This window comes from Cajanus cajan, chromosome 5 (assembly GCF_000230855.2).
Source record: "Cajanus cajan strain Asha chromosome 5, NIPB_CcT2T_4, whole genome shotgun sequence".
Classification (NCBI taxonomy): Eukaryota; Viridiplantae; Streptophyta; class Magnoliopsida; order Fabales; family Fabaceae; genus Cajanus; species Cajanus cajan.
Genome location: NC_138521.1, coordinates 59,850,003 through 59,903,065, shown reverse-complemented (window position 1 = coordinate 59,903,065; position 53,063 = coordinate 59,850,003). Strand labels below are relative to the sequence as shown.

General features: G+C 31.5%; 7 protein-coding genes and 1 long non-coding RNA gene across 10 annotated transcripts; 5 read left to right on the top strand and 3 right to left on the bottom strand.

Moving 5' to 3' along the window:
* Positions 1-1,372: 1,372 nt before the first annotated feature.
* On the top strand, positions 1,373-4,106 carry LOC109808425 (HNH endonuclease). The gene is made up of 4 exons (XM_020371428.3): positions 1,373-1,803; positions 2,598-2,636; positions 3,424-3,508; positions 3,587-4,106. Exons 1-4 carry the CDS (start codon positions 1,420-1,422, stop codon positions 3,667-3,669), a joined length of 591 nt encoding a protein of 196 aa, XP_020227017.1. The 5' UTR covers positions 1,373-1,419; the 3' UTR covers positions 3,670-4,106.
* A 4,635-nt stretch (positions 4,107-8,741) lies between these two features.
* Positions 8,742-11,450, bottom strand: LOC109809935 (cyclic dof factor 1). Of its 2 annotated transcripts, none has more exons than XM_020373362.3 (2): positions 11,279-11,450; positions 8,742-10,277 (listed from the first exon to the last, which is right to left on the bottom strand). In XM_020373362.3, exons 1-2 carry the CDS (start codon positions 11,375-11,377, stop codon positions 9,045-9,047), a joined length of 1,332 nt encoding a protein of 443 aa, XP_020228951.1. In that variant the 5' UTR covers positions 11,378-11,450; the 3' UTR covers positions 8,742-9,044. The 2 variants fall into 2 exon arrangements, with proteins under 2 accessions (XP_020228951.1, XP_020228952.1); XM_020373363.3 differs by lacking the exon at positions 11,279-11,450 and adding an exon at positions 10,775-11,263.
* A 14,968-nt stretch (positions 11,451-26,418) lies between these two features.
* On the top strand, positions 26,419-27,415 carry LOC109807447 (uncharacterized). The gene is made up of 3 exons (XM_020369962.3): positions 26,419-26,636; positions 26,919-26,977; positions 27,088-27,415. Exons 1-3 carry the CDS (start codon positions 26,555-26,557, stop codon positions 27,196-27,198), a joined length of 252 nt encoding a protein of 83 aa, XP_020225551.1. The 5' UTR covers positions 26,419-26,554; the 3' UTR covers positions 27,199-27,415.
* Positions 27,416-30,174: 2,759 nt separating this feature from the next.
* LOC109809879 (GDSL esterase/lipase At1g74460) lies at positions 30,175-32,899 on the bottom strand. The gene is made up of 5 exons (XM_020373294.3): positions 32,219-32,899; positions 31,614-31,744; positions 31,298-31,537; positions 30,957-31,206; positions 30,175-30,662 (listed from the first exon to the last, which is right to left on the bottom strand). Exons 1-5 carry the CDS (start codon positions 32,454-32,456, stop codon positions 30,418-30,420), a joined length of 1,104 nt encoding a protein of 367 aa, XP_020228883.1. The 5' UTR covers positions 32,457-32,899; the 3' UTR covers positions 30,175-30,417.
* LOC145958405 (uncharacterized) lies at positions 30,322-31,537 on the top strand. Its single transcript, XR_014434173.1, has 2 exons — positions 30,322-30,458; positions 30,597-31,537. It is a non-coding gene; the product is annotated as an uncharacterized LOC145958405 (long non-coding RNA).
* An 8,055-nt stretch (positions 32,900-40,954) lies between the features above and the next one.
* LOC109808821 (Pyridine nucleotide-disulfide oxidoreductase family protein) lies at positions 40,955-43,184 on the top strand. Its single transcript, XM_020371972.3, has 2 exons — positions 40,955-41,685; positions 42,248-43,184. Exons 1-2 carry the CDS (start codon positions 40,999-41,001, stop codon positions 42,947-42,949), a joined length of 1,389 nt encoding a protein of 462 aa, XP_020227561.2. The 5' UTR covers positions 40,955-40,998; the 3' UTR covers positions 42,950-43,184.
* Positions 43,185-46,516: 3,332 nt separating this feature from the next.
* MDH (malate dehydrogenase) lies at positions 46,517-48,571 on the top strand. Of its 2 annotated transcripts, none has more exons than XM_083075517.1 (2): positions 46,517-46,675; positions 47,006-48,571. In XM_083075517.1, exon 2 carries the CDS (start codon positions 47,012-47,014, stop codon positions 48,248-48,250), a length of 1,239 nt encoding a protein of 412 aa, XP_082931643.1. In that variant the 5' UTR covers positions 46,517-46,675; positions 47,006-47,011; the 3' UTR covers positions 48,251-48,571. The 2 variants fall into 2 exon arrangements, with proteins under 2 accessions (XP_082931643.1, XP_082931644.1); XM_083075518.1 differs by having other exon boundaries at positions 46,559-46,712.
* A 364-nt stretch (positions 48,572-48,935) lies between these two features.
* Positions 48,936-51,445, bottom strand: LOC109808941 (Pentatricopeptide repeat (PPR) superfamily protein). The gene has a single exon (XM_020372143.3). The coding sequence runs from the start codon at positions 51,343-51,345 to the stop codon at positions 49,606-49,608; it is 1,740 nt and encodes a 579-aa protein (XP_020227732.1). The 5' UTR covers positions 51,346-51,445; the 3' UTR covers positions 48,936-49,605.
* Positions 51,446-53,063: the final 1,618 nt, after the last annotated feature.

Here is a 53,063-nt window from a genome sequence, read left to right as displayed (position 1 = left end):
ACAGCTTTCATTCCAATAGTCACAACTTTGAATTCACTGCACAAACTATGAAATTGGAATTATTCTTTAATCACGAATAGTCAATAAATGCTTATATTACCTTCTAATCCCTGTGGATACGATATTTTTACTACTTGAACGGCCGGTATACTTGCCGTGTTTGAGACCGTTGATAGAATTAAACGAATTTACAAATATTAACAAAAGTGTTTCAACGGAAAACTCAACAGTCACCCACGATGTAACATGCTAATAAGGTGTACCTTATGGTCACCCACGACTAACAAGGTGTCCCTTAGGGTCACCCACGATGTAACATGCTAACAAGGTGTACCTTAGGGTCACCAGTGATGATATGTGAAACTTCCTTATGGCGCCACATGCATGCATTTATGAGTCGAGTCCATGACATCATAGCATGATAAATGAATATATATGTGATATTGATTATTTATGTATGTTATTTACATGTGACTTATATTTGTTGTGTGTGTGTGGGCTATTTAACCTTTATTTCTGCACCTGAAACTGAGTGAGATGTTTCTCACTCCCTTGTTGTTCTTGTATATGTTTAAATTATGTTGCAGGTGATCATGATGTTGGTAATGAGGCTTAAGGGTTCAGTTGGGCATGCTTTGATAGGATGTGACATCGGGCATAACTAGGCTTATTTTGGGATATTATTGTTTTAAAAGCTTTAATTTTCTCTTCTTTTGTAATTTTGAACGTTCTTGAGAAAAGACCAAAATGTACATCTTTGTTATTTTATTTTTATTACATGACTTGAAATTTATAAATTAATTCCTAACTAGGAGGCACGACCACCTTTGCTGGAATTAATCTATATTTTCTTTTATATGATTTCTTGAATTTTGATACTTACATGATGACTTCTTATGATTTATGAGTTACGAATGTGAATCTTTTACCTTTTGATATTTGAGACAACTATTTTATCCATGAAAGATGTTGTTTACTATGAAAGAATTTATTTACTCAAAAAAAAATCATTATTGTTTACATTTATTGTGAATTAATGTTGGGGTAGAGGGTATCACAATTACTCTGAATCGAATACTTACTTAAACGTCAAGAGTGTTTTTCCAGATATTCTCCCCGTCGCTTAGAGCAAAGATTCAGTTATTACATCTAACTAATCAGACCAGTCGTCAAAAAGATCAGCAAAAGTATTTTTTCTTACAGGAACAAAATTTTTTGTCAATTTTGATTTTGATTTTATTTTTTTAGTATTTTAATCTCTAACATCGCATTTTTAGAAATGAAAATTAAATAAAATTTGCTTAAAGGTAAAAATAAAAATTGATAAAAATTTAGAGGTTAAAATTTAATCTTGGAGAGGGCCTGGGGAATGCAAGGAAGGTAAGGTATAAACGAAAGGGGATAAGGAAGCAAAAGTGGATGAGGCGAGAAATGAGTTCTGCTTCTGGTTCGAGTAGCAGAGAAGAGAGGAGAAGAAAGGCGAGGTCCACGTCACCACTGAAGGATCGATCCAGAACCTCTTCATCTAACTTGGCCTCTTCGCCCAAACGAAGCACCTCACCCTCTGCTACTCTTCTCGACGTCGACGATGACCTCTTTCGCGATTATCCCAACCCTAACCCTAGCCCTCGAAGCTTCCCTCACAACGTTAAACAGAAATGCTGGGAAAAGGCCGACAAGGTCAAAGGACGAGACCCCGAACGCTGGCGCAGGGACGCCCTCGGCAACATCGTCTTCCGCAAGCTCCTAGGTTGCCCTGGCTGTCTCTGTCACGACTACGATCACATTCTCCCTTACTCTAAGGTCACCCATTCCCTTTATTTCCACTTCTTAATTCAATTTTTCATGTCAATTTTTTCTTTCAATTGCTATGTGCCGTGCTACCTAACTGTATTAGCCTTAGGAGAAGAAACTATTCAATGCAAATCGCTGTTGACCTCCTTTGACCAATAACAATAGTTCAGGCACTAGATTTTAACTGGTTAGATATCTGTGGCTATGCTTCCATGGACGAGAATGAAGGGGAAGTGGAGTTTTTAGTTTAACCATCTCCTTATTTCAAAGTTTATTAGTAAAGGAGAACCGCTGGGAGAGGTGCTCACATCTAGCGTCAGACATTTCGATCGAGATTGTCTCAGAAGTAGGATACATGTTTGAAACAAAAAATGAATAAAATAATAATAATAAAGGAGAAGATGGTGATAGTTTTTTATGTGATCCTCGAAAACCCCTGTCCTAGTTATTCTTGTGAACACTTTGAATTTTCATCAGTTTTGTAGGATTATAACCCCCGTCTCCCATTTTTTTTTTTCCTTCTATTTTGGAGTCTTCCTTTTTCCTTTGATTCCATCGGTCCTTCCTTTGTAGCGTCTAAACACATGCCTGTCAACAAAAGATCATCATTGAATTACTAAGAGTAAGTTTGAATACAGTCTAGAAAAACTTTTGAGAGTTTCTCTATTGAATATAAATCCCAGTCGAAAAGCTATTAAAAGTCTTTCAAAGCTTGCATCCAAATATGCTGTAACTCATTTTGGGTTTGATTTCTTTTTGCCTTTTGCTTATTCTTCATTTGGTTTCTTTTTTTGAAACTATAGGGGGGTGAAAGCACACTGGAAAACTGTCAAGTATTACAGGTAAGGTTTCTCACTTTTTCTCCATTCCTCTGTTCCCATTTGGAGGAAGAACCTGTCTGGGGGCTGTGAGGAAGTTTTGTAATATTTTTGTTGCATAATGTACTTTTACAACATGCCTTTTTAATATATATATATATATATATATATATATATATATATTTATTGGTTTTTTTCTTTCCAAATTTAAACATGTTTCCACTGATAAATATGCTGCTGTTATATGTATTACAATGATGCTAGTAAACTTGATATGAGGATTTCTTTTTACATTAGTACGTAAATAATCATCCACATTTCTGTGTTATGGATTTTCCTTTTACCTAAAGGAAGTTTTCTATCATAAAAGAATCACTTTTTAGTGTTGTATAGAGCTGATAGGAATAGGGTGAAACAGGCTAGTTGATATGAATATCAAACAGTTGTGGTGAAGTTGGATTAGTAGTGGTGGCATATATTTAGCTGGTTCTTAAAAAGGTCACTCACACCTTTACTTTATTAGATACAGGCATTTAGATTACTCAAATCATTTGATATTTCTCTCCATTTCTTCTATTACACTATTTGTGTATGATTTTCAAACTTCCTAATGACTAGTCCCACAAGGTTTGCCATTACTCTTATTTGGTGTTCATATGATTTCCTTCTTCCAATTGATTTGTTCATGGAGTCTATTGGTGTCACAAGCTTTTGCTTATTTTCCAATAAAAAGTAATTGGGGATTTAATCTGTTTCCCTATTTTGATGTGCTTTGTATTCATTTAATAAGTTTTCTATCCATGATTTTCAGGCAACAGTTAATCGTGCAAAGGGTAATCGAACAGAGATCTCCAAAGCTGAACTTATTCAGAAGAGTTCTTATTGCAGGGTTTCAGGTACAACTATAATAATATGATTATATTAGCTATAGTAGAAATTAGAGATTTATTGATGGTATACTGTATGCATTGCAGATCGTGATATGGATCTTCTGGAACTGTCAGCCTATGGAAATGTCCGGCGGGGACAGGATTCTGGGGGATGTAGAATCCAATGAACATTTATATCCTTATTAACTTATTGTGTGGTTGATTCCTTGATGGGGGTTAAATGATGACCTTGTAGCTATTCATTCTCACAAATCATTAGGGTTTCCCTTGTGTACAGACAAGTTAAAACTGCAAAGAAAGTGATGATATTGTCATTCCTGAGGTAGCTGCATACTTGTGTTCAAGTGTAGCTACATTAATCTCTTGAGCTGCATGATTTTGATGGCAAGTTCTGGCACTTACCTGTTCAGGTCATTTTTTCTTTTCTTCACACCCGTTACAGTTCACTCCACTATTCTATAGCAACTAGAATGTGTTCTTCAAATTTTGATATGTTAAGGTCGTATTCAAATCTTGTATCTTTTAATCTTTTGATGTACATTAATAAGGGCCTACCTATTTAATGTTGAGAGAGAGAAGATTTGAACGCGGCTTATATATATCATATACTCCATAAAAGGATCCATTCATTCCGTCGTAGAAACTTTTTTGTTTCAACAATATCATAGCTGCCCTTTATCTCAAATTATTGTTGATTGATAGTATATTTAACATGATAGTTGCATTTTGATTTAAATTCATATGTATTAATAGTCATAGAGAAATGTTAATAACACACTACAATTTCTAATATTGACCGAAATTTTTTAGAAATCTAAACAAATCTAATGTCAAATGGGACGTGTAAAGGAGTCAACTTCTCATAATGATTAGTAGTATTTATGGGGTCTGAATCTTGTGTAATATTTTTTGTGTATTTGCTTTAGATTTTAGCAGGATGAATTTTTAACAAGTTGATATTAATATTTATTACTTATTGTGTTCTATAAAAATAAGTATCGTGTAAAATTATTTTACATCGAATAAGAAAAGTTAATAAATAGATGAAAGAAAATTGTAATTTTATAATTTTATCTTTATAATTATTCTTCTTTACCGGAAATAATGCAATATAATATAATAACTACTTCCTAAATGATATTATTAGGGGATATTACTTATTGTCGAAGATAGAGGAAAACATGGTCAATAAATTGCATATTTGATAATACTCGAGTGTGAGTACTTTCAGCCAATAAAACTCGAGGAACGAATTTGTCATGCTGCAATATTCATTTATCAATTTGTAAGTTATTTTCCCTTACCAAGGGTATTTCTCAAGTTAAAATCACCGGTGAGAGAATATTTTTTCAAGATATAATGATCTCTTAAAATTAGTTTTGGTCTATTTATATGATCTCTTAAAATTAGTTTTGATCTATTTATGGGTATGGATAAGTCGTCCCACATAGCCGGTTATTTCAGGTTCAAAGTTAATTTTTATAAGTTGAGTTTTAAAAGTTAGATTCTATATATTTTTGAAGATGAGTTCATGTTATATTTTTGGTGTCTTAACTTGGTCTGATATACGTTGTAAAAAAAAAAAAAAAAACTAAGTCTGATATCCTGTATTTTTTTTTATAGAAAAAGTATTTTTTTTAATAATTATATATTAATAATAAAATATCTTCATTTAATAAGTAATATTTTGTATAACAAAATATTATATTTATATAAATGTTATTTATTTTGAAATGTGTGTAGTTTTAACTACATATAAAGTTAAAACTAATAAATTATATCAACAAATAGACTGCTTAATCTTATTTTATATAATATTATCAATTCTGTCTCAAATCAAATTTGAATTCAAGCAATGACCGTATTGAAATTCAAGCAAGATAAAAACAAAAATAAATTCAAGCCATAAACATTCTTAAATTTATTTCACTGACCACAAAATCATTTTTAATGTTATTATTATTAAATATTCGGCGTGCATTAGTTGATATTTTAGGTTCAAACGCTCTAGCATACAAATATATTAAAAACTCTGAAATATAAAATTATGATCTATAATAATTCTTCTTGACTTAACTCGAATCGATTAGATGATTAATATAATATTTAAAATATTGATAGATCTAAAATAATTGTGTTATTGAATAATTTGTTCTAATGCTCTCAAAATTGACGAACAAAAAAAATTATAGTATGTTCTAGTACTCTCCAAACTCAAACAAAATGTAGTATATGTTTTTTGCTTTTCTATATGTATTATTATTTGAGAAGAATCTTGTTCTAAATGCTGTCAAATACAGTCGCTGAAAGATGAAACACTGTAAAAAGAGTTAACATGTTCCATCAATATTAACTTAGATTTGACAAAGTTCTCATTAACATGCTCCAGTGATCATAATGATATCCATCAAAGTTAGGAATGGAAGGTTGGACAAAAGCATCAATGGCATGCTGGCCATTTTTAATGTGTTTTGGATGGGGTTTTCTGAACCTTGCTCAGATATCGCTTGTAACGTATAAAAAGGAAACAAAACAAAATAAGAGAATAATAACAAACAAAATTTTATTGAAACTGTAAAGATTGAGACACACTTCTGCTACTGCTACATACAATTTAAATAGATTTCCATTTAACTAAAACTCATGGAGCATAACGACACTACCATATGGTAATAACTCAAGCTTGATTGTGTTTGGCTGAGAGGAAAAATATAGGTGAGAAATAAAATGACGAAAAATAAAAAGTTAAGAAAAATAGATAGAAAATAAAGCAAAATTTTAGTTATTTGATTAAAGAGAAATAGGTAAAAAATAAGAAATATATAAGAGAAAAAAGAGAAAAATAAATAAATAAAAATAAATAAGGCGAAGTCTACCACCTTTTAATTTCTTTTCATTCTATTTCTTTTCAACTAAATAAACTCCCTTATTTTCACTCTCTCCACCCAATTTCTTACCCATTTCTTCCTAAAAATAAGGTGAAGTACTAACAACAATATAATGGATAAAACAAATTCTTAACAGTTTTGACTTATTCAGTATTTTAGAAAATACACATTTTAATTTAAATTTATAGTTGGAATTAATTTGAAAACACATGTAATTAATTAGGTAAAAACGATTATAATTTAGAAGATTGATAAGCGAATGGGTGAGTGGTACTGTCGGCTGAAAAAAAAATGGATAGATTGAAAAAAAATTACTAAATATTATTGGATACAATTAAAATCATAAATAATGAATGAATATACAAGTCTTTTGGAGATGAAAAAAACAAAATTATAAAAAAAAAAAAAAGAAGATTTAAAATAGATAATATTTTATCAATATTAAAATATATGTGTGTGAAAATTATGATGTACAATGAGTATCAATAGACAATTTAATATCACGAATATCCCAAAAATGTGAGCAAATGGATGAAAGGTACATCAAGTCATTTAATACTTGTTTGATTGTATTATTCTAATTTTTAAGGAAACAAAGATTTTTCAATTGAAATTAAAGAAAATTGATGGCATTTAGATAAATTTTTGAGTTTATTTTTGTAATTAAATATAGAAACTTTAAAAGGTCAAAATAATTATGAAAAATACATGTATTCAGAAGCCATCCAAACGCAGCTTGGATTAATCATGGCTAGAAATTGGCAAGGACGCTTAGTTCCAACGATATTTATTGTTTTTGGTTCCCTTCATAATTGAAATTTAGGTCTGACATATGGAGGAAAATAAAAGAGCTATTGCTTTCATGGTTTTGCCGAGGAAAAGGGCAAAAGGGAAAAGAAAAAAGAAAGGAAAAAAGAGAGTCAGGAAAAGGATCTAAGACTTGTAGTTTTAACTAGCATTAGGGTCCCATCATAATTCACAATTCACAATTCACAACTCATCTTATATCCCTAAATGTGGCTTGTATTAGATTGAAGCTAGGAAAATATCTGCATATTTTCTGTGTTATTCATCAAGGACACATGTCGGGCCAATTCGGATGTAACTACCATATTGCTGCTTAAGAAAATATTGTAGAGGCTAACATGTAATTATCTAATTTAAATATTAATAGAATGCATGATTTAGATTAAACGTGAAAAATAGTTATTACAAACTATGATATGTGCTAATTAAAAATTTTCATCTAATGATTATTTGGTATTAGCTAAGATAAATATGTTAAATTAGCTTGAAGTATTGTTTTTTTTCTTATTTTAATTTTAGAAATATAAAAGACCAAGAAAAAAATCTTGAAAAATTATTCTAGTGGTTCAGATTTAACGTTCCTGGCTGAGTTAGATTCCTCATCCTGTCCAAGAGAATTATTCAATATATTTTAGTATGTATTTAATTAGTTTTATTGTAAAGAAATGACTCTTCTTGTCACTTTAAGAGAGAACTTAAAATAAAATATTTATTTCTTGGAAATAATCACTTTCGACGAGGATTAAAACAAAGCTATAATATGCAAGTTTATCGGAAAAAAATAAATAAAATATATTATGTGCAGTTTATCCTCCAACTAAGTCAATGTCAATATCATTGATATATTCCATTTATTTTTTCACTAGTCTAGTTGTGTTTGTATCAACATTTACACCACGTTGAACTAGAATCCAGAGTGAGACAAATATTTATCTTTCACATGTGTAAATAAATTTGCAGGATATAAACAAGGATAAGAAATAGAAGAAATTTTTTTTATCTACATATAACATTCAATAAAAATAATTTATTGACTTTTACGTAAATTAATTAAAAATCATATCTAATTTTGAATTGGTTAACGTAAAAATCTATTTTAAATTTGCAGCCGTTCAGAGTTATTAAACTCTAACAAAATAAGGATATAAAGATCCTGTTATGTTATAATAGGACCGATTATTAATAGTGTAAAATCTACTTTTTCATTCTGGAATGTGATATTGTCATATTAGTTACGTAGAGATGATACAAACCATATATATCCAAAATATATTACTGCACACCCAAAGCATACTGATATGTATTTGGCATCGCATCAAAAGCACATGACATGTATCACGTACGAGTATGACAAGACTGTCCTATCATTATTTCCATCATCGTATTGCTTGTGCTTATCTTTCTAGCTAGTTCCGTAATTTTATATCCACACTTTCTAGATAGCAAATACCCCTCTGAGTAGTTCATATACATGGAGAAAGGAATACTCACAAGTCATGTAAAGAAAATCATTCACTTTTCTACGAAGCACCTAAACGTCTAGATTTTAAAACAAAATAAAAGATCTTTTTGCATCTATATATAGGTTAAAAACCACTATTTCACATGTATTTTTATACATGTACATGAACTCGAACTCAACAAACAAAGCATATGAAAAAGAACCTATATATTCTATTCACGGTATCAAATGAAAATAAAGACAAAATTAGTCCTGGTCTTTCTATTTGTGTTGAAGAAATCATAGACTATACCACCCTTTCGCTTCCTCCAACACCATCTCTTGCTAGCTAGACAATAAGTTATTAACCTTGTTGCTGTAAGAACTTTTCAACAGAGACACTAACTCATGAGTTCTCATGAAAATTAAGTGATCTAGACAAAGCTGCAGGGTTAGCCATCAGCACTGGAGAGGCTTCAACATGATTCTTTTCATCCTTCTTTGGTTGGAAGGCCTTAAACATACTTCCTCCACTCACCGACTCATTCTTAATTCCTAGAGTTTCCCATATTGAACTCTTTGCAGCATCACTTGGATCATCAATTCTTAAGGTTTTGGGAACCAAAACCGACCCGTTTCTTGGTTTTGAAGTCTCTTCTTTCTGCAAAGAGTCTTGCTTAATCATGTCACCCTCCCTAGAGTGCTTCCCTAAAGTTGGAGAGTTTGGACCAGAGTTTGGAGAGTTTGGGTTTGAAGCAGGTGAATGTGGGGGAAACCATGGAACATTCCAATTCCCTGGCATGCCAGGGTTCCAAAATGTAGCAGGATAGAATGGTAGGGGTAATCCTGAAGGACACAAAGCTGGTGAGGGAAGTGGAGAATTCCATGCATGGGGCCAAGGAACACCAGGAATACAAGGAAGTTGAGTAAGTAAACCGTGATTTTGGAGCACTGGTTGTTGTTGGAAGGTGCTTTTGTTACTTTCTCCCATGGTACTTGTTGAAGAGCCATCACCTTTTTCACCACTTTTGCAAGTTAATGAGAGTCTTTGATTCTCAAAGCCATTTCTTGTGCCATTAAGAGGCTTTTTATCTCCAAGATTGAGGACAGATGCCATGGAATCACAAATAGGTGCATCTAGTCCAAAGCTGAGGACTCCACCATTGCTTTTCAAAGTTGGAATATAAGTTCCATTAGAAGCATCAATTCTAGCTGCTTGAAGGGCCTCAGAGATGGTGATGTGGCGATAATGTGAGGAAGAGTTCTTGGTCTTGCGCCTTCCTGCCCCCACAGGAACATTCCTCATGGTGCCACCTGCAGTCCAGTATCTTTGACAAGCTTTGCAGAAATAACGCGGCTGGTTGATGTTGTAGTTGTTGTAATAGCAGAATTTGGTGTCCATGCTATTGCAGCGGGGGCATGGTAGCACTTTGTCCGGCTTCTTCAGTGTTTTCTCATCTGCATCGCTTTCTTCCTTCTCTGGCTTCTCACCTTTTGATTTTGCAGCTTCTTCTTCTGTGGAGGGTGTTTCCAGGTTCACGATAGCCTCAAGGGATGTTCCCGAATCCTTAGCCTCTTCAGCATTTGTAAGAGGATCAGCTTCCAGCTCTTCCTCGGTAACATTTTCAACTCCAGCATCCTAGTAATTAGAAAACATGTTTTGCTTATTGAAGTCAATGAATCAGAATATATCAGAAATAAAACCAAGATATATATTCACAATTTTTTATAGTTGAAATGACAATTAGAACGTAATAAAGAAGTTAGAACATTTTCTTTTTGAAGACATATTGCATAAAAAAACCAAATAAAAAAGAATAACAAACACATACCCAACTTCAAAAGTATATTCATTTTTCTTAGTGGAAACTCAAAACGATCCTTATGTTAGTATCTATGCATGCAGAATATGTTTAATTTGATAGAATGAAAACTATATCATTCAAACAAGCCATATAAAAAAGCATTTTGTCATACTCCACAACAGCATAAATTAAATTAGTACTCTTTTCTTTCAGACACATTCCAGAAGACAGCAATATTTCAAAGGCTATGAAAACACTTGATTTAAAAACAAAGGTACAAAGAGGAAAATAAGATCAGGCACAGAGAGATTTGGGTGGGAGTAAGGGCTACCGACGGACAGAAAACACTGGTTGTAAGCAGAACCATGTCACGAGAGTTGAAACAATAAAACACGTTGATGTGAAAAGAAACAGTGATGCTCCTGTTCCACGGACAGAGTTGACTCAAATCGTTCGATAGACTGTTGTGATCACCACTAAAACATCCGCAAAAACAAGATAACAGAATTGATCACAATCAACAAACGCAGAACACCAGAAAAGTTAATGAATGGAGAAAAATAAATCTTCTTTTTCCTCCAATTCCTTGGCAAGGTTACCAAAAGTACAAAACCCATAAGCTTGTCAATAAAAATAGTCACTTTTAGAATTGCAAGGTAGAAAATATATATTTTTTTCAAAATTGTCTGAGTTACTAATTTTAAAAAATGAAGCTTGGAAATTGACAAGAAATCTCTCAAAAGGGAACATTCATAATACAAGTATTGAATGGAAATAAAAAAGATAGTGAATTTTTCATAGAAAGGGTATGGTTGCTTGGTAAAATAAATTAGACCTTGTCTGGTTGGTCTCTATGGTCATGTTTGTCAGCATCTCCTGTGAGTGGGATCTTCTGGCCGAAGAGCCTAATTGCAGGGTCTCCATTTGCGTGCATATTTCTTTTTTTTGTTTTTGTTTCTGCAGTGACTGCGTTACTGAGTTTGTGTTGGTTTTGACGTAAAGTGTGAGTGGAGGCAGGACCAATAGGATTTTGATCCTTTTAAAGCATAGTCAGGTGCCACATCAGACCTAGGTTTCGATTCTTAGCCACAAATTCTTGTGGCCTCCATTAGATTTTCTTTTAGCACGCACATTGCGTGCATCCCCTCTTTTCCATGTCAGCACTTTTGATGATGTGGCATAAAGTCATTGGAAGCAGCCATGATAATTTGACGGACACTTTTCCTCAATGACTTTTTACTTTTTTACTTACATTCTCAATTACTGCTACTAGATATTATTATTAAAAAAATTAATTTTACACATATTAATAAAATTTTATTGGATTTAAATTTATCTTTATTATAAATGTTAAATAAATTAATGTAACTAAAAAGTCATATATTAAATAGAGTGGTATTTTAAACAAATAAATGAGAAAAAAGTAATTCAAAATTTGTTTATATTTAAATATTTTTTTGCTTATAATAGAAAAATAAAAGAAATAAGTTTTAATTGTGTACAATTTTTTTTTTTTTGCAACTTTTCCTCAACTGACAAGGAGAAAAGGATAGTTTAGAAAAATGGAAATAAATGGCCTCTCTTTTGTATCTATTACTTTTTTTTTTTATTTTCTTAAACAAAGAAAAAAAAATAACGACTTATTCAGTGGTAATATGCTTATTTTAATAAAATTAGTCAAATAACTGAACAAGTTGACATACGTTGTGGTGATATGCTTACTTTAATAAAATTGGTCAAATAACTGAACACGTTGTTATATTTAATTTATTTTCTAATTTAAGGAATCGTTACTTTGTTAACTGAGTTGAATTTGAAATATTTTTATACTCGATCCAATTAAAATTAATTGAGTTGGGTTATATTTCACATTTTCTTATACAATATAATTTAATTGGTTTTCTTATATTAGTGTTTATTAGTGTTTAAGGTTTTGCCTTAAATTTGTTCAATCAGAAAGTAAGTAGTATGGTTAAAGGTTGTTTTCACTAAAGATTATACTTAGATATTGTTCAAATAATTTGATTTTAGGTTCAGCACATTAACCATTTATATCCAACTTCTTGATTAATTTAATTGGGTATGATCAAGTTTAGTCATCGAGTTAAATAATTAATAAATAAAAATATTAAAAAACTTAAACAATAAAAAAATAACAAAAGAAAGAAAGATACTCAAATAAAATAACATAATTCAAAGTACAAACAACATTACAATTATAATAAATGAAAACTCACAAATAAAGATGTCAAATGGATCAAATCGACTTAACCCAACTTGATTTATGGAGGCCAAATGTTATTTTATGCTACATTGATTTTAACTATGTTTTCTTTGGCTACCATTTTTTTGGTCCAACCTGATTCATGTTTATTCATTAAGTCAAATTGGCCTAATTGAAAAAAAAAATTGAAAAATTAAATCTATCTTTTTACAATTGAAAAAAATTATAACGTGATTAATTAATAATATTATATACCATCATGAAATACCTAATAACATTATATATATACAATTTTCCACAATCATTATATTTGCATTTATCCATCTCATCAATTAGATCAATATTTTCATAATAATTTCATACCTGGGAGATATTTATCTACACTATAAGAAAATTGTCACATAGTGACACAATATGTGTCACTAAAAGTTACTTTTACCCACACAATAAATATAATATATGTTGGTATATTGTTAAAAAAGTGTATGTATAGACTATAGTGACACAAAATATGTTATTAAATCTTATTCAAAATCAACACTAAAATTGTATGTAGCTATATGTCAAATAGATATATACCTACATATATTATACCTATAGTGACATTTTTTGTATGTCATTATATGTAACATTTTTTATAGTGCTATTAATAATATAAAGAGAATAAATTTTGTAATAATTTCCTTTCCTCAAAAACTCTCAACTCTCATCCCTAAAAACTCCCTCAAAAAACTTTTTTATATAAATGTTAATTATAAAAATTAATAATATAAGGGAAAGAAGTTCTACAACAACTTTCTTTCCTTCAAAATTTTCAACTCTTTTCCGTCAAATTTTTTTTTTATAGATAAATGTTAATTATAAAAATAAAAAAAAATTAATACAAAAATTAATCAATTTATTAAAAACAATATATAAAATCAGTACTAATAACAACAAATTTATTATGAATATAGACTATTTCAAAATTGTACATCTCATTCATATATTTCATAGACAATAATGATTTAGGGGGGTGTATTGGTTTAGGATTTCGTAGGATTTTAAAAGACTTTTTTTGAGTAAAAAAGTCCATTGGTATTCAATCAGGATTTTATGTCACTTAAAAACAATCCAGTGGTATTCAATCTGGATTTTTAGGATTTTTTAAAGAGTCCATTAAAATCCACTAGTATTCATTTGAGATTTTTTACAACTTAAAAACAATCCATTGGTATTCAAAAATTTAAGGATTTTAAAGGATTGTTGTGTGAGAGGGATTTTGAAAGACTTTCTAGTGTTATCTATAAATACCAGATTCATAAAACAATCTCATCCAAACCCATCGGATTTTGAAGGATTGTTTGAAATGATTTTTCAAGTGTTTTAAGAATTTTCAAGTGAGTTTTTCATCTTTTTTTTCTATGCTCCTGTCTTCTCCATTTTTTCTCTACTAATAATACTACACTATTGTTCATTGCTCATATATAATACTATTCTCATACCATTCTCCTATTTTGTGAAACTCTAATATGTAAATGATAGTGTCATTGACTTGTTTTATTTTTCTGTTCGTTCTCTTTAATTGACTTACTTTATTTTATTCTATGTAGTTGAATTTGTTCCTTTATATAACACAAAAAAATACTTGAAATTTTAACTTTTAAGTGGTAATTTTTTTTATGACACACGTTAAGAAAAGAAAAAGGTGAAAGATGAAATTGATATCATAATCTCAACAATATATATATATATATATATATATATAAAAGATGAATTTGTTAGGGTTTTTGTTAGTAGAATGAGATAAAAATGGATCTTAGTAGGGGGAAGAACCCTCTTAGCATAAAAATTGCGAATTCTCTCTTTCCCTTGAATTTGTTACTCTTATCCCTCCTCCTTTTATGACTCAACAATTATTTTATTTTTTTTACTATGAATTTTTCTTTTTTCTTTTTATATTATGAAATTAAGATTTTTTATATTTTAAAAAAAGAAAATTAACATAAGACATTGAAATATCTAATTTTTTAGGGTTTAGGATTTATGCCTTCATTAACTTATTTTTTAAAAAAGAAAATATTGTTAAAATATTTGTTAGAATAATTTATATTTATAAATATCGTTAAAAATTATCATATATATATATATATATATATATTCTCTATATCTAAATACTTCTGTTTATATAAAAAAAATTATATATCTAAATATTTTTTCAGTATCGAATATACTAATTTTTTTATATAAAAAATTATCTTATGTTTCTATATTTTCGTTTTTACATTTTTTTTTATAATAACTGAGGTATTTGATCCATTTGGATAGCAAAAATATATTCGATCTTGTATGATGGTGTGCTTCTAAAAATAATAATATAATTTTATTGATTTTGTCTATTATCCGTAATTATTTATATAACTATTTTTTAACATATATTGTTTTAGTAATTCAAATGGGAGATTCACAAGGAAATAATAAAGAAAAATGAAAAGAGAAAGAAAACTATGAAGCTTGGATTAAGGATGATTCCGATGAATTGTTACAATTGATAGTGATGCTATAAAAAGAGGATAGAATATTATAGAGAATTATTATTATTATTTATCTAGACATTATTTTTTTTATTTATTATTTTTATCTTTGACTCTTTTTAAATTTGAATGTATAATTTTTTTTAAATCTTATCAAATGTCAAAACTCCACAAAATCCCACAGAATCCATTAAAATCCTAATTTAAAAGTCTTGCAGAATCCATTAAAATCCTGATTTTAAGTCTTGTAGAATCTTGCAAAATCTTAAAAGTCATGAAAATCCTGCAAAGTCTTTTAAAATCCGCAGGATTTTTTTTAACTAAAAAAGTCCTTTAAAATCCTAATCCAATACACCCCCCTTAATGTACTTACTAGTATTAGGTTATTACATGTTAAAACAATTAAAATTATTTTAAAATTACAATTTATCAATCATTAAATTAGTCTCACTAGTCTTATTGACACTCAATTCAAATATATATAATTTGTGAAATTTATATATAAAAAAATACTTGTTTAAGATTTAAATGAGTTTTGATATTTATATCATGTAATATGTAATTTTTTTAATTTAGTGATTATATTTTGTAATATAAAATAAATATACCATTCAACCTTCCCCATTATAAAAATCATATCATAATAATATTAAATAAACGGGTACTGAATATATATATATATATATATATATATATATATATATATATATATATCATTATTAAAGAAATAAATTAACTTCAAATTCTAATTGTATAATAGTAAAATGAAAATATGATAAATTAATAATTAAAAAATGAAATCACAATCTAAAAATTATAAAATATAAAAATGATAATAATAAATAATATTTATGTAGTTACTCGTAATTAATGTGCCTTTGATTTTTATAATATCAATTTTAAAATATATTTATTTCAATGAATATATTTAAAAGAAAATATTTTAAAAATTTATTAATAATAAATATTTGTCCATAGTTAATATTATTTATTATTAATTAGTAATTACTAATAATTATAAATATTACTATTGATAATTATTCACTGCAAGAAATTTTGAAATTACAGACGACCAAAATCCGTGGGTAACACTTTATTTCCGACGGATTATAGATGGACAATAATCCATCAAAAAATTGTTCGTCTGAAACATTTACCGACGGATTATAATTCGTAGGTAACTTTCCGACAGAATTACCCACGGAGGATTTTACCCACAGATTTTATCCGTGGGTATTGTTGATAATATTTTTAAAAAATTATTTCGAAATTATATTAAATAACATCCTTATGTAGTGCAACCATCTCTCATATCTGACCTTTTAGCGGTTCCACTCCATGACACTTCACGCAGCTCCTCGTTGGTCAGAACCCTTCACCAATCGGAGCTCTCAATGGGTAACCCTTTTTGAGATATTTGTATGTTTTTAGGATCAAAGATTGACCCCACAAACCCCACGAATTAACACAAGACTTTTCAGCGTGCCTTGTTGTCACTTGCACATTTTTCTGAAAAATCTCCCAGAAGGTCACCCATCCCTAAATTACCCTATGTCAAGCACGCTTAATTGTGAAGTTTTTAAGGAATAAGCTACTAAAGAGTAGATGCATCTCATTGGTATAAATAGTACAAATTAATTCTTTTAAGTCATCTTCAACTATATAATATTATACTTGTACAATCTTTAGATCTCTCTCATTCCAGTATATTTCACAAATTATAATATAATTAATATAATACTATAAATTTTATATAAATTAAAAAATATTAATATTTTAGTTTGTGTATTTCACAAGTGACATTTTTATTTATTATAATTAAAATTTATAATAAATTATATATAAAAATAAATATTATAGTTAAATCAATAAATCATATTTAAAATTTGTATAAATATATATTAAATGAAAATTAGTAACTAATTAAAGAATAATTAACTTTTATATAAAACACAATTGTTTTTATTGTATTATAGCGTTTTTAGAGACTTTTCTTTAACTATAAGAATTTTATATATTTTTAAATTTTTTTTATTTAATTTAGTTTTTATTTATCATTATTACTTATAAATTAATTTTATTATTTTTAACATAAATTATTAATAAAAAATAATTACCCACGGACACATCCGTGGGTAATTTCGTGGGTAATTATCTAATTTAATTTTTATTTATCATAATTACTTATAAATTAATTTTATTATTTTAACATACATTATTAATAAAAAATAATTACCCACGGATATATCCGTGGATAATTCCTGGGATAATTATCTAATTTAATTTTTATTTATCATAATTACTTATAAATTAATTTTATTATTTTTAAAATAAATTATTAATAAAAAAATAATTACCCACAAATTTATCCATGGGTAATTTCTTGGGTAATTATCTAATTTAATTTTTATTTATCATAATTACTTATAAATTAAATTTATTATTTTTAAATTAAATTATTAATAAAAAATAATTATCCACGGATAAATACCCATGAATTTATCCGTCGGTAATTACCCTCGGATTTATCTGTAGGTAATTACTTTTTATTAATAATTTAGACTATAATTTTGAACATATTATTCATACTCAAGTGCATGAAAAAGAATATGTCAATACATAAAAAAATTATATAACTTTATATATGCAAAGAAATATTAGTTAAAAAGACATTAAAGTCAATTATTTATCAAAAAATAGAAAAAATTGTGTTGATTTTACTTTTCTTTATTATTTATGTTACATTTTTTATATTAAATATCATAGTATTATAAATCCATATTTTTCAATAAAATCCTTTAAAATCTTATAATATAAATCCATCAAAATCCATTAAAATTTAAATTATAAAATTTTGATTAAAATTCAAAATTTAAAAATCTTTTAAAAAAAATTCTAAAAATCATAATATTTATATAAAATATTTTAAAATCTATTAAAATTCATAAAATTATTTATACTAAAATTATCTTTTAAAATCTTAATCCAATACGTTAGTTTCCAATTTGCAAACGAGTGATTTACCAATTTACAATCTACTTTTATATACCTATCGCTGACACAAAAGCCATGTACTTCGATTGAAATAAAACTAGAGAAGTTGAATCCGAGAAGTCATGTACTCCTCAAACAAGCCTTATATGTTTTTTTTTTATGACTAACTTTTTTTTTTGTCTCTTTATTTTATATATATACAAATTTTTTAAAAAATTTGAAATTAATTTGATACTTCATTTTATTAATCAAATTGACGGATAAGCATAAAATCATTTTATACATGATTTAGTGAAATGAAGTATCAAATAATTTTCAAATTTTCTAAAAATTTATAGATTTGATCTATGAATTAAACACTTTCAATTTAACGGTTGGATCGTTAAAATTTAATGCGGAACATGAGTTATTGAACAGAATAAGTCTAGGTAAACTTACTCCTGGAGTAAAAGGATCCCTCCTCTATATATATATATATATAAGTTTAGCATTCTTTATTTTTTTTTAAATGTAATGTTATCCTAATAATAATTGAAGTAAAAATAATAATTTTTCATATTTTTTTTGTTAATTAACCAACAGCCACTTGTTTGAATTTTCAATTTTTTTATTCGTTATATATTATAACGTTTATTTGATTAAACACAATTTTCTATAATTTTTAAATTTTGAAAATACTTTTTGTTTTATAATTACATAATAAAAGTGAATGGCTATTATGGTTTTGAGCCCAAACATCACATAAGTTGTACCGTGAGACCAAAACCTGGGTGTTATATAAAGCACCTTGTCAAATTGTCCAAAGAACTCGTAGGAACTAGCGCTAACCCTGTTACAATTGCTATTTGCACCTCCTTTCTTTTATTAATGCAACCTTTCCCTTTTCTTTTTCAAAACTATTCTTTTCAACGCCCCGAATCTCTCTCTCCTTCCTAATCTCCTCCCTTATTTTCCTCATGGCTTTTGTTAAATTCATCTTCATTATTTATAATACAAATCTTTTACTTTTTTTCTTTTCTAAATACTCTTTCTTAAAAATATTTCACAAAAGCGATAAAATTTACTTTTTGAAGTTAAAAATACACCTTTCAAAAGTATTATTTTAAAAGAAAAATAAATTTATTCTACTAAAAAGTACTTTTCAAAAATATATTCTTTTACTTTCAAAAAGTACTTTTCAAAATATATATTTCTAACATAAAAGTATTTTCTAGAAGAAAAACTTAAAAAAAAATACTTTTTTTAAAGAAATATATTTTAAAAAAATACTTTCTAAAATTATATTTTAAGAACCAGAAAGTACAATTTCAAAATAGTAATTGTACTATCCGTACTGTCATGCCGAGCTCGAGCTCGGTATCACAGCGTGAAATAACATCGGGCACGCACTGGGAGATCTCGGCCTAAGCGAGATCCGCAATCTAATCAGATCATAACTGATCTCGGAGATCTCGCTTCAGGTGAGATCCGCAATCTAATCAGATCATAACTGATCTTGGAGATCTCGCTCAAGATGAGATCCGCAATCTAATCAGATCATAACTGATCTCGGGGATCTCGCTCCAAACGAGATCTACTATCTAATCAGATCATAACAGATCTCAGGCCCAAGGCCCAACACAACCCTAATTCACACAAAGGTACGTGCATTATTTATACGAGACTCATACTCCCACAAACACTAACTTTAGCATCAGAGTCTCTTTTGCAGGTACCACCCCCATCTTGGAACACCAGCGTACCCGTGAAGGAGGCTCACCGATCTTACCTGGCGAATCACCTCTACGGCAGATTTTCGATAATAACATTTGGCGCCCACCGTGGGGCCGATCAAGACAGCTCTTATCGGCCACCTGTATGGTTTTCACCAGAAGCCATAGCAGACGCGCAACAGACGACCTGGATCACTCAACTACCATGGATAGTGACGCAACAACGTTGAGGAGGCTGATCGACCAGGTCGAACAGATGCAACAACAACACGCCGCCGACCTACAAAGCATGCGTGCCAAGCACGAAACTGATCTAGCGGCAATGCGCACCGCTAATGAAGCTGACCTAGCGGCACTACGCGCCGAGAACGAGCGCATTCGTGCCCAACTCCCTCGGCGTCCCTCAGATCAACCCCCTCTGCAGAGTAACCTAAATGAGGACGAAGGGCATTCGCTTTCTAAACCCCGAACTGCGACCAGAGCACCGACTCCACGACCTGCCACGCATCGGTCTCATGTACCGACACACAAGTCAACTCAGGATGTCAGCAGGGCCCCCACTCATGTCACAGAGGGTCAAGAAACTTTCCGCCGTCATCCTTTTGTGGATGGCATCATGGAGACTCCACTCCCCTGCAGATGGAAGCCTCTCCACCTTGATCGTTATGATGGCACGATGGACCCCGATGAACATATTGACCTGTATACGACCTAGGTAAACCTCTACACTAACAATGATGCTATCTTGTGTAGGGTTTTCCCGACCTCGCTCAAGGGGCCGCACTCAACTGATATACCCAGCTACCTGCCGAGTCAATTGACAGCTTCGGCACTCTGGTCAGACGATTCACGGTGCAGTATGTAACGAGTCGACCTCACCTCGTAACGTCGGTTGCTCTGGCCAGCCTCAGACAGGGCGACGACGAACCACTACGGACGTTCATGGAACGTTTTGCTGGCATCTCGGTGAAGATTCGCAACTTGAATCCCGAGGTCGCCCTACACGCCATGCTCATGGCGCTCAAGCCGGGACCTTTTGTGGACAGCCTGTGTCGCCGAGCTCCCGCTGATATGGACGAACTCCGTGCCTGAGCTGCCGGGTACATACAGATGGAAGAGCACTCTGCTTTTCGTGACCAGGTTCGCAACGAACCACAAGGAAAGCAAGATCAAGGTCAGGCCACAAACATTTAAAGTTGGCGACCTTGTTTGGTGGGGTGAGAGAGGCAAGAATAGACCCCTCCGAAGGGAAATTCGGAACTTGGAATGTCACCCACCTCAAATTTTATTTCTCTTAACTTGTAAATTCAGGTGACGTACTCTTTTTCCTCCTCAACCTTTTTTCCCACTAAAGAAAAAGGTTTTTGGCCAAGGAAGGTTTTAACGAGGCACACCTCAAAAATAATCAACAAAACAACTCTATTCCCATACATTTTTGGTATTGGCACATTAATCGTGACGATATGCCAAGGTCGAGTCCGAACCTTGAGATCACATTTTCTTAACCAAGGTCGAGTTCGAACCTTGTTATGCCAAGGTCGAGTCCGAACCTCGAGATCACATTTTATTAACCAAGGTCGAGTTCGAACCTTGTTATGCCGAGGTCGAGTCCGAACCTTGAGATCTCATTTTATTAACCAAGGTCGAGTTCGAACCTTGTTATGCCAAGGTCGAGTCCGAACCTTGAGATTACATTTTCTTAACCAAGGTCGAGTACGAACCTTGTTATGCCGAGGTCGAGTCCGAACCTTGAGATTGCATTTTCTTAACCAAGGTCGAGTACGAACCTTGTTATGCCGAGGTCGAGTCCGAACCTCGAGATTGCATTTTCTTAACCAAGGTCGAATTCGAACCTTGTTATGCCGAGGTCGAGTCCGAACCTTGAGATTACATTTTCTTAACCAAGGTCGAATTCAAACCTTGTTATGCCGAGGTCGATTCGAACCTTGAGATTACATTTTCTTAACCAAGGTCGAATTCGAACCTTGTTATGCCGAGGTCGATTCCGAACCTTGAGATTACATTTTCTTAACCAAGGTCGAGTACGAACCTTATTATGCCAAGGTCGAGTCCGAACCTTGAGATCACATCTACTTAACAAGGTCGAATTTGAACCTTCAAACAACAAATTTGGGAACTCCTCAGAAGCCCCTTTGCTCTTACATTACTCGGTGCTTGGGGGGCAAGTGTACTGGCCAACCGAGTTATCGACTTGTCCTTCACTAAACTGCTGACTCGGTCAAAGGTTTACCAGCCTAACCAAGCAGTAAGCTCATTATTGCCGAGCTCCTCAGCTCGACCATGAAACATGGACATCGGAACACAACATCGGCCCAAAAAGGCCACGCCATCAAAACAAATAAAAATACAATCTTGTCGCCGCGCCGCCCACGCGTTATGGGAACGAGGTGACAGCTATGACACATGGCATCTCGACAGGCAGATGTACGCGAAGGGCCACAACCACTTGACAAACTCGGACTTAACTCCTCGACCTACGGTCTTCGGAGCTCGGGAGGCTAATGTACTATCCGTACTTCCATGCTGAGCTCGAGCTCGGTATCACAGCGTGAAATAACCTCGGGCACGCACTGGGAGATCTCGGCCTAAGCGAGATCCGCAATCTAATCAGATCATAACTGATCTCGGAGATCTCGCTCCAGATGAGATCCGCAATCTAATCAGATCCGCAATCTAATCAGATCATAACTGATCTCGGAGATCTCGCTCAAGATGAGATCCGCAATCTAATCAGATCATAACTGATCTCGGGGATCTCGCTCCAGACGAGATCTACTATCTAATCAGATCATAACAGATCTCAGGCCCAAGGCCCAACACAACCCTAATTCACACAAAGGTACGTGCATTATTTATACGAGACTCATACTCCCACAAACACTAACTTTAGCATCGGAGTCTCTTTTGCAGGTACCACCCCCATCTTGGAACACTAGCGTACCCGTGAAGGAGGCTCACCGATCTTACCTGGCGAATCACCTCTACGGCAGATTTTCGGTAAGAACAGTAATAATAAAAAAAATATTTCTAATCATTAACTCATCATAAAATTAATGATTTATATCTTTGAAAACAATGTCTTCATAAAATTCACAATCTTATATACTATGTATATATAATAATAAAGATAGACAATGGGAGACACAATTCTCCAAGATCAAAAAGTTTGAGGACATAAATTGTAAAATAAAAATCTATTTGATGACAAAATTTACTAAAATAAATAAAAGTTTGGAGGTACAAAATACAATTAAGCCTTCACCAAATATATCATGTCATTAAGTTAATTGACCTTAGATATATCACTTTAACACTTTAGTAATATTTTTGATATACAATTAATGGGTAGGCACAAATTGCTAAACTTAAAAATTTAAGGACATAATTCGTAAAACATAATTTTAGAGGTAAAATTCGTTAAAAAAATGAAAGTCTAAAAGTAAAAGTGCAATTAAATCTTAAAAAAATGTTTAAAATTTATTGGCTATGTTAGATTAAATTATTTTTAATTTAAATAGTTGGGTTTAACTGTTAAATTATTTTTTTTTGTTTGCTTCATAGTAAGGAAAGTATAATAATATAATAATTTATTTTTCCTCTCCTTTTCTTGTAAATCCAATAATAAAGGTATCTTATTTCTTCTATTCTCCATTAAAATCTTTATTTTTGTCTTTTCCAATTCTAAACCGAACTGTCTGTTCGTTATTGGCTTCAACATATGGTGCTACTAGTTTCTTTTTTGGTTCATCCCTGAAATATCTACCATCGATAGCAGTAGGATGGGATAGCTGGCCCCAAAATTTAACGCGGCTACATACACAAAGCAGGATTCGAACTTCTTACCTTGTTTAAGTGTGGATCAACCCCTACTGCTAAACCACACGCTTAGGATTATATGGTGCTACTAGTTTAAATATGGTTTCAAGCACATATCGAATCTTTTAGTTATTTACTAATGGACAAAAGATAAATAAATACATACATTGGAAACATTTTAAATTTAATTAACTGGGGAACTCTCCTTTTTTTTTTCTTTTTTTTTTTAAGGTATCCTCCCATAAAAGGTGCAATTTGAAGAGTCAAACGTCATACTCAAATACAAATACAAAATTTAATTTATTATTCCTATTTCTTACGATAACACAAGAATTCTTAGATTTTTTTTTACCAAAAAAGAAAATTCATTAAAAAAAGGATAAAGGCCCCTTGCAACACCTTTTATAGGATCTATATGAATAAATATCCTCTCACCCTATCAAAAAATGTGCAGAGTACTAGTTGAAACCCACATAGAAATTAAATAAAATGTCAAATAACTAAGACCATGTCATAAACATGATTTTTTTTGTCTCAATTTTTCTCTATCAAGAATACACATGTTCCTGTATTTCCATATACACCATATAGAATTGTGCTCCACCTCTCTATGACAGTTCTGAAGGACGATGTGGCTGGAATCTAATCAGAGTGTTTCTATACATCTTCAGGTAAAACTGTGTACACATTTAACCACAAACAACATTCTTTCTAGATAAGTGATAATTCTCACCCTAAATGGCTGAGTTATCAAATTAAATTTTCAACTCTCGCGTGCTGTTTGGTGAAACTCTTAACCTTCTCAACAATGGACCATACCACATTTTTGTTGTCTATTTATTTTAATAATATATCCAATAAGTAAAAATAATCTACATGGAGATTTTTTCCCTTTCACCTTAGAATTCATCTGCGTTAAGAAAAATTAAAACTTATGCTTTCATTCATATTCACAACCTTTAAATAAAAGAAATTAACAAGAAGAGGGATTTTTTTTTATTAGGGTAAAAAGAGGGATAGAATTATTTTTAGAGTATCTTTTGATATGTCTTTTTAACAACACTCTGTACAAATTAATTATTTTATTCGTCTAATTCTTATTTAGTATATTAAATCTCCAATTTTTTGTAAAATTTATTTTTTTAATGCTTCATTAAATAAATTTAATTTAATGTAAACTAATCATTATATATACAATGATTTTTGAAAGATACAATTTAAAAAAATGTTATTTTTGATCTATATTATTAATTTATCTATACTAATAATAAAGGAGATTATATACAATCACAATTGATAGTTTTTTTTTTAACGTTAGTATTACATACCAATATCCCATTCATCTAGAATTTATTATAAATGATTGTGAGATAATATCGAGACATTTTAAGATTGGATTAAAAAAAATGTATGTGTAATCATTTAAATAAAGTAGCTTAATTCTATTTCAATAGAAATGGTAGAAGTTTGTTTTGTTTTTTTATTTATTTATCAAGAATTCCGTTCCACTCAGGACTTGTTACTCGATCCTAAGTTTGTAGCAATCCATTCACTCCCATAATTCCTATAAATTATAGAATCTTATATCCTTTATAACAATTTTTTTTTTTTTACCATAGTCTCTAATAAATAATCCGGAAACATATTCTCAGGAAATTCAGGACACCAAGGATTAAAACTTATAAGGTACAAATTCGCTATTTTTTCAGATCAATCTGAATAACTTGGTTCTAGTTGTATTTTTCCTGTTTTAGAAAGAGAAACATTAATAGCTTCCATTTCTATGTCTAGCGATTGATGAGCTTTGTGTGGTCTACATATAGCAAAGTTGCCACTAATCAGATTTAGTGGAGAATTGTTGTTCCCACTATCGTAGCAATAACATTGATGACTGCAACATATTTTAGCTGATTTCTTTGATGAATATGATGACTTCCACTGCCTGCAACTGCAGCCTATGTGCAGCCACTAGGTTTTTTACTCTTACACTTACAAGAGAATATGGGGGGAAAAACATAAACTCTAGATGTCACATGAGAAATTATTAATCATTTGGAAAATTTGCACCTGATACAAGGTCAACCTTTCTTAGAATTTATGAGTATTGTCTAATGAGAGTCCCTCACTACTTTAATTTAAGTGACCAGTTTGTCTTTGTTTAACAGATCCCTTTTTCTGAGTTTGAAAAATTACATGTCTCTTTTCTTTTACTGAGTGGACCTGATTTCTTTAAATTAGAAGCTTTTTTGATTTGGTGATTATTGACTTATTACTCTAAAAATATCTTATCACTTTAAATTTACAATCCTATTATAATGTGAAATGTGAGACTTATTCATTAGTGCCTACCCTACGTTTTACAGATGTGAAATATCATGAGTTTTTTGCCCATTGTGTGTTACTTGTATGTGGAACTACCTATATACTGTTCACATATGCCTTTTGCATTTCCCACTAGCCTTTGACTTGGATTAATGTACAGGTTTTACTTCACCAACGTTTCTGTGTCATATTTCCACTTCCTTAATGTGCTCCATATTGACTTAAAATATAACTTTCATGTCCACCTAATAATTCTATGCACCCCAATATTGACTTTGGATTTTCACACACGAAAAGGCCACAAGCTGATAAAAGCTCTCCACAGAGAGAAAACACGTTCACCCAAGCAATGATGGGGTTGCTGTCACCTTTATGACTTTGCTCCTCCATAATCGATTTTCATGTTAAAAAAACATCCAGAAAAGATCTTGTGTGCATGTATAAATTGAGAGCTAGCATATGGGGAACAACACAACCTAGAGTTTGTTGTTGAGAAGTGCAATACAAGGATGGCAGGCACTCTCTTTCGTTTATTCGTGGTTCTTCTAGGGCTTTCTCATCTTATATGCTTGAAAGCAGTCCCAGTTACAAGTAAATTCTACTACCATATTTCTATTTTTTTTTATTCTGGTACAGTTATAAGTTCGGACAAAATTAACTTCGATCCAATTCCTTAGATATGGTTGATACTATTTCCTAATCAGAATTGAGATCTTATTTTGATAATATACATTTGCATTTAATGCATAATACTGAAATAAAACTCTAATTTTATTTAGAAAACAATATTAATCATATTTAAGAAATTACACTTAAGTTTTGTTCTGGTAGTTTTCCTTCATCTTCTTACTAATGGGTTGTTTATGCAAGCAGGGATTGAAAACCTTATGCTTGGACCCCAAGTTCAACTTACTCCGGAGAATAACCACAAGGTGCACTTTGATAGCTTAAGACAATTCCTTTGTTGCTTAAGACACGTAATGCATGTTTTTAACCATATACATCATGTCAACGAGCTTATGTTCCATTGATGCAAATACAGGTTATCACTGAGAGAAAGGAACCAACCGTTATTACTGAGAGGATGGAATTAGAACTCCACGACTATTCACCTTCAGGGCCTAATGGCCGTCACACTCCAAGAGCACCGTAGTGTGTGAAATGGTGTGCTGAATGATAGTTTCTCTAGGTAGCTAGCTAGTAGGCGTCCTCTATGTAATTCAATCTTATATAAGTAGACATAATCGGTGAATTCTAGAAGCGATTATGTATGATGAGAGAATCGACTGATTAGATTCAGACACTCATGTTTGTTAAGAATAAATAATACATGTACTTGCATTACAAAGGTATTTTACATTCTCATTCAATCACCACGGTTATGTAAGTTTAATCACTTTTATTATAATAATTATAGTAAAACTGATGAAAACAATGATTTCTGATTAATTAATAATGTAAAAACTTTTTATATTTATTGTATATGCATATTAAACTGATCATTTGTTAAATTATGCCTTATATCTATATATAAGAATCAAAATCACTATTATAAACCTAGTAGTAGAGAGTTGGAATAATATATTCAAAATCTACATAAGTTGTTGAATAGTTATTATAATTTTGACGGATAAAAAGTTATGTAAGCACCAGAATTTCAGTTATATTTTATTGACCAGTAGCATTACAGCTCATCTGTGCTCTAGTCATAAAAAATGATATTTCATCAGTTTTACTTTGAAAAAAATGGCTAGTAACAGAGTTATTCTGTTTGTCTAAAGGATTCTCACTGAAAGAATCCGTGTGGAAAACAAAAACCAACCACTAATGAACGTATGTAAAAAGTGTAACAGATAAATTTATTTTATTTTGGTAAAACCGCACTACATGCATGTATTTAAAGTAAGTCTCAGTCAGAAGCTGAGCAACGGATCGTTCATGGTGCCAAAACTCCTACACCCCAATATTAAGTTTTCGAATAAACAAAGGTTGATGGGAATAGTTGCTCATGAGTTGCTGATGCATTAAGCATTAAACCGACATATAGCCTTTCTTTTTTCTTTTGTCAAAAGTAAAAATATGGAGATTTAAAAGTGAAGGGCCATTTGTCCACCCAGAGCAAATTGATAGGGGTTAATTGCATAACCATGTTCTTGGAAAGTGAAATCGGAACTAATCCAAAATGTTTGTCTAATTTAAGTAATCACGCTAGTTGGCCACTAAGTACACTTGAAGATTGTCTCATAGCAAATTGAATGTCAATTTATTTTTTATTATCAGCGGAGAAAGTGATGTATTATTTGATAGGGACATACTTTTGTCTACAACTCCCCTATACACCTTTTCTCAAAAATATATCTGGAAAAGTCTAAGGCCAATATAATAACATTCATCATAGCATATGTAGTTAGTGGAATTCTTAGAAGCACACAAGATCAGAAACTTGTTTTTGTACAATGCACGTAAGTATGGAGATATGATTTTAATATACTTGAGCTATGCACAAAGTAATGCTAGCAGAAAATTAGAAGTTCACCGTTCAGGTGTCAGCCTATAACAGGACGTCGTACAGAAATCATATTCTAACGTATAGATACATAATCTTTTAGGAATAAAATACCATAGGGATTAATATATGCAAGGTCCACGTTATAGTTGTGTCTAGATTTCTCTAATTATAAACTGAGTGCTGTGTTTTTTATAATCCAGATACGTTTTTCGTCTAAAGAAAAAGCTAGCGGATTAATTTCCACAACTAAAAGTTTGCCAGCCTAGAACCTTTTGTCCTCAAAAGAGGTGCTCTTATATTTGCATGTTTTCAAACTAGGAGTGTCAAGTGAGAAACTAGAAAAGGAATGGGAAGCAAAGAAAAATAATATCCACTTTGGCACTGTGGAAGAGAGACAAAATGATAGATATAATAAGTATATGATGGTAAATGAAGAAAAAGAGAGAAAAAATGAGATGAAAAAGAAAAGGCCAAAAAGGAAATGGAAGAGAAATTGAGTGTGTGAATATAATTAATAGTTATCCTACACTTATGACATAAAGTAACACTGTCAACAACAGTCAAATTTTCCTTATTACTGATCAAGCCAGTGTCAGAGTTTCCTAGAACAATATTAACAAGATTTTGGAGACCTGCACTATTTGTTTATCCAATACATCTTTGGCAATCAGGATTTCTTCCCACTTAGTTAAGCTTCCGACTCCTGCTTTAATCTTAGAAAGTTTAGCTTTACTTTACTCTTTCAGTCTTTACAATTTTTCTATATATTCTCTTTCTTTGGCCCTTCTTTCAATTAGTAATAATATCTCACAGACAGACACAATCTTTTGCAAGGTAAAGCTTAATTTGGGTGTGTGGTAAACTAATCATGATTAACAGTTAGTTTCTGTGTATTGCAATCTCTTTTAGTGTCAAAGAAATTAATGTACGTGAAGGTAGTAGTAAGTTTTTACTTCTAAATGTACTGCTCAACTAATTAATGCTATCTGAGATCCTATTTACAAGTAATAAATTGAATTTTTCTTGTTTTAATTATAACCAACAATTAATAATTTCTAAAGTTTTTCAGAGATGAAAAAAATTATACTCTTAAATTATTTTTAATTATATTTTTTATACATTCTCTTATTCCTCATGCATTGAATTATGAATACTAATGTCAAATATAACAATCATTAAAGTAAAGAGTAGTTTGTGAATAAAATTTGAATCTGTTGTAAGATTAATTAAAAATAATCAATTTAATTATTTTTCTTGATTTTGATAATTTATCCTATATTATTTATAATTAGAACAAGAGACAACACTCTCTTTTGGGTGAAGAATTATGATATTTCATTCATATCAAAAGTTCAGGATTAACTCAGAACTCCTTGAATTCAGGTGCGTGACAAAATTAATTCAATCTTCAACTGTATTAATATATTGTACTTACTCTCTCACTATATATGTCATGCATGTAAATTCATTTTATTAAAGAAATCACCTGTCTACCGTTCTTTGATTAATAATGTTGAAGAAAGAGAGTTGATATTGATTCTTGAAGTTAAAAGATAAGAAATTTATGTTGAGGCAAAAAAGAATTAAATAGCTGCTATCATGCTGGCATCTGCGAATGGTGCAGTTCAACAAAAACAGTTTATAGAACCTGATCAAGATACCAATGTGGCTCTATTTGAAGAAAACAATACAGTATTACACACTTAACTGGTGGGGTACATGTGTGATGCAGAATGAAAGGAAATACCCAAAGTTTCTAACAAGAAAGTACGCATAATAGATTATTAAAGACACTAGTCTTGGAACATGAAGATACTTGCTTCAACAAGCAATTCAAGCATTAGGCAATGAAACATTGAATTATTAGTCTTCTGGAGATGGAGCAAAAGCAGGTGCTGGTGAAGGTGCACCCCCTTGATCAGCATTTAAAAGTCCAAATTTCTTGATGAGTTCATTTGCAATTAGTTCATTAGCACTGTCTGTGGGGTGGTACTCATCCCAAAACACATATTTACTTCTATCTTTGCACAAACTTGATGCAGGTACACATGTAAGGGCAGGTCGAATATTCCAAAAGGAACAACATGGCGAGTTTGAGTTTTGGAATCCTACAAAGAAAACGTAGTTACAATGTAAATAACTCTCACCAGTCAGCGTGCAAGCTAGCACAATTTTTAATTTTCCGATCATGTATGATATGTTGCCAATTCTTCTGAAAGTAACATCCTTGTGAAACCTTCAGAAGTTCCTAAGCATACTAAATCCAAATAATTTATAGATATTGGATGCACTGTGATTTGATACTTTTTAAGTGTTTCACATACACAATGTGTTAGGTTCATTTAGATAATTGCCAATGGTGTATGCATCCTGTTTGTGAGGAAATTAAAATATTTACTTACCATAATTATTTGGATTGCTAATCACATCATAAACAACATCATATGCATCTCCAAATCTATAGGTTGAATCAGGAAATTGCTTCGCCAATTCATCTACTAACTTGCTTGCAGCTTCATTGAAGGTAAGAGCCAGCTTGTTTGCCTTTTCTCGACAATTCCCAGTTGTAGTAAGCACCCTTTGAAGGGGAATGCAGCCCATTGGACCCAACCCAAAAACCACTAGTTGTTTTGCTCCTAAACTATGAAGTAGCTAAACACAAAAACAACATAATTGAAAAGGCTTTGTTTATTACTAGATGCAAAAAAGAAAAAAGTTGTGTTAGCATATAAACTAAATAAACCTTTAGTTGTCTTTGCAGTGTTCCTATCAAGTAGTCCATGAAGGTTCCATCATTGTATGTCCATGAATCACTGTAAACAGGCATCAAGTAGTTGTTGATGAAGTCATTGCTCCCTAAAGCAACAACATAACGAGCTTCCTGGAAAAACTTGGTTGCGGCCCTTTTACCAATTTTGGCTCTAATTAACTCTTGTGTCCCCTGGAATAGCTCAATTTGTTTGTCCAGGGAAAACTTTTGGATCTGCAAGAAACAAAATTTTCATATATGTTTGCATAAAGGCGACTATAAGACACAGTGTTTGAAACTTGACACTCACAAAATAGGCACCAGTTTCATTCAAGATACCGCCTCCACCTGAAGCATAGTTCACACCGTTTTCTAATATAACTTCTTCATTTACAGATGGGTCCAGGAATGCAGGAGGCCTAGGGAGGCCCATCTTGTCACCTGAAATTGTATAACATTATAGTGAAGCACCAGCATTTCTAAATATTAAATATCATGATAAACTCTAATTCAAATTTGTTCACACATTAACACCGTATGAATAACCTTAGAAGGTCAAAGCTTAATCTTTGATACAGCCATGTGGATTTGAAATCCTTTCATTTGGGGGGTAAGATTTGTATAACTTTTTACCATAATAGATGCTCTCTGAAAAGGGTTGTATTTTTTAGACACCCAACATTTTCAAACACTCAAGTGACACTCAACATTTCTTATACCTCTCCTTTCTTGTCATATCACATCATCAATTGTATCAATCATTTATCTCTCATTTCTTCCTATCTCTCTCAAGGTGTCTAAAAATCTTTTTCCTTATGAAAATCCACCAACCAAAATGCTGATATCAATTGAGTTAGATTCTTGTATGTCCACACTGATTGCAAAGTGCGTGCATGATAAAAAAAATGTTATTACCTATTATGTCAGCAACTGTGCGACCATTAGTGAACCTTCCATTAGGTAACCCATTACCCATGTCAATACCATACCAAGGCAAGCTTGCCTGAGCAAGGCTTCTGGAGAGATGCATGTTATTTCCAACATCCGAGAGGGAGTCTCCAAAAATGAACTGCACAATCTTGCTATCGCATCCTTCAAGCCCAATTCCCAAAATGGTGGTTACTACAATAACTAATGCAAGATTGAACTCCATGTTTGTCTACTAGCTATCACTCTATGCTCTTCTATGACACCATTAAGCATTTGAGTTGATTTTTTATAATAGCTAGCTGCTCGGAAAATTTGGCAGCAACATAGAGAAAATGCCATGGGCATGCAAAAACGGGAGGTAGATGGTTTGATATACCAACTTTTACTGATTCAAAAAGACTGCAACTACCCATATATTTTGCTACAACTTGGAGGGTAAAATCTGAAATGAATGGTCAAATCTAGTGTTGGAAATCCCATTACTAGAAATACGAATAAAGAATCGGAGAACATGGGGTGACCCTTCAACTTGAATTCTCAACAAACATGGTTGGGATGAATTGTAATTTGTAATGGTGAGTTCACCAAACCGGAAGACAAATGTTGTCCCAAAACACAAGTAGCATGCTAAGTCCTACAGCAGCGTAACTGACACAACTTAAAAGTCATGGATTCAAGGTTTCGCGAAATTCCAAACTTGTTCAACACTCGTCCTGCATTTCTTAACTCTTAATAACACAGCCCCTCTCCGAAAGTAGCTTTATTAATATATATAAAAAAGGAAATAATACTTGTGTGACAATTTGTAAGATATGTTTTTTTTTTGGTGAATAAAAAATTTGTAAATTTTCTTTATCAAATTATTTACTATATTAATTAATAATGAAGACAGAAAAAAAATATATATTGTACTAATATATAAATTTTTGCACGTGTATTGGTCCATGTTTACAATAAGGCCATCTAGGCAATTGCCTTTGGCCCATGCTGTATAAAGACCCATCTAGGTCATTTAATTGATTTAAAAACTTAGTATTAGAAGATGTAATTAACAACTAAGGTTATAATAGTAGAATTGTCACAAAGTAATAAATGACATATGCTCAGTTAGGTTGCTAATGATATTTAAAGGTTGAAGTAGTTGGATATCAAAATATACGTAAAAGTTTGCTTTTTAGGCTACAAATTTCCTTAACACGGCCTTGAGTGTATTATTACTCTATTAAAAACTAAGGCATGTTAGGAATGGTCGTAAATTTCTAATTTTTGTTTTATTTTTTTTTTTAAAATTGTTTTAATAAGAGGGATTAAAATTACTTTTAAATGAATTTAAAACTATTTTAACCCACTTTTGAAGATAGAATAAAATTATTCTAAAGGTCTATATTTTAAGGTTTTAGAAATTTCCTTCATTGCGTTTTCTATATTGCTCTCAATTTTTTTCATGACAATTAATGTAATCCAAACTCGCTGAATGTAATGTAGGGTTTCAAATTAAATTGAGAACAAATTAAATTTGAGTTTTTTAGCTTACCTAATCATGCCTCAATCCAAGAATAGACGGTAAAAATATGTAAATACTTGGTTTGAATATCATTTTAGAAGCTCAAAATGAATATGTGTATTTTGACCCATCACACTAGCCATAACTTGTATTGAGCTCACAATTAACTTGACTCAAACTCACTCAATAAAATGTAGAGTTTGAATTTTAAATTTGAAGCATGGATTAAATTTGAACCTTTTTAGCCTAATCTAATATTGACTGGATTTGGGCTTAAGCCACAAAAAGGTTGTACATATCAAGTTTTCATTAGGTTTGTACCTAATTTTAAAAGCTCATGTTGAATGATGTTTTCTTCCTGATGAAATGTGTTGCTTGAACTTTAAATTTTGTGTTTAAATACTATTCGAGCCTTTTTAGCTTGACTCAATTGGGGCTTCAATCGAAGAAAAAAAAGCTTGCAAAAATAGGACTTTTATCGAGTTTGGATCACATTGTAGAATATTAAAATGAAAATTTTTTAGCCCAGCACATTATATACTGCGACTGACATTATGTTACAACCTCAAACGCATTTGATGAAATGTAGGCTATGTACTCTAAATTTTGAGAGCAAATAAAATATGAGTCTTTTTTTGTTTAATTTGGAATTTTTTCATCTAACATTGAAGCCGTAACTGATTCAGTCAAGACAAAATGCAAGATATACACTTTAAATTTTGAGCATGAATTAAAACTTGCCTTTTCTCAATACTTATCATTATTCGATACAGGCTTATTGATGAATTTTTTAGGCAAACACACTAAATCTTTGTAGTTATAAAAGGAGTACAAGTTGTCAAACCTTAAAAACTTTGTAGATATTTATAATTTTTGCTATCTTAGTAAAAGCTTGAAATAGAAAGATTAACAAATATTATAAACATGATGTTATTCATATTTCAATATTGAAATTATAAAAAGATAACAAATAAAGCAATTGTAAAATTAAAAGATAACAATATGCAAAGTTATTAAGATTGAGTTTCACCAATCTCACCTTCACTCCTAAGATCGCATACATATGATTTTTATTATCTAATCTTATTGAGTTCATTTATATAATTCCAAATCAATCTCTTACACTTAAAAATTCTAAGAAATTTAACTCAATAAACGATTCCTCTATTCATCTAGTTAGAAACCTTGCATTAAGTTTGAGAATTTGTTCAATTAACAACTTCAAATGTATTCCTAGTTTTTAGAGTCATTAGGTGATTTAGTTCAAAACAAGATTTGAAAAATGTTTTTCAACCAAAATTCAAATCAAAGATTAAAAATGAATGATCAAGTTATCCTAACATTAAAAATGGAATCAAAATCATTAACAATGAATAATAGAAAATCATACACACACACACATATATATAATCAAAAGAAGTGCATGAGAGTTTGATGGACTACATTCAATATCAACAAAAGAGAAAAGATCAACCAATCTTGATGAGGAAAGCTAATCCAAAATATATAGAATATGTAAAAAAAAAAAAAAAAATCCTAGAACCTCCGTTACTAGCTGATTCTTAAACTCCTTGTTTACTTTTTGATTTTTGCACATCTATGTGGTTATCCCCCTCTATTTTTCCCTCTAAGTCTTCTTTAGGTGCAACATAATAAAATCGAGTATGGAGGAGAGAGTAAATCGTTCAATCTTTTTTTAAATAACTGAACGATTTGGAAAATTTTTCATGGTGAAGGAACTCCATCAACTAAACCCTTAGGGAATTAAAATTCTGCAGCTATTGAAGTTAATATGCTAAACCATTTCTAAACAGTTGAGCAGTTTGACTCCTGCTTCAAATCTTACTCTTTTCCTTTAAATGACTTATTTTAAAAAGACTTAGTGTTTTTCCAAACACTTGAGTAGATTGATTTTTTTTTTGAAACTTTAGATCTTCATTAAATCTTACAAGACATAAAATAAAAGTTTAAGTAAAATTTTCATTTAACTCTTTATAAATTAATTAATTTACACAACTATTTTAAATTTTGTAATAGTTTAAAAGTAACGCACAATTTTTTTAAAACTAGTTAAATAAATGTCAAAAGAGTTAAATTATTTAAATAATATTGACACCTATCACTTATATAGAGAAAGAAAATACAATACCAAACTAAGTTTTTACCAAGCGGAGTCTCATTTTAAAATTACAAATTGAATGATTTTTTTTTTTAGCCTAATCAACTATATCCCACAACTTGCTTGACTGAAACCATCTCAATAAAATGTAGATATTGAATTTTAAATGTTGAACATAAATTAAAATTATGCTTATTTACTATTTAGCTCAACTTGGGTTTAGTTCGCAACCAAACATTTATTGGGCTCATGCCTTATTTTTAAAGTTTTGAAATGAATTTGGACTTTTTGGTTCGTAACTGGCAGTAAGTCTACTATTGGTCCAACTCTACCTCATTTGATGAACTTTAGGACTTTAGCTTTAATTTCGAGTTTAAATTAAATTTAGACCTTTTTAACATGATCCATCATGTTTGATCTAGGCCTAACCCTCAAAAGTTGGTAAATATCAAAAGTTACCAAACTTTGACTTTATTTTAGTAGGACAGTTGATAATTTGAAATTTTAAGTCTAATTGATATTTTTTTAGTTATAACTATTTAATAAATATTTTTAATCAAATATTCACTTAATTAAAAAATAGATAATAAAGTTAAAATAATGAAACATTAAATAAAAATATTTAATCCAAATTTATATCTATTAAATATGTTTTTTAATTATTCATACACGTTATCCGTAAACAATTAAAGATCATGAAATGATAGTATATTTTTAAAAATTTAAGAACTTTTTCAGCATAGATAAATAATGAATAATTTCAATCATATTCGCGATAGATAGTTAGATACAGATTTTTTAACGCAATCTTTTGAATAAGTTTTTTTTATTAGTATTTTTTTAATATAAATTCAGCGCTCACATAACATATCCTCAAGTGTAAAGTAAATTTTAAAGTGAGATATTTTTTAAAAATAATAATTTTATGATAAAATAATAAAAATGTTTCTGGACTTTGAAAAAAGTAATTATATTTATATATTCTTTCCATTTTTTATAGTTATTTTGACACTATTTTTTTATTATTTTTTTATTGTCACTTTTTTAAAATTAATGAGTTATTATTATTTTTTTATTTTTATTTTTAATAATTAATGTATGTTTACTAAATATTGTGTTTATTCATTTTTAATGTACTTATTTTTTCTCCAACCACCTAAAAGGTATAACAGAAAAATAAATAATAAATACTGTAAAAAACTAAAATATCAATATTTTTTTTTAATTCTTGTACATAAACCTTAAATGTTAAAAAAAATGAAAGGAGTATCTTTTAGAGATATACCTTTTAGAGTGAATTTTTTATAATATAAAAAATTACTTTTGAGTAGAAGTGGGTATCCAAATCGGTTTGGCTTGTTTAAGGTCTAGCTTACAAAATCTACATTTGAGTTGCAAAAATTCATAGATAAACGGATAAGTCCAATCCTCAAAATAAATGGATTTTTTTTCAAATCCATATCCAATGGCTAAAATTCATGGATTAATGGACCAGTTTGTATGTCTAAATAATGATTTTAGAAAAATATTTTTTATAAATAAAAAATGCATAAAGGTAAAAGAAAAAGTATTTTTTATTCTTATGATAAAATTCATCACATTAAAATTTATGAATATTTAGAATGGTCATAAATATTAAATATTGAAATGTAAGACTAAAAATATTAACAATACTTAGATAATATTATCAAAATTTCAATAATAAAAGTATTAAATGTCTTAAACATAATTTAAATGACAAATACACATTAACTAAACATAGTTTAAATATACAACAAAATATTAAAGTCTTAATGTACAAAAAATTAATTAGTAAAGTCTGCGGACGTGAGTATGTGAATTAAATCTACAAAGTTAAGGAACTTCACGAAATAAGTTCAAAAATTAAACATAGTTGTTCAAATTTGAAAATAAAAAAATATGTGAGGTTCACAAGTTTATGGAATGACTTGTGAACCAAATTCATCTATCCACCCTTACTTTTGAGTTATGAATTTTGAAAAAGTGAAGCTTTATAAAAATGAATAAAAATATCTTTTAATAAAAAGAATGTTTTAGAGATAAACTTTGAAAAAAATAATTATATTTGTATATCTTTTAAAGATAAGTCTTTTGTAGTGAATTTTTAATAATACAAAAGTGACTTTTAAGTAATAGACCTTGAAAAAATTATATAAACATTATTCCAAAATAATTTTTTTAAGAGGAACTCAAAGAAAGAGCCTTATTCTTATATGTATCACATCAACACACACATATGGAGGGGAAATTACTTACTTTAAGAGTAAGTCATAATATACTTATTTACTTAATAACTCATATATTTTAAGTTGAATTTTAGTAATATTCATCAATTTGAATTAATAAAATGAAACATTAAATAACTTTCAAATTTTTTTAAAAAAATTAGACTTGATATATATTAAAAACTTTTAATTTAATAGATGAATAACTAAAAATTAATATAAAAATAAAATTATTTAGTGAAATAAGTGTATTATAACTTAAAACAAAAACTTATATAAGTCGTTGATATAATTACAATCAATAAAACATTTTTTTTAAATAACTATAATATTGATAGGTATCTTATGTGAAAAATAGTAAATAATCACTTCTACTTATGTATTTCCCTCCTATTATCACATCTATTAAACCCACTTAGAACATCTCTAATATTTAGTTGTTTAAGTGAGTTTCTTAATTTTTATTTAGTGGACCCCATTATAATGTAAGATCTGGAAATTTTTACAAAATATTACATCAATAATAAATTTCTTATTTGAGTTCTTAATTTAACTACTGAACGTATAATTAATATATCTTTCCTATATTCCAGTACAATCTGTTTTTCATCAATTGTCATTCGATAGTAAAAAATCAGGCACCAAAATGCTTTTATCAGTTAAAACATTGTTGTTTAATATTTAAGAACTCCAATAAAATGAGGCACCAAAATGCTATTACGTATCTCCCTCCTATTATCACATATAATAAGCAATAAAATAGATAATGTTAAGAGAAGTGTGGATGAAAGTATGATTGCTCAAAATTCCCAGGCCATCGACCACTTTGGCAACTGCTAAACCGAAACCTTTCTTATACTTTAAGGCTTTGATTGGATTTGAAGGCTTTGATTGGATTTGAGGATGGAAAAGGGAGAGTAGAAAAGGAGGGATTTGAAGAGAAAGTGAGTGGAAAGTGAGGTTGATTGGATTAAGGGAAAGTGAGTGGAAAGTGTAGAGAAAGTTTGTGAAAATTTGTGAATGAATTGATTGATGTGATAGATAAAAATAGATTTTTTAATTAATAGTTGTGAAAGATTACTATTTTGCCCTTAGGTTAATTTTTTTTTATAATTATTATAATTAAAAGATAAATATATAAATTTTAACTAAAAAAATTATAAAAAATTAATTTAAAAATAAATTAATTTAAATATTTGCTTTAAATTTAATGATAGATAAAAAATAAAAATTTAAGAGATGAATATATAATTTACACTTTTACCCTTGGATTAAAAATGAGTATAATATTATTTATTGTAATTAATAATAATTACAATAAAATTATATTAATAGGGTTTATTTACTAAAAAAATAATAAATAATGATAAGAATAATAATAAATATTAGAAAAATAATAAGAATCATAATAAATAATAATGATACTAATTATAATAAATATTAATATTAATATTAATAAAAATAAAAACAATAATATTTATAATAATAAATAATAATAACAAAATATATTATGATAATTATATTTTGTAACATTATTTTATTAATGTTTATGAAAGTGTTATTATTATAATTTTATAAACATGTTTTACTTGATTTTTTTTATATTTCCACTTTTTGATGTTAATATTTAATATATAATACCTTAAATTAAATATAATTATTTAATATTAATATTTAATATATATATATAAATTAAATATTAATATTAAATAATTATATTTAATTTAAGGTATTATAAATTAAATATTAATATTATATATATATATATATATATACACGTACTAAAAACAAATTAATGTGCCTAGAACGGCCCGTTCCGAAAGTGGAACGACCGTTCTGGGGTTATAAAGTACTACGCAAAGGCCAAAAGTGAAACGGCCCGTTCTGCTTTCTTATTTTTCTCATAACATGCATTTTTGGAACGGGCCGTTCCGGGGCCGTTCCGATTTCCACTGGCAGCGAAAATACCCTGCATAATCGATTATACCTCACCCATAATCGATAATCGATTATGCAAGGCCATAATCGATTATGTGGCCAACCATAATTATGCCTCACCCATAATCGATTATGCAAGGCCATAATCGATTATGCTCATTCGTTGAACGTGAATCCTTTGCTGCATGGCACATGCATGGGAGGGGCATTTTCGGATTTTCACAAATCCTACGTGTCTTTCACCTCTTTTATTCCCTCTCGTGCGAGGAGAGCAACAGTGCTTCTCCTCGCTTTTCTTCGCCTTTCCATCGTTACAAATCGGTGGAAACAAACGCCAACTTTCCTCACCTTTCGTTACTCGTAAACAGTAAATCACCCAAAAACAAGCACTACGTAAATTCTGTTTGTTTGTTTCTCGTTTGTTTCTTGTTTCTTACTTCTTTCCCTAATGCACCCAAAAAAAACAGACACCTTTCTTCCGCCACGTGACATGCCGGGGAAGTTGTGAAGCTGATTAAATGATAACGTCTCAAAAATTGAAGGCTGCACCTGGATTGGCTGCACTCATTTTGGACACGGTCAATCCTCCGGTCATCATCAAGCGGTTGTCATTTGTTTGCTTAAATTTATGAAACCTGAAAAAGTAAAATCAACGGTGCAGATTTGACTTCTCTTCTATCCCTACTACAGTAATCCACATCAGAATTAAAGACAGTATTAAAGAGCGACGACACAAAACGCAACGTGGCAGCACGAGAGCCACTCATAATAAAATCCACCACCTAACTCCTCTATCATCTAAAAATCTATCCACATCAAATCAGCACCGTCAATCAAATCAATCCAACGGCCACAAACCCCCTCAAATCCCACCCCATATCCCATTCCCATGCATGTTAAAAAATCAAACCCCTCTCACCCACTGCCCACTGCCACACTCTCACACTCGCATATCACCATGAACTCCATTGCCTTCAAGTCCTTCGTCGGCCTCCGCCACTCCTCGCCGGAGGCGCCGCCCCTCGCCGCGCACCGGAGTCCCCGCGCTCCCCAGAGAAAGTTCAGGGTGGTGGCCGGGAAGTTCAGCCCCAAGCTCCCGGGGCGGAACCTCCGCGTGGCGGTGGTGGGCGGCGGCCCGGCGGGGGGAGCCGCGGCGGAGACGCTGGCGAAGGGCGGCGTGGAGACTTTCCTGATAGAGCGGAAGATGGACAACTGCAAGCCGTGCGGCGGCGCCATTCCGCTGTGCATGGTGGGGGAGTTCGACCTGCCGCTGGACATCATCGACCGGCGCGTGACGAAGATGAAGATGATATCGCCGTCGAACGTGGCGGTGGACATTGGGAGGACGCTGAAGCCGCACGAGTACATCGGCATGGTGCGGCGTGAGGTGCTGGACTCTTACCTGAGGGACCGCGCCAAGCAGAACGGTGCTAACGTCATCAACGGGTTGTTCTTGAAAATGGATATTCCTAAGGATAGTAACTCCCCCTACGTTCTTCATTACTCTAGCTACGATGTCAAAACCGGTGGGGTTGGCCAGAAGAGTACCTTGGAAGTTGATGCTGTCATTGGTGCTGACGGGGCTAACTCCCGAGTGGCCAAGTCTATTGATGCTGGAGACTATGACTATGCCATCGCTTTTCAGGTTTTCTTCTTCTTTAGCTTCTTATCATTCATGTCATGAATACTCGCTACTAATACTATGAATATGATTATCGAAAAATAAATAAATCAAGTTAAACACAGAGTTTTTAACATTAAACTAAGTCAATAAGTTGATTTCAACTTCCAGAGAAGTTCAATTCACGTAAAATGGTTTATAAACTTGTCAATTTAATTCGAACATTTTCAAATCAGTTTGAGAATCATTGTCAATTTGGCCTCTAATGTAATAGAAGCACACCAGAACAACTGATGACCAAGTAGTCTAGTAGATGCCAAAGTAACACGAGAGTAAATTGCTTCTGCCTTTTCGTATTGTCAAGAATCAAATTAGCTGGTGAAGAAATGTTTAGTAACTAATTAAATAGATGCTTTTACCTATTAATGCTCTCTGGGATGTATCAAATTTCTTCTGACATATGGTAATAGAAAATTCAGTGTATATGTGGGTTTGAGCTTTCTAAGTGAAGATTTTTTTAGGTGATTTGTTATGATTTTGGAAAGGTAACACCATCATGTGTGGTTTTGATTGCGTGGTTTCTCAGGAGAGGATAAAAATCCCAGATGAGAAGATGGTGTATTACGAGAATCTTGCTGAGATGTACGTGGGTGATGATGTTTCTCCAGATTTCTACGGGTGGGTGTTTCCAAAATGTGACCATGTGGCTGTTGGCACGGGCACTGTGACACACAAGGGTGACATCAAGAAGTTCCAACTAGCAACAAGGAAAAGAGCAGAGGACAAGATTCTGGGAGGCAAGATCATCCGGGTGGAGGCTCACCCTATCCCGGAACACCCTCGGCCGCGGCGGTTGTTGGGGAGAGTGGCGCTGGTGGGCGACGCAGCCGGCTATGTGACCAAATGCTCCGGAGAGGGGATCTACTTTGCAGCCAAGAGTGGGAGGATGTGTGCAGAGGCAATTGTGGAAGGCTCAGAGAATGGGAAAAGGATGGTGGAAGAAGGGGACTTGAGGAAGTACTTGGAGAAGTGGGACAAGACTTATTGGCCTACTTACAAGGTCTTGGATGTGCTTCAGAAGGTGTTTTATAGGTCCAACCCTGCCAGGGAAGCGTTTGTGGAGATGTGTGCTGATGATTATGTGCAGAAGATGACCTTTGATAGCTATTTGTACAAGACAGTTGTACCTGGCAACCCATTGGAGGATCTCAAATTGGCCATTAACACCATCGGGAGCTTAGTCAGGGCCAATGCCATAAGGAGGGAGATGAACAAACTCAATGTATGACAATACTCATTATCTGCCTCACTCTTAATATATTTATACTTCATTTTGCATTTTGTATTTTCCAGTGGACATGATCACCTTATAGTCAAGTAATAGCTATATCTGTGTAAGCAAAAGGATTGAATTTTCATGCAATCCCATACTGGTATTTGCACCTATTATCTACAATGTAACAATGGGATTGAAATCACCTTGAAATCACATGTCTTATAAATCCTATCACTTCCTATCTCAATTATAAGAGCCACAGAGTTTTTAGGCGGTGAGTGCACGATCTCCGAAGCTTCCTCCGGAAGAACGGTGACAGCCAAGTTTCTGTGGTGATTGAAATCCTCTTACACGAATTGAGGGACGATGAGGTGCTCGATGCTTGTGCAATGGTTGATTGAAATGCAAAAGTATACTTATGAGACACCCTTGCCATTGGTTTTATCGGTTAGAATTTGGTTCTTTCTCAAGTTGTGCTGTTAATGACTTACGTAGTGACTTAAGCTCTTCCAAATTGAAAATATACGTGTTAAATATGTTGCTATATACCTGTCAATTAACTTTCCAGTTCCCACCCATTTATATGTATGGATAACTCAATGGAAAATAGAAGGATTTAAAGAACCAATGCAGCGTGGATCAACAATTCAACACCAATTGGCTGATCCTGATTTTACAGAGGGTTGTGATTATCAAGCAATGTGAGGGAATTTGATTCCTCCACATTTCCATTTAAAAAAAAAGGATTGCAAGAAACTGATGGAAGGAAATTGATTTGAGGTTAAATTTAATGATATCCATGTCAATGATGTAATGAATGTTACAACTGCATGCGCTCAAAGTCTGCTTTATGAATTTTATATAATCAAGAATGGGTTTATACGAAAAAAAAAGAGTAGCCTTTACCTCTTGGTTGTATTCAAGGGTCGAAGTTGAAACGCTAGTACGTAATATTTCGAATATTTGGTACCATTAACCATGCAATGCAATTTTTTATTTTTTATTTTTATAAAGATGGTTGTACGATTGTCATTTTGTTTTCCCCCTAAACTAACTGTGTGTTTGGTTCCGCGTTAACAGCATCTGAATCGCGTAAAAAACGTGAAAATCAGAAGCAAATATTACTTGTTTCTCATCAAATTGACGTAATTTTGTTCGAAAACATAATTCAATACGCAAATCCAAACACACGCTAAAGATGACTTCTTTCTTTGCAGTTTTCTGTCCCCATCGACTGTTATTTGTGTTTCGGTGGTATTGTTTTGCAATGCAATTATAATAACTAATATAGTAAAATTTCAAACGGACAAGGTAGGAAGATGAAGTTGGATTGCAGCTTCAGAGATGATCAGGCATGTGGTTTGTTTACCTATTTTTGTTTTATTTTTTCAAAAAATTTCTTCCTATTACTTTTCATTTAGTTTGATAATTTCTATTATTTTTATTTATTTTGAAATACTGTGTACTAACTATACCACAAAAGTCAAGACAATGTTAAGTAAAGGATGCGAAATGCAAGGGTAAGATTTAACGCGGCTGCATACACAAGGCAGAATTCGAACCGCTGACTTTGCTTAAGCGTGGATCAATTCTTACCGCTGAACCACACGCTTGGAGTTATTTTTTTTATTTTTTTATTTTCATCTCTTTACTAACCCATTTATTTTTATCTTTCTTTATTTATTATTATATCAATTATTACATTTATATATTTTTTCTTTTATTTCTTATTTTTTTTTAAAAATAATTCCACTTTAGCATTACTGAACATGTTGAAAGACATTTTTCCTATTTCTTTATTCATGAGAACCAAAATTGGTTTATTAAAGAGTTTTATAACAAATCATGCACTTCAATCAAATGACTTAAGATATCTTAATATACTTACCTTTGTATACAACAACCAATAACTTAGAAATATTATTAAAGTAACACAATCAAAGGCTTCTTTAAAATAACTCTATACTATTAAGGAGTCTAGTTTAATTGATTAATTGAAATGAATAAATTATTGTAAACTCATATCAAATTCAATTGTGGCGACTATATTATTTATCATTTATTTCAAATTATTATTTTAAATATATTTTGTATAAATCTTGAGAAAATAGATAGCAAAAATATCAAAAAATTATTTAAATTGTAATATACATTAATGTTTTTTTTAATTATTTCCTATATCAACTGTGCATTATATATATATATATATATATATATATATATATATATATATATATATATATATATATATATATATAACTATAAATCTCTTGTTTGAGACATATAGAATTATTATATACGATAAAACTTCTTTTTTAAATATTTAATATTATTATATATCAAATATCAAATTTGAGAACTATTATTTAAGTCTAAAACATTTTTAGTGGCAATTGATTCACACATTCTATAATAATTTTTATATCAATATGTTATATATAAATAAATTATAATATCTAATTGTGCATTTAATAATTTAATGATTATTTTTAAAATAAGCTAACTAATAATGTAGTTTGATTAATTCATCATCTTTAAAGGTAAATGAATCTAGTCACTTTGTTGGTTCCATGACTTCTTGTTTTATTTGGTAGAATAAAAGAGAAAAAAATAAATACATGAGGTCCATATCTTTTTATTTTTATTTTTATTTTATATTCTTTTTATCACCCCTTTTAGAGGATTTGAGGGGAAGTTGCAATCGCTTATCATTGTTACTTGTGATATATTCACGTGAGTGCAAAGTGAGACCTATCTCTCGTCCATAATCGATTATGACGATTACATAATTAATTATAGAAGCTATATTTTGAGTTTCAAAGATTTTTAGATATTGTGAAAAATAATAATTAATTATAAAAGGTCTATACTCAATTATGGCAAACTTTCTTATATAGACTTATTTAATATAAAAAATTTAAATGAAAACTTAATTGTAAAGGGAGACATTTGTAAATTAATTTAGATCATCATTTTAACTTTTTTTTTTATATTTAATTTAATATAAATCAGTAAAAAAATTAATCTTTCTTCTATTTTTCTCTTACCAAATCTCTTTTCTAGTTTCCTCCTCTTACACAACCTAAAGATATCAATCAATTTTGGTGACAGAGATTACTTTGATAATACTGATGAATTTTTTTTGTTAATATTATAGTTAAAAATATAAATCTATTATCGAAAAATTTCTTTAAGAGGTATTATTAATCTAATCGTATTAGAATTATGATATTATTGTTATGCACAAAAAATCTTGAAATACGGAAAAAACTTTAAATAAATATCATAAATTCACTAGAACTATAGATTTGATATTTGTGTGTTTTTTTTTATATAGAGTTGCATACAAAGATATTATTTTACTTTTGATATGAGTCGATTCATTGAGAAAGTTATGTCTCATAATTATTAAAAAAAAATCTAATGGAATTGAAAATATAGTATTACTAATATTAAATGACCTATGAGTAGTGTAATAATGTTTTTTTTTTTTGGGAGTGTAGTAATAATGTTAAAAAGTAAAATTAAAAATAGTAAAATAAGAATGGTGATGAGAAAATGTGGCATGTGAGTGAAGAAGCATTTTAGGAGTAGATTCTTTTAAGCTTTTGCGTTTGGTGGGAGGAGTGGTATATTTATTCAGCATTCGGCTGCACTTAGCATTCGTCTCATCTCAAAGGCGGAGATTTCAAACCCAACTTCGCTTCTTTAAAACTCTCTTCATTCCTCCATTCCCAGGTACCTTCTCTCCCACCACCCCAGATCCCAATTCTAGGTTCTCATTCCAGATCTGTTTTTCTTCCATTTCCCGTTTTCTTTGTTTCATCTTAAATTTTCCATTTTTCACCCAAAATTATGCTCTCGCATGCGATTCCATTGCACCTTTCACATGCATCTTGCCCTATGTAGTTTCCAATCTATTTAATTGCTTCTGTTGAATAACCTATAGGGCATGCCGTAGCAAAATAAACCTTACAATTTCTTGTTTCTTTGCTGTTTTTTGTTTCTGCTCTCTGATAGATTTGTGTGTGTTAATGGAATAGAGCTGATGCCAAGTTTGTGTCACAGGTTAAGATGGCAGCGGCACCAGCAGTTACCTTCACAATTGGAAGCACCGGTTCCCTCGGCCAGAGAGGGGCCTCATTCCCTCAATCAAAGCCTCTTGGACTGAGATTCAACTCCCACAGTCATTTGAAGGCTTTCTGTGGCCTCAAGGCCATGTCATCTGTGAGATGTGACTCCGAATCATCGTTTTTTGGTAGCAAAACGGGTGCTGCTCTGCATGCATCTTTTGCATCCAAAGCTCAAAAGGAGAGTCAAAACTTCAACTACCGCTTCCAGCCTCAGGCTTCATACAAAGTTGCAGTTCTTGGTGCTGCTGGAGGGATAGGTCAGCCTCTGGCGCTTCTCATCAAGATGTCCCCTTTAGTTTCCGACCTGCATCTCTATGATATTGCAAATGTTAAGGGAGTTGCTGCTGATCTCAGTCACTGCAACACACCCTCTCAGGTCAGGGATTTCACCGGAGCTTCTGAGTTGGGGAATTGTTTGAAGGGTGTGGATGTTGTTGTCATTCCTGCTGGTGTTCCGAGGAAGCCCGGCATGACTCGTGACGACCTTTTCAACATCAATGCCGGCATAGTCAGGGACTTGGTTTCTGCTGTTGCAGATAATTGCCCTGGTGCTTTCATTCAAATTATCAGCAACCCTGTGAACTCTACTGTGCCTATTGCTGCAGAAGTTTTGAAACAGAAGGGTGTCTATGATCCTAAAAAGCTCTTTGGTGTTACCACACTGGATGTTGTGAGGGCAAACACGTTTGTTGCTCAGAGGAAGAACCTGAAGCTGATTGATGTCGATGTCCCTGTTGTTGGGGGACACGCTGGGATTACCATTCTTCCTCTGTTGTCGAAGACAAGGCCCTCGGCGAGTTTCACTGATGAAGAAATTGAGGAGTTAACTGTCAGGATTCAAAACGCTGGAACTGAAGTTGTTGAAGCAAAGGCGGGTGCAGGGTCTGCTACCTTGTCAATGGCGTATGCAGCAGCTCGATTCGTTGAATCGTCTCTTCGCGCGCTTGATGGAGATGGGGATGTGTATGAGTGCGCATATGTGCAATCAGATTTGACTGACCTTCCATACTTTGCTTCAAGGGTGAAGCTTGGAAGGAAAGGAGTCGAGGCTTTAATTCCATCTGACCTCCAAGGGTTAACTGATTATGAGCAGAAGGCTTTGGAAGCACTTAAGCCAGAACTCAAGGCCAGCATAGAGAAGGGGGTTGCTTTTGCTCAGAAGCAAGCTGTTGCTGCTTAACTTTCTTTTGTCAGCGGGTAGTTTCTTGGGTTATATTTTATTTGAGCATAAATACTAAGAGAATTTTGGTTGCGGATTTATTGTAGCATCTTTTCTGCTTCCAGAACTTAGGATTCAAACTTTTTACAGTATCAATTCTACTTAAATTACTAGTTTTGTTGGTAGAACGGAAGGGAGCTTCCATTTCTATTCTCTATACCGAGCTTAGGTTTTGATAAGAAATCTCCAAAGATATCACAATTATAATGTAGAATTGGAAAAATGTAAACGTTGCATTTTGAATAATATGGACATTGGACCAGTTTTTGGTTTTCTGTTGAATCTTTCTGGTTCTAGGCACGCTCTCATTTTCACTAGCAGATTTTAATCAACCATACTAGCGTGATTGAGCTTACAATACAGTTTTCGTCATCAATGCCACATCAATGTACCCTTTAGTAGATGGATGCAAATGATCTGTGCATAGAAAAATCTGTAGTTTATAAATAACTGCATGACGAGGTGTTTCAATTATACGACTCATGGATTGTAAATTGTATTTATAATCCTTTATTAATCAAATATTTTTTACGGTCAGGATCAATTAGACTCTCATAACATTATTACTCTATTCTCGTAGCCCCTATAGCCAAAATGACGAGAAGGATTTAAGAACATAAAATGGGGGAAAAATTGTCAGATGCTGTTTTCTGAATCAAATGCATAGAAAATTGACTTTATTGCCGTTCCTTTTATAAAATATTGACAACAAAAAATGATTATCGCTCAGAGGATTGATCGAGGGTTTCTCGAAAGATGATAACGGATTGGCAGATAAGGAATGCCAATCTCAAACAAAAATCCCTTCTGTCTAGGGGACAAACCTTCCTTGTCTCGTGGCAAATGATCCTTATCCTGTATTTTTGTACTAATCCAAAAATAGACCTCCTTCAATATAAGCAAAACCTCTCGGAAAGAAAAAACAAAAATATTCTCGGATAGCAGGTTTCATTTTGCTTCAGGTCACTGGTGTTTGGCAGGTGCCTGACACCGTGATCTGCAGGATCAACTTTGAATAATCTATCCACCGAACCTCAGACATATGCGAAGGTGCTGCTGGGGTGCCATGAAATAATAGTCTAAAATAAAAGCAATGGTTAGCTAACCTTCACCAACCCACTTGAAAGTTGAAATGCAGTTTAAAACCTCCATAGTAGTTTTACGTATGGCAGCATTCAATTAAGCCAAAATTTCAACAAAATTTTACGATAAACCAGCCGTAAAGTTAGCCATTCTCCGTTTGTAGTAGCCCTTGTCAATCATTCACTAACACTCGGTGCTCGATATGATACATCTATGACCATCCCATGATATCCCTACCAATAGTCGCTACATGAACAGTGCCCTCCCCTGAAGTGGTGAAACCGATTATGGTCCCTAAGAATTACATCACGGTTGTAAACCCCAGAAAAAAGTTTCAGAAAATTGTGGCAGTCAACACATATACGGAGATTATTGGCCACTCTCAGTGTTGTGCCAGGTGGTGTAGCAAGAACCCCAAAAGCAATGGCCAACTTTTCACTGTGGTGAGAGAGCACATACCCCTTTTCTTTGTCATCCATCTTATGTAACTCGGATGAAAGTTCAACAACATAACCAGCAATTTTCAGCTGCTTATTAATCTCATCCAGTGTCTCGTAAATTTCATGATTTCTCGAATGTGAAACGTCGTCCACAACAAACTCGTGTACTATTCCTTTCAATTCAATTGTGCTACAACCAGGTGTGGTTTGGATTGCTTTATCTTTCATCAATTTTCTCACCTCTGCTACCTTTTCCCAGTGTCCAGCAGAAGAATATATATTCAAAAGTAAAACATAATCCCCTGCTTCTTGAGCCTTCAACTCAATCAAATGTTCAATTACTCGTTCACCAAGTGTAACATGGCCATGAATTCTGCAAGCCCCAAGCAGGGTCCTCCATATTGTGGAATCTGGCTTCACCGCCATCGACATTATAAGATGATAAGCCTTGTGAGGCAAGCCAGCACGGCCCAAAAGATCAACCATGCAGCCATAGTGATGAACGTTGGGAGTTATTCCAAACTCTCTGCTCATACGGTCAAAAAATGACATTCCCTCATCAACCATTCCAGAATGACTGCAAGCAGAAAGGACACCCGTGAATGTCTGATCATCAGGCCGAATGCCAATTCTCAGCATCTCTTCAAAAGCTTCAATAGCTTCTCTCCCATATCCATTCTTCGCCAAACCAGAGATCATTGCACTCCATGAAACCACACTCTTATCGCCTGTCCCCTTAAACACTTCATAAGCCTTATCTAAACAACCACACCGCGAATACATAGATACAAGAGCATTAGATAAATTGAGAGCACCCCCATAACCACGTTCCACAATATAACCATGAATTCGTTCACCAAATTCCAAGGCATTCAAATGAGCGCAAGCCTGAAGAAGAAGCAAACAAGTAACATCATCAGGCTCACATTCATATCTCGAACTCTGCATAACATCAAACAAACTCAAAGCATCCCGAGTCCTATTATTTCGAATACAGCACGAGATCATGACGTTCCAAGCAACAGTGTCCCTCTGAGACATCTCATCAAACACCTTACACGCATCACGGCCCCTCTGGCACTGTGAATACAAGTCCATGAGAGCAGTGAGCAAAAGGGTATCAGATTGGTGCCCGTCTTTGAAGATGTTGCAATGAAGCTGAATCCCTCCAAGAAGATACAGAAACGTTATGCAAGACTTAACAGCAAAGGAAGAGGATAAAGGGTCTGCAGCAATGCCTCGTCTTCTCATGTCTCGGTATAAAAAAAGAGCCTTTTGCGGTGAATGACTGATGGAAGAGGCCCTGATCATGGTGTTGTAATGGGAAAGCAAAGGGTGGCTGAGTTGCTGAAAGAAGCGGTGGGAATAGGTGGCATCTTGCAAAGGACCAGAGAGAGCTACACGGGACAAGAAGTGAAGAGAAACAGTGGGGTGTTGAATGAGCTTTGTGCGTATAATGTGAGCGTGGATTTGGAACAAATGGGTCTTATGGCAAACGGATTTTATGGCAGAAATCAGCGGTTCTAAGGCCATAGGGTGAACCAATGCTGTAGCTTAGCTTCTTATTACATTTACATGGGAGTGGAAGACCTTACCCAAGCATTCTTTTTTTAATTATCTTTATTATTTTAAATTCATTATATTTCTTTTTCTTTAATTGTTTCTCACAAAATAATTAATGTTTAAAAAGGATAATACTAATCGTATGAGAGCTAATGTTATACATATTCGCCAATGTTAATTAGAAAGATAAATTAATTTCCATTCTATTATTTGTTGATTAAAAAAATTGTTAATTAATTAAAGTATTATAAGAAAAAAAGGGATAAGTAACAAAGTGACAAAAGTCTCGTAAATATAAAGAGAAAAGTAATATATTTGTAAATCTTTATTTTTAACATGTCATTAAATTGGATAAAAAAACGTGTCATTAAATTCTATTTCAAAAAATATTAGTTTTATGATAAGTTAATGATATCATTATAAGCCATTTTAATATAAAAAAACGTTATTATATCATTTATCACATCAATAAAATGTCATATTACAAGTTTTATGTTGGTATAATGTCATGTTATCATAATCATATAAAAAAATTGTTACATCGGTAATAATAACATGTAGAGGAATTAAAAATAAAACAGTTATAAGATTAAAAATAAGATAAAATATAGAAACAAAACTTATAAAAAAAAACCAAAAGAAAGTAACATTTATATGTATGAACAAACATTTAAATCTTAAATATAATGTATAACTAACATACACAATTGAACACCTTTTAAGCTCTGACTATCTTTGTTGTCATTACACATTATGGAACTTATTATCATAACTTTATGAATGTTTCATTTGATTGATTTCTAAATAAATATATTTTTTTTATAATTGTCGCATTGTTCGAATTTATAATTTCATCTATACTATTTTAACTTTCTATAACTTCATAAACATAATGAATAATGAATAAGTTTTTATTTTATATTAATTTTAAATATAATTTACACATTATATTTAAGTGTTACAAAAAAATTGTGCGTGTAAATATATCACTTTTTTTCCTCAATTTTTTTGTCCTTTATTTTTATTTTTTATTTTTTTATATTTTAACTCTTGAGAATATATTTCATTATTTTTTTTTTTAGTTTCTCTATTATAACAATGACAAAATATTATTTGTTGAGATAACAATTTTTTATTAGACATGTTATCGGTAATGTGATATTATAATGATGTGATATATATATATATATATATATATATATATATATAATATAATATAATTTTATATTAACGTGACACTTAATTATATCACTATGATGTTATCTTTTATTTCATGTCGACATCATGATGTAAAAAAAGTCTATAATTTTATAACAAAATTTGACAATAAAAGTTAAAATTAAAATTTTAGAATTTAAAAAGCTGAAAAATGAAATTGTGTCAAATTATATGGACAAAAAATATTTAGACCTATATATGCAACCATTTTGATATTATATGATAAAGTATAACATGTTTTCAATCCCTCAAAATATTTTAGAATGTTAATTTTAGTTCTTATAAGAACTTAATATATTTTTAATATTTATATTTATCAAAAAATAGTATATTTTTAATCTCTTAAATTTATTTATTTTTTATAAATAAAATAATTAAAAACATATTAAACTTATATAAAAACTAAAACTAATATTTTAAAATATTTTAAGAAATAAAAACATATTTTACCTCTTAACTATTTATTTAGT

What these genes read in the sequence shown, in the direction of transcription:
- LOC109808425 (XM_020371428.3), top strand. Translation starts at nt 1,420, where the DNA reads ATGAGGCGAGAAATGAGTTCTGCTTCTGGTTCGAGTAGCAGAGAAGAG. An exon ending in ACATTCTCCCTTACTCTAAG is followed by an intron (nt 1,804 to 2,597) that starts GTCACCCATTCC and finishes TTGAAACTATAG; the next exon opens with GGGGGTGAAAGCACACTGGA. An exon ending in AAAACTGTCAAGTATTACAG is followed by an intron (nt 2,637 to 3,423) that starts GTAAGGTTTCTC and finishes CATGATTTTCAG; the next exon opens with GCAACAGTTAATCGTGCAAA.
- LOC109809935 (XM_020373362.3), bottom strand. Translation starts at nt 11,377, where the DNA reads ATGCACGCAAATGGAGACCCTGCAATTAGGCTCTTCGGCCAGAAGATC. An exon ending in ATAGAGACCAACCAGACAAG is followed by an intron (nt 10,278 to 11,278) that starts GTCTAATTTATT and finishes TCTAATTACTAG; the next exon opens with GATGCTGGAGTTGAAAATGT.
- LOC109807447 (XM_020369962.3), top strand. Translation starts at nt 26,555, where the DNA reads ATGGCAGGCACTCTCTTTCGTTTATTCGTGGTTCTTCTAGGGCTTTCT. An exon ending in GAAAGCAGTCCCAGTTACAA is followed by an intron (nt 26,637 to 26,918) that starts GTAAATTCTACT and finishes TTATGCAAGCAG; the next exon opens with GGATTGAAAACCTTATGCTT. An exon ending in CTCCGGAGAATAACCACAAG is followed by an intron (nt 26,978 to 27,087) that starts GTGCACTTTGAT and finishes ATGCAAATACAG; the next exon opens with GTTATCACTGAGAGAAAGGA.
- LOC109809879 (XM_020373294.3), bottom strand. Translation starts at nt 32,456, where the DNA reads ATGGAGTTCAATCTTGCATTAGTTATTGTAGTAACCACCATTTTGGGA. An exon ending in CACAGTTGCTGACATAATAG is followed by an intron (nt 31,745 to 32,218) that starts GTAATAACATTT and finishes ATACAATTTCAG; the next exon opens with GTGACAAGATGGGCCTCCCT. An exon ending in TAGCAATCCAAATAATTATG is followed by an intron (nt 30,663 to 30,956) that starts GTAAGTAAATAT and finishes TTTTCTTTGTAG; the next exon opens with GATTCCAAAACTCAAACTCG.
- LOC109808821 (XM_020371972.3), top strand. Translation starts at nt 40,999, where the DNA reads ATGAACTCCATTGCCTTCAAGTCCTTCGTCGGCCTCCGCCACTCCTCG. An exon ending in ACTATGCCATCGCTTTTCAG is followed by an intron (nt 41,686 to 42,247) that starts GTTTTCTTCTTC and finishes GTGGTTTCTCAG; the next exon opens with GAGAGGATAAAAATCCCAGA.
- MDH (XM_083075517.1), top strand. Translation starts at nt 47,012, where the DNA reads ATGGCAGCGGCACCAGCAGTTACCTTCACAATTGGAAGCACCGGTTCC.
- LOC109808941 (XM_020372143.3), bottom strand. Translation starts at nt 51,345, where the DNA reads ATGGCCTTAGAACCGCTGATTTCTGCCATAAAATCCGTTTGCCATAAG.